Source organism: Coptis chinensis, chromosome 3 (assembly GCF_015680905.1).
Source record: "Coptis chinensis isolate HL-2020 chromosome 3, ASM1568090v1, whole genome shotgun sequence".
In the NCBI taxonomy this organism is placed as follows: domain Eukaryota; kingdom Viridiplantae; phylum Streptophyta; class Magnoliopsida; order Ranunculales; family Ranunculaceae; genus Coptis; species Coptis chinensis.
Genome location: NC_141458.1, coordinates 88,934,976 through 89,003,491, shown reverse-complemented (window position 1 = coordinate 89,003,491; position 68,516 = coordinate 88,934,976). Strand labels below are relative to the sequence as shown.

At 35.3% G+C, this 68,516-nt stretch overlaps 4 protein-coding genes, 1 non-coding gene and 3 pseudogenes across 15 annotated transcripts; 5 read left to right on the top strand and 3 right to left on the bottom strand.

Moving 5' to 3' along the window:
- The first annotated feature begins 11,196 nt into the window (after window positions 1–11,196).
- Window positions 11,197–17,083, top strand: LOC147511489 (putative lactoylglutathione lyase, chloroplastic; annotated as a pseudogene). The gene is made up of 8 exons (XR_015219417.1): window positions 11,197–11,294; window positions 11,944–12,069; window positions 12,239–12,303; window positions 13,218–13,430; window positions 13,564–13,611; window positions 14,706–14,813; window positions 15,043–15,183; window positions 16,730–17,083. The product of XR_015219417.1 is annotated as a putative lactoylglutathione lyase, chloroplastic (transcript).
- LOC147511488 (phosphoinositide binding protein) lies at window positions 17,024–19,860 on the bottom strand. Of its 10 annotated transcripts, none has more exons than XM_086603176.1 (9): window positions 19,728–19,860; window positions 19,297–19,596; window positions 19,069–19,152; window positions 18,833–18,910; window positions 18,219–18,594; window positions 17,820–17,996; window positions 17,564–17,613; window positions 17,383–17,440; window positions 17,024–17,305 (listed from the first exon to the last, which is right to left on the bottom strand). In XM_086603176.1, exons 2-9 carry the CDS (start codon window positions 19,591–19,593, stop codon window positions 17,109–17,111), a joined length of 1,317 nt encoding a protein of 438 aa, XP_086459302.1. In that variant the 5' UTR covers window positions 19,594–19,596; window positions 19,728–19,860; the 3' UTR covers window positions 17,024–17,108. The 10 variants fall into 10 exon arrangements, with proteins under 10 accessions (XP_086459302.1, XP_086459308.1, XP_086459304.1 ...); XM_086603182.1 differs by having other exon boundaries at window positions 17,024–17,270; XM_086603178.1 differs by having other exon boundaries at window positions 17,820–17,984.
- Window positions 19,861–20,524: 664 nt separating this feature from the next.
- LOC147511486 (S-adenosyl-L-methionine-dependent methyltransferases superfamily protein) lies at window positions 20,525–37,343 on the top strand. The gene is made up of 8 exons (XM_086603186.1): window positions 20,525–20,684; window positions 20,768–20,882; window positions 25,953–26,000; window positions 27,998–28,250; window positions 29,014–29,101; window positions 29,221–29,286; window positions 36,704–36,772; window positions 36,890–37,343. The coding sequence occupies exons 1-8, from the start codon at window positions 20,589–20,591 to the stop codon at window positions 36,977–36,979; spliced, it is 825 nt and encodes a 274-aa protein (XP_086459312.1). The 5' UTR covers window positions 20,525–20,588; the 3' UTR covers window positions 36,980–37,343.
- On the top strand, window positions 24,718–25,649 carry LOC147511487 (nucleotide pyrophosphatase/phosphodiesterase 1 pseudogene; annotated as a pseudogene).
- Window positions 37,344–38,411: 1,068 nt separating the features above from the next.
- LOC147511485 (uncharacterized) lies at window positions 38,412–40,056 on the top strand. Its single transcript, XM_086599384.1, has 2 exons — window positions 38,412–38,694; window positions 39,374–40,056. The coding sequence occupies exon 2, from the start codon at window positions 39,396–39,398 to the stop codon at window positions 39,894–39,896; it is 501 nt and encodes a 166-aa protein (XP_086455510.1). The 5' UTR covers window positions 38,412–38,694; window positions 39,374–39,395; the 3' UTR covers window positions 39,897–40,056.
- A 17,246-nt stretch (window positions 40,057–57,302) lies between these two features.
- On the bottom strand, window positions 57,303–59,750 carry LOC147511483 (uncharacterized). Its single transcript, XM_086598484.1, has 3 exons — window positions 57,857–59,750; window positions 57,650–57,748; window positions 57,303–57,544 (listed from the first exon to the last, which is right to left on the bottom strand). Exons 1-3 carry the CDS (start codon window positions 59,748–59,750, stop codon window positions 57,303–57,305), a joined length of 2,235 nt encoding a protein of 744 aa, XP_086454610.1.
- On the top strand, window positions 59,110–59,216 carry LOC147511484 (small nucleolar RNA R71). Its single transcript, XR_015219625.1, has one exon. It is a non-coding gene; the product is annotated as a small nucleolar RNA R71 (small nucleolar RNA).
- A 7,167-nt stretch (window positions 59,751–66,917) lies between the features above and the next one.
- The window catches only part of LOC147511482 (cyclin-dependent kinase B1-1-like), a 5,748-nt pseudogene continuing 4,149 nt past the window's right edge, over window positions 66,918–68,516 (bottom strand).

Below are 68,516 nucleotides of genomic sequence, written 5' to 3'. Positions count from 1 at the left end.
ACTTTTTCAACACAACACCAAGTATAAGTGGTCAGAGGTTAGTATAGCATACTGAACCACAGTAGGCACTAATAACTACCAAGAAAAATATACAAATGGAACAGAGCTTAGGAACGGAGCAAAAATCTCACATTGTTAACTATTTCCTTATATAAAATTACTACTTTAAAAAAATCATTGACATTATTAAGTTAACCTCTGAGTTCTCTTATCCCCTGTCACATGGTACATCCCCGACTATAAAACATATAGTATCCAAAATTAAGATCCATTCAATTGCATTAGGCAAGGATGATGAAGTCCCCAAGAAATAAAAAGAGATACAACATATCCATCATCAATGTCCAATTCACACAGTAGCAAAAGAAGTACACGTCTAGGATACTAGAGCAAATGATTGTTATGTAAGAAAAATATGTCAAGAATGTAACCTATAAGCAATCCACTCATTTTTCCATAGACAATAAAGTTTTTCTAAGCTACGAACTCAACTACCAATTAGGGAACTAAAAAAAGCACAAAGATATACAGCTATACTTATCATTACCAACACTTTTAACAGTAAGAAAGTTTATAAAGATATTTAATATGTTTGAGCAGAAGTACCAGGTCCTGTTATGCAGGTTCAGAGAAAAAGCCTTTACCCCTACCAGATTGGTAAAGAACATAGTTATTCAGATTGAAACTAGTACTCGACCAACTTGAAGAAAATGGTGTTTCATCTAAATCCAAAACTCATAACTAAACATTTGTGCACCTCTGCCCCCTTGTGATTAATGATAAAAACATAAAAGCAAATACATTTACAGAGGAAATATAATGTATCTGATGCTCAATCGCCAAAGTCGAAAACAACATTAATGTGCAGCACAAAGTTTCTATTTTTTGTACCCCTCAGATGTGTCATGAGGTTAAGCAGAAGTGTGCACACACATTAAAAAGAAAAATGCATCCTGAACTAGTCCATGTTGGCATGAAATTATCAAACAAAGTTTCGACATGCTATTTTACAAGTCACTACTCACAATTCATCACTAAGATGAAAGAAAGAAAGGCAGTAGCAGTTGGATCGACATACCAGTAGCAAAAAGGTGCAGCAGCAACACAATCGATAATTTGTTGGCTCGATCAATAGCAGAGATGGAGCTCGTGATTGGTGGCAGCAACAGCAGCAGAAGCGCGCGCATGGTGGAGCAGCAACAACAGAAATGGAGGCAATGGGTGTGGTGGCTTGGGTTGGAAAGAAATTAGTTTTTAGAGAAGGCAGAGAACGAGGGCAAAGGGTAATGTGCGTGGGGCGTTTGTGTCTTCATCCGTTTATACTTCATATTATTCTCAACTGGTTTGACAACTGACTAAAGCATGTGAGAACCCTTAGCCATGTTTCCAACATCTTATGTGAAGTCGACACTAGATTCACTTACAGGTGCAATGACAGCAAATATGTTTGGTACCACATATTGCCTTGGATAAAGTTGAAAAACAGATTAAAAGAAATTGAGTGTAAGAGTATGAACGCATTATTTGTATTTGTTTTTGTAAGATCTACAATCTAGTTGACAAAAAGTAATAGAACAATAGCAAAATCTGAAGACCAAATGATTTCCACAATCTAACAGCCTCAAATTAAAGTAAAGACATGTTGTGATTTTCCTTCATGGTAAAAGTTGCAGGTTCAACCACTTCGATACGACTGTTCTTTTCCACAGCTAGCTTTATTGAGTCTCTATACATGTTGATTTTTGCCATTGTGAAGGATAACAAGCTTTCGTCGAAGTGACTGCATAGAAAAAGATTTAAACATAAGTGACAGAACGCAAGTAATAACAAGAAAAAAAGAAAGCTGATAACTGTCAAAAAAATACTAGCTAGAGATGTGATCATCTCTTTTTTTTTCTAATAAACATACACCAAATTGCTATAAAAAAAATCCCAAAATTAAAATCATATCTAATTGAACAACTAATCATAACGAAATTAACTACAATTATTATATATTATATTTTCTTTGGATGTATAATGACTATTTTCCTTGTCTGTCAAAGTGCGAGACATTTACACTGTTTTCATAAATAATAAGCCTTCTTATTCTTAGCATAAATAATTATTCGGTAGGAAGATTTATGTTCATTATTATCAAATGGCGCCGCTGCCGGGGACGAATCTTTACTCAAGTTATTACATGATAATTAAGAGTATAAACTTTGATTAAACGTTGAATAATAAGTCTTCCTATTCTTAGCATAAATAATTATTCATATGGTAGAAAGATTTATTTTCATTATTATCAAATGGCGTCGCTGTCGGGGACGAATCTTTACTCGAGTTATTATATGATAATTGAGAGTAGAAACTTTGATTAAACATCCAATAATAAGCCTTCCTAATCTTAACATAAATAATTATTCATAGGGTAGTAAGATTTATTTTCATTATTATCAAGTAAGAAAGAGAAGGCGGTTCTTCAACTATTGCATCGTCACCTTTTGATGAAAGTCATGATGAACTCTACAATAACACCCCAGTTGTGAGTGATGTTCAAGAAATCAGAAGAGAAGATTCAATAATCACAGGGTCTTGTAGTGCTCAAGATTATAATACTTTACTCCAACAAACTGATGGATATGACAATTATAAGTTGTTTAACAACACATCACCAGTTGGTGGAACTTATTTGCTCAAGGTTCTTGAGAGTTTAAATCTCAAATAATCAAAATCAGGATTCTCTTTCGACTCTTATTATAAACAAATATCATAATGGTTTGCAAAGGAAGGAGAAGATCAGGGACATAACCAGGATTCTAAGCCGGGGGGGTGTCTTGGAGATTATATGGACACCCCACCCCACCCAAAAAAAAAATGCAAATTTTTTTGTTAGAAGGTCTAAACAATAAAGATCAACAAAATTATACATTTTTTTCAATTCACAAAACTAGAGTACATTGACTACTAAGAATTGAATATAGACTGACGAAGTTAACTACTTAAGCACTTAAGTCATTAATTGATACTACTATGTTAAGTATATTATATATATATATATATATATATATATATATATATATATATATATATATATATAGGATAAAACTATAAATCCTATAATGATTAACATTAAAATAAAACTAAAAATTAACATTAAAAGTAAAAATTTACCTTGTTTTGTTTTGTTTTTTGTTTTTGTTAAGTGGAAATTTTATTGATAATGATATCGAATTTTACAAATAATTAGAACAAACGTGCAACAAGCTGCGCCGCAAGTCATTTATGAATGTGTGTTTTGTTTTTTTGTTGAGGTCTAACGCTTGTTTAAGAATTGAGAGTGAAAGAAATAAATGAGAGTTTACGGGTTTGTTATGGGTGATTAGGATTATACAAACTGACTAGTTGGGCTTTGGGTATTTGGGTATTTGTTTTAGTCCCAGTAACTCATCAATCATTCAAAGACACATTTGTCCCTATTTAATGGTTTTGGACTCAAAATAAATTAATAAATGATAATTTTTTAAGGGCAAAAAGAGAAGTAAAAAACATTGGTTTATTAGGATGTTTTTTTATTAGTTTTTTTTTCATACTATTTTTTTTTGTTCATTATATTCTTACTATAATTATGAAATTTTTGAGGGTGTGGTAGTAGAAGTTTGCTAAAAAAAATGTGGGGGGAGGGGGGGTCCTTATAGTTTGAAAATTTTTCTAGGCAATTAGTTATGTGGTAGTGGAGTTTTCTAATCTCACAGGGTGTGACCGCCCTCACACGCATTCCTCTATATCCATCTATGGAGAAGATGGAGCATTTATAAATAAGAGCAAGTAAATGCAATGCAAATAAAGATGATGAAGTGAGTACTCGATCAGTTTCATTTTTTATGGTTCTAAATTTCAAGAATTTTGTACATTTCACGAAATTTCTCATATTTTACCTGGACATATCGATTGATATTTTTTATATATAAATCTTGGAATTTCCATCTTCGGAAAAGGCTCAAAAGATGATAAAAATGTGAGTTTCTAACTCAATTTCGCGTTAATAGTTTAATGTATGCATGATGATGCTAGAGACACTGGATTTGATAGTTTAGTAGCAAAAATTAATTTGAATAAATGTAACTATGCTAGAGACATTGGGTTTGATAGTTTAATGTATTAAGCTTTGGTAAACTTTTGCCTCTAAGCAATGAAATTTTAATTCTATAACTTTTTTCTCTTCTTTGTGTAGCGTCCAACCCGAGACAATGGGAAGCGCCCAATGGACCCTTCGATTAATCTTTCGAATCATAAAAAACTCAACTTTCAGGTATTTCTCCAATCATGTTTTGTACCGGACTACTATTTTTTTTAATTTCTTTTTTTAATGCTCCGTAAATCGAATTGCTTTTATGCTTCCATTCCATTTAGATGTTTGACAATTTAGTTCATCATGATCAGTAAATATGTGGCTAACAATCCTGTTCATTACCTTGGTTTAATATAGAGCGTAACTTGGCATTTTCTGTATGTCATCCTTATAACAGCTAGTATGCATACTATTATTTGATATTTTCTTTCCACTTTTTTATGGCGTGATTTATTTAGTCCAAAGGATTGTACATATTTATTTCACATTAACATTATATTGATTATGTTGTACATTTGGGTTAGGAACCTAAGTTATTTTTATAAAATATTAAGGATCGTTGTTGGTTTTGGGTTTTAGGCTTGGTTTTGACTTTTTGAGTTCGTACAGTAGTACTTTTAAGTTATATTTTCTCATTCATAGTGGCTTGTTAGGTGTTTGCAGTTTTTCCCATTTTTATCGCAGAATCTATACTTAGAAATTGAAAGTTTTGGAAATTGATAGGAAATTTGGATCGACATTTCTTCAATTGAGTCAAAACATATGCTATTCTGCTTCTGCATTTGTTCTTATATGTATATATTTGCATATATGCAAGTTCAGGGGGCAAAAAATCCAGAGGTGAAAGCAGAAGTACAGGAAACATAAGACAATCAAGCTGGTAAGGAGATTAAAGATGAAAAAGCAGAAAAACACAAATATCAAGAAGTTAGTTTTTAGTTTACTCATCTTGATAAATTTGGTGTTTTCGGAGCGTACCATCTGATTTTGTTGCTCTTATCTGTACATGTGGTTCATTATTTTATTGGTATTATTGTTATTGATGAATTTGTATTGTGCATGTTTTATAAACATTGGCTGATATATTTTGTGTTTACTTGTTCTAGGCAAGTACATCAGCAACACTTTTTGCTATCTCTAGTTTGATTAGTCACTTTGTTATGATGGAGTTCCCTGCCGACGTGGTAGAGAAAGTGATTCAGGCGAACGGAATGTATGCACATTGTTACTTTATTTAGTTAAATGGGAGTTGTCGTTTGGTGTTTTATGTTTTCTTATATGGCTGTGTTATATTGATGTAGGTGAACACGACAAGAGCACATACTGCACACACTTTTGTCTTACATGGTGAGCTAGTACTGCTCGTTTAAATTTTAGAGACCGATTTATTTGATGTTTGTTAGTTTCCTTGGATTCTATGCCCGTATAAACTAGTTGAAGTGGGGCAATTGAAATCCTATTTGGAATTTCAGCTTGTCAGGTTTGGTTGTAAATTAAGTTGAATTACATAGGGGTTTTCGTTGACTATATGTAATGACTGTATTTTTTTATGATTGTAGGGTTCGAATCCAGTGGCAGTTACACCACGTGCAATAGATGATCAAGCAGGTGAAGAGGAAAATGCATCAAAAGATCATAAAAATGTGAGTTTTCACCTCAATTTAGTGTTGTTTGATGTTCTTGGTGAGGTTATGATAATTGAGTGCTGAAATGGTAGTTCTACGTTATTTAAAACTATTCAAAAGTGTGAGTAGATTGGAATGTAACTAGTTATGATGAACTAGAGATTGTCGCAACTTTGTTCATTAATACTTGGCCTTAGGAGGGGTACTTGTTCATAGTTGTTATATCAAATCTTTTCAAACTATATTGTTGAATTCAAGGTATTGAGTACTTAGAAACTTAGTTTTATAATATAAGAGAATACAATATATTAGGAGTTCAAATTAATGGATGCCTGTCAGTTGGCACTCCAACCCACAAGAGTGCCTTCAGGAACAGTAAAAGGTGAATAATTTAAATCATACTTTTAATAATCATGTTTGGCCCATTTTCGTGAGAAACACCCCATAGGCATCCTTTCCATTCCATTTGGAAGTCTGACAAATTTAGTTCATCGTGATCAATAAATAATGTGGCTAATAATCCTATTCATTACCTTGGTTTAATATAGAGTGTAACTTGGCATTCTTTGTATGGCATTATAACGGTTAGTCTGCCATACTATTATTTGATATTTTATTTCCACTTTTTTATGGCGTGATAGTGTTTCAAAGTTGCAAAAGACACAACGCTATGTTGACATTATGCATGTTTACAATTTTTTTTTCATGGTTAGGAGTTTTCAAATGAGCTGAATTTTTGTGGAGATGATCTCCATAGTGTGAGGATCATATCTACAAAAAATCAAGACTTAATTCATATTTTCAAGAGGTATTGTATAAAACGTTGTATAAAAGGTGTTGTAAACGGAACCTATCCCATTAAGTAAATAGGAGATAAGTAAAAAGGATAAATACCACCTTTTTGCAGAATAAATAGTACGTCATATTACTAAGTAAAAAGGAGCTAAACCTCTTTAATTTAATACGTGTGCTTTGTTTGATTTTCAATATACATATACAGTGGGGATGCTTGGTATAACACCCCGGCTTTTTCTTTTGTTTTCCTAGTATAAAAATAATAATAATAATAATAATGAAAATAGATAAAACATATATATGATATCTATTAGCTTAGGGATAAAAGTCCCGTAAGTAATAGATAAGTGTTGTCCTTGTTTTTCGGGGAGTTTTCTCACGTAGAGTTTTTGGGGAAAAACACAGTGAGAGTTTTATACAGAAAAACGGGATTTTACTGAAAGAAGAAAAGATAAATATTTTTTTGGTAGCTAGTTGATAGTCGGAGCGCGCTAAAAGTGAGTAGTTTAGTTTTATTTCACGTCTATTTAAATAGTTTCTTGTAAAAAAAGGGTGGTTTACACAATTTGATGTTTTATGCTGATCGTTCTGTAGTGATTCTATAATAATTTGTGGTCTCGCAAATTGGTAAAAACGGTTCACTGTTAGTATATTGTTATTGGTATACTGTTTAGCTGGACAACTGAGGAAAACTCTGTTTTGGGCGTTAATGGCGACGTGAACCAAAGCCAAAGAATAGTTAGGACTGTTAATTTCCATTACAGGTGGTCCTAATATAAATTGGTTGGGTTGAGTAAATAGTTGGAGGTAGTTAGGGGCGTGTGAGTATGGAAGAATGGGGTTGTCGAAGCTTTGGAGAATGTTAATGGCGTCGGTTGTTGGGATTGTTGTTTAAATTCTTGGGTTATTAAATAGAATTTCTTGAATTGAATAGGGGTTTTGGTGGGTTTATACTTGGTTGTGGGTCGTTGGATGATGAAGAATAGATGGGCTGTTGGTTTAGGTTCGCGGGAAGCTTTTATAGAGAATTAATGGTCGTAGATCGCGATTTTCGCAGTATAAGGAAATCGCGAATTGTTGGTACTGGTGTCTAGGGGTTTTCTCAAGGAACCCAACCGCTGGGCTCAAATTGGGTGGCGAGTGATGGCCGGTGGTGGCTGTGGTGGTGGAGGCGCTGTGAGGGGAAGAAGATGAACAACATTTTCCTTGTCTGTTGGGATTGGGCCGAACCATTTCTAGTGTGGGTTCGGTAGAACCAACTCATCTTGAGTGATAACTCATCTTGAGTGATGGCCGATGGTGGCTAGAGCTGGTGGAGGTTTTGTGAGGAATGAGATGAACAGTAAATTTCGATTTGGGCTTGGGCCAAATCGTGGGTGGGCTTATGGGTTTTATTTTAGATTTTCAGATTTGGATTTTTGTTTTAGACTTTGGGCTTTTGGGTTAGAAGAGTTTGGGGCTGGTTGACTGCTGTTGACCCTTGGCAGGTCGACTTTGACTTTGACCAAAGTTGACTTTTGACCAGAGTTGACTTTGACCAGTTGACCCAATTTGACCTTTTAACTCGGATTATGATTTGGGTTATTAGGATAGGTCTAGGGCTATTAGCATGCTTGACTTTAGGCTAAGACCTTTATATATACGTGTGTATGTGTATTAATTACTATGTGATATTTCAGTTTTTATGATATGCAACGTTATGACACTTAGACATCAATCTAATTAATAACGCGTAAACCAAAAATACATGAAACAAGATACTCATACGTTATCCTCTGAAATAATATATGCAATAAAGTTCAATAATGCGTAAACAATTTACCGCAACCTATTAGATCTCTCAACACAACAAGTTTTGGAAATGAGACTTATGACTAAAGATGTCATGTGATAGGTGGGCATTTATTGAATGTGTCATAAATGGCCGTTAGCGTTATAATTGGGTATTCATTGACTGTGTCATGAATGACCCGGGTATTCATTGAATGTGCCATGAATGACCAGATTGTTTGGACCGCCCTAGAGAGGAACTAAGGTATTAAGCCTTGGGGTAGTGGTATTAATTTGATTATGCGAGTGTTTGAGTTTTCTTTTGAATACCTAATATAATATCTACATATGTTATATAGAAGTTCTAACTTTCTTTTGCAGGAGGGTAGGACTTAATAACATTTTGTGTAGGGACGCGGTCCTACTCTTATACATCAGTGGATATCGGTAAATTTTAATTCAATGATTTAGATATTAAAACGAGTTATTAGAATGAGTTAATATAATGAAAGTTTTGTTTGGAAAGAAACTATGTCGGTTGAAATGACGAAACTACCTGTCTTCCAAGCTGAGAATGATTAAGTTATGGAAAAATATAAAGTGATTGTTTGGATAATTAAAGTATGATAATGGTTTTATGTGGTTAGTCTACTCATACCAAAGAAATTTCATTTTGTCCCATGTTTGCTTTGTTTTGACAACGTGGGTGTGTTCTTGGGAACATAGGTGGAAGGCAGTGGAACCGCGGCGTTTGATTTGGATTTGATCTGGAGCAGTTCGTTAGTTTTTATTAGGTATGATCTTTTTGAAAACATGTAATAACATAGTTTCATATTCATATGACATGAGAATACGATGTTGAAGACCTATTATTCTTAGAATGTTATATTGATGTTTTATTGGGACGGAAGATAGTTTTTTATAAAGTGAAACAGAGAATTTTTGGAGATTTTTGTTGTTAAGTTGATTCTTTATGATGTGGGTTTTAGGTTTTGATATATGTTGTATCCACCCCGTCATAGCCTGGGTTTTTAGACAATTGAACCGAGTGATGTTTGAGATATTTATATTTCAAATATTCACTTTGTAATTGTTTAGAAATTCGGGCTATGACACTTGGTTCCCACAACTAGCTCCAAAGGATCATCCATGGCGCTACATGCCAAATCATGCGATGACACATCATATTTCTGGAAACTATTTATACTCTAGTATATATTTTCTCCTTATCTTTTTAACTGTAGAGAAAATTAATCATTCTAGTTTTCCTTCTATGTATTTTGGACTTTGAATACTTCTTGATTAGTTTATATGACAAAAAGTAAATGGAATGTTGTGCAGTTGTGGTATGCGGCTGGAACCAAGGATACTTCAAAGGAGAAGAATTCCCTAAACAGAACTATATTGTAAAGGAAGGACAGTTAGCGAGTTGATTCTCTACTCAAAAACGGATATCGACTATAGAATGTATATTATGCAAATAATGGAGCATTCCCTTATGACACCAATAATATATATATGTAGTTTAGTTTAGGTGTCATTCTCTTTCCTTTTAATTATAAAAGACTATTCTGATTTGAGTAGTTTATTGATCAGCCTAATTTGTGTTTCCTAGTGATGTAGCAAGAATGTTCTATACTTCTATTTGATAGCTTGCTTGAGAACTACTTTTGAATAAATTCCTATAAATTGCTTCGACTTGTGTTTCTTTTAGGTCATGCCTTCATCTTTTTAAGCTCTACTAAAATAGACCACAATGAAAACTACTTAAAACACTTGAACCTGGTGTGGTTCGAAAACCTCACCTACCAACCGTGTTTGGCTCAAATGCAAATCCTTTATTGTTTATTGCCTTGGCCTTTTATATGGTTATTGCTATTTGTTAATAAAAATAATTTGTGAAGTACGTAGTAGATGAGATTTTGAACAGAGGTGAGTAAAGGAATTTGCATGTAGTACATACTTATATACACCAAAATCCTACAGAAAAGGAAGAAAGTCTACTTAGAAGTCAGAACTGTCATTAGAATACTGCAGACCCTAATTAGCATTTGCATCCTTTTTGTTAAGAAATCAGTAGTGGAAGCTTTTTGGTGGACAAGTGTCAAATTCACTTAACTAACACATTGGAAAAGACTGATCCTTGCAACAAAGGAAATTGGAGTGGAAGTAACCATGCACCAATCAAACAGGAAAATATAACTTGCATTTGTTTACTCACTCACTTTGAGGAAAGGAAAAGAAAACCCATGAGTAGTCCAATATGGAATAGAAAATAAAGAAATGTAATGAATTTTTCTTTTTGATGTGTCTATTTGGTTATTTCAGAAAAGGAAAAAAGAACCTAAGAAATGAATCTATGATGTTTGTGATGCCAAAACTTAAAAAAGAAAAGGAATAGAAAACTACATATCTTTTATTAAGCTTTATTTCTCTTTTGCTTTTCCTTTTCCATTATTATTTGTTATGCAAAAGCTAAGAAAAGAAAGGAAAACTAGTATTTTTTTGTTCTTTTCCTCTCAAATCCGAGAGTTGAGCCGTTGAGCTATGAACTCGAAACCCTTTTCTTTCCACAGTTTAGTTTCCACAAGATAAATACAATTTTCCTTTCCACAGTAAAGAAACACACTAAACTTATGGAAAAGGTGGACCACGCTAGAATTTTCCTTTCCTTTCCATCCTTGAAGTGTGTAAACAACGGCAATGTAATAAATATGTAAGAAGTGAAGAAGCAAGACAAACCAAAATGCATTATTATATTTGCCAGCCGTGATACATCAGTACATGTATGCAAAACATATGCATTAATCCACATGTAACAGTTACAAGTTGAAGAGATCCTGTGATAACCAAAAAATCTCCAACATGTAGTACTTAGGAAATATGGCACGAGCTATCAGCCAGGAGAGTGCGTTGGAGTGGGGCAAATAGGACAATCGGAGAATGCTGCATGTTGTTTACCGTGTCGGTGACTTGGACAAGACCATAAAGTAAGTTTCTTCTCTTTATTATAGGCGATTTGTGGATCTTCTAAACTTTTATTGTAATTAGCGGGGGGAAATATATTATATGATAGAATTACTTGTTTTGTAGGGTCTTTCATCTGTAAGGGCTTCTCGAGCTGTTTATCTTTTTACAGTTTTTAGTAAGGGGTAATTACGTGTTTGGGATTGTTAAATCCCGGATTAGTTCTCAAACTCGCAAACTCTTTATCACCAAATTCCTGAAACCATTACTCGAAAAGCTGCAACTTATAGAGAGGGCAGAGTTTTGTGAATACCAGAAGGTGCTTGGAGATACAACATAGCTGGGACACACCTAGAGGTGGAGAGGAATATATATTGTCAAGAGTAATGTCTTAGGGATGTAGGTGCCATGTGGCTCCTCTCTTTATGCTTTTTCATGGAGAATACTCACGTAAACTCGGTTTCCTTGCCGTAAGATTTAAAACTTGTCATTAAAGGCAATCAGCCAGAATCAAGGTATAAAAGAATGCCATCAATGCAAGTCTTTATCAATAGAACCTTCTTCAATGCGTTTCTCTTTTGTTATTATCTCCTTTTTTGTACACGTTTGTGAGTTGTTTCAATAATAATGCACAGTTATGAGCATAAGCTAATTGTTGTTTGGTAAATGCAGATTCTATACAGAATGCCTGGGGATGAAGCTGTTATGAAAACGCGACATCCCAGAGGAGCCGATACACTAATGCCTTTCTTGGATATGGACCTGAAGACTCCCACTTTGTTGTTGAACTCACTTACAGTAAGCTTTTCTTCATCCTTTTGGACATTTGATGTTATAAACATTGATGCTTCTTCCTTCAATATTCAGAACTGGAACATAAGTTTATTGTTTAGTTTAAATAATAGTGTACTCTTGTGGTCTATGGTTGCTTCTCGTTGATTATCATTTATTCTTAAAACTGATACAGATTACGGAGTTGACAAGTATGATATAGGAGCTGGTTTCGGTCATTTTGGTGTTGCGGTTGAGGATGTAAGTTTTCTGTTTCAAAGGAACATTATCTATGGAAGTAATTTCAAATAGACGTGCTTTGTTTATGCATCACCTGTAATCTCTTACACTACGTATGCTGCATGAATATTTTTATTTGCCTTGCTGCGCGGACTTCCCATGATTCCACTATGTTTGTTACTGAAGAGTTTATGTCGTGGTATCATCTAGTTGGTTTTCCTGTCTAGATTTTTTTGAAACATGGATCTCATTATTAACTTAGACCCTAATCTGCTGTCCTTTTTCATGAACAAAATTTGAGGTTTGTTAACCTGAGGTCTGATTGTTCGCTTCCAGATTAGGGAATGTTAATGTAGAAACTGACGCTATTAATATTTTTATTATCGCTATCATATAATGAAATTACTTTGATTTGATTGCGGGTTTATGATTTGGTTGATACCAACACGATCCTCTCTCTCAAGGTTTGGCCCACTCTTCCCCTCCACGGTTCCACCTCTTAGCGTCACTCTCCTTTGACTTCCAGTCTTTTTCTCCATTTTGCCCTCCTCTTGACCAATGTGATTGCTTTACTCCTTTACTGTATTTCCAATTTAGGTAGTCTCCCTAGCTACTTACCTGAGTAGCTAGCACATTATAACAATAATGCCCATCTGTATCAATTCTTTATTATATATTTTATGACGAAGTAGATATCATTTTTAACAATATAAGGTGAACTTGAATAGTTGAGTTTGTATCCTCATAATATTGATGATTATTTTCTTTCCCCATGTTTCAATACATCTCGACGAGACTCATCTTGTTATGCTAAGAGACTGATTAGAGTGATGGATACATACTGAAGGTTCTGATAATGATCATATAGATATTGAAGGTTCAAATAATGTTCCAGCACTTTGTAGTGATCTATATTTACTTGTTTGTTGGAATAGGTTGCCAAGACGGTGGATCTCGTAAAGGCCAAAGGGGGGAAAGTAACCAGAGAGCCTGGTCCAGTCAAAGGTGGAAATACAGTTATTGCTTTTGTGGAAGATCCTGATGGTTATAAGTTTGAGCTTTTGGAAAGAGGGCCAACACCCGAGCCTTTGTGTCAGTTGATGCTTCGTGTGGGGGATCTCGATCGTGCAATACAGTTCTATGAGAAGGTAAGGGTCTGTCTGCACAGAAGCATAAAGTCATTCCTTTCGATGTAATTTGCATATGTATTTGCAAATCTTTGCTGCCCGCATTATGTATACCAATGTCTGAAATTTTGTTTTTCGTTGTTTGAAATAACAGGCTTTTGGCATGGAACTTCTCCGCAAACGTGATAACCCTGAGTACAAGGTAATTAGACTCTTGCCTATAAACAGACTCCACCTAGTTCTGTTTCTATTTGTAAACATTCATGCAATAGCATACATTAGTCGGCACACATAATAGTACATTCATGAGGACTCGAGCAAAGCAACACATAATTCCAACTGAAAACATTAGTATGAACCCGGCTCGGAAAGAGCCTTACTAGCTACACTAGTAACATCAGTCAGCACACAGCATAAGGGATAGTTTGCCACTGAACCTGCTCTTCCCTTGTCTAATGAAAAACATTGATGCCAGACCTGATCGTCAGGGGAGACTATTGAGAAGATCTGTGATTCTGTTCCAAATGAAAGAGGCTGTGAGACTTGGGCAGAATCTAAACACATGATGTATTTTCTCTCTGCTTCTTAACCACAGGCCTCGATTTCTCAAGTTTACGAATATTAAATACAGTTCCACAGACACCGGATAAAAATAATTAGACCAGACTTTGGATCATCCACACCACAGTGAACTAGAGGAAAAAATGACTCAATTGGAATTGCTGTTACTTTCTCATTGGCGATAGAAAGACCGATCAGAACAGGATCCTTGAACATGGCATATCAACCTAATGAATGGATGCTGCTTTTGGCTGTGGTGGTATTACTGATCATCTGGCTTTCTTTCATCTTGGAAGTTCTTCCTCCTTGTGTATGTCATATCCATGCACTTGGTAGAGGGCGTATAGCTCTTTGGTTTCCTATGCATTTAACTGACAGTTCTGGTCTATGAACAAGCTATCCACAGAATTGCTTTTGAAAGTGGGTTTTGTGTTTGGGTGGTGATAGGTGCAGAGTAGTGGCCTGTGGGAATTTTATTTTGTCGCTTGATAAGTTAAATTGCTTCTTCTGGTAAGAACAATACAGCCTGAATCATTGGGTAGCAGAGAGTCCTTCATTAGCTAACTACTTGATTCTGAGTTTGGTAAAAAAACGTATTACGTTCCATTTGTTTAGGTGTTTGTTTAATGGTGTTGGTTTTCTCACTTTTCTGTCATTATTTTTATAGTGTTAACTTTGTTTAGTATATTATATTCGCACTTTTTCTGTACTGACGCTTTGGCTCATTTCTTTCAGTATACAATCGCTATGATGGGGTATGGTCCTGAAGATAAAAATGTGGTTTTGGAATTGACATACAACTATGGTGTCACAGAGTACGACAAAGGAAATGCTTATGCGCAGGTGCATACTTCTTTCCTCTCCTACAAAAAGAAGTGTAAAGAAAATTGAAATATTGAGCAGTGTGAACTTAAATCTGCAGTCTCAATACAGTCCTGTTAGTTGCCTCCTGATTTCGTTCTACCTAATAAGTTTTCCACAGTTCTATATCTCCCTGGGCTGGGTGTTGTCTAAACTTATTTAATTGGTCAGTGGGTATCTCTAAGGTGATTTTCTTTGCTTCTTTTACCAGATTGCAATAGGCACGGACGATGTTTATAAGACTGCAGCCGCTATTAAGCTTTATGGTGGGAAGATCATGCGGGAACCTGGTCCCTTGCCTGGCATCAACACAAAGATTACTGCTTGCTTGGATCCCGATGGTTGGAAATCGGTATGTCTACTAGACCTTTTGCTTCATGCCTAGCAGTTTAAAGTTTGTTGTGTTCAAGAGATTTGCTGTCATTATACTAAATCTGCTAAACCTTTGGACTGGGGATTAAGAAAGAGGCATCTGTTACATTCTGATTAATGCCTGTTAGGTATGCATGCAGGACCAAAACCTTTTAGAGAGAGAATCTTTTCACTGACTAGATAGCCAGACTGCTGAAAGTTGGAGGCTTGTGTGCAAGATTCATTAAATTATACCATCCTCGATATAAACTTGAGTAGAGAAACATTCAAACATAAAAGCAAAAGAACTTTCTTAATTTGCTTCTTGTAGCTTGAATTTCAGAGATTGGACCGTTGGAGGCTTGTGTAAACTAGAGCATCCTCCATATGATTGAAAGTTTGAAACCAAGTGCAGAAACTTATACAAACTCTACTAATCCTGAACCTCCTTTGCTTTTATCCCCACCCTTGTTTTTGTCTTTTGTTACCTCTTGGCAAGTTGGCAGAGCTGACTGGCTCACTGGCTCACTGGCATCATAAGGTTAACTCTACAGATTGTCTCGCTTAGTTTCAAAACGTTCTATTAAGTTATCGACCCTTTCAGCTAGAGAGAGCAAGAAATAAGGCTATGTCCAATGGCCCCGTATCCTCACAAAAGTGGTGTGGGGAGCGGCGGTTTTTACCCTTCATCCGAATATCACTCTCTATATATAGAGAGTGTTTTTGAGAAATGCAAAGTGCATTCTACGCCAGATGAAATGGCGCCACTTGAAGTGGCGCAGAATGGTTAAGCATATCATTTGGCGCCATTTGAAATGGAGTCAATTGTTTTGTGTCCCCTCCAAGTCAGAAATTAATTATGACCAATTCTTTTTATTTATTTATTTATTTATTTATTTTTTAATTTCGCGCCGGTCGAAGTGGCCTAGAATGGTCCGAACCATTGGACACCAAAATTTACTCCCTATCCTCAAAACACTGTTTTTTGGTGGAATTGAGATGGAGGGTGGATGCACCATTGGACTCAGCCTAAGGAAGAATAGATATGATAGGGTTGAACCACCGCCATGTAGGGAGGTGGAAATTTCCGTGGCACGTGAGGTGGGGAGGGGTTGTCCTTTTCATTGGTAACTCCAACAAAGGAGAAAGCGCCAAAGGAGCTCGCAAGTCCATAGAAAGGCATGTATCCACAAGTTATGTGGCATGTGACCAGCACATAACTTGCAGTCTTGCACACAAAGGTCTCTAACAGTCAATAATGGTCAAGTGGACAATACCAAAATGCAAAAGGGAGGGTTAGTACAAATTTGGCCTGCTAAATATTGTTTTAGTACTTACTTGGTCCATGGGTGAACTTTGTTTCTTTGAGCTGTGCAACTGCTTATATGATAGATTCATGATAATCAATAGTGCTAGACTCTTTATTTATTTATTTTTTTCTTGTGCCTCAGAAGTTTCCAATTATGCGTTTTTTTTTTTCACTTTTTTTCCATTTACTGATTTTTTTTTAATAAAGTTTAATTTGATTTTCGCCCTTCATCTCGCAGGTTTTTGTTGATAATATTGATTTTCTTAAGGAACTAGAGTGATTTCGGAACAATCATCATATTTGCCTCAAGCATCCCACAATTGAGCCCATATGGAAATTCACCACGGTTTTGTCAATTCCGAGCTTGCCTCAACTGAATTGATTTTTCCAAAAGCTGCACCCCAGAAGAAAATGACGCTGAACCTGTGTAGATAGTCACTTTGCTTACAATGTTGACTGTTGTAATAAACATCTTCGTTACCATACACTTAGCATCAGCTGGGAAGTTTTTGATATTTATATCATCTATTAGTTTATTTATTTATGAAATCGATATTTACTTATGAAATCAAAACCTAGGTTTTACAATTTACATCTAAGAAGTTACATCTCCCAGACTATGTTATGTTGGCATGGTAATGCAGCATCTGCATGATGCCATTTGTCCACATTTGTTTCTCTGATGTGTTACTACATTCAAATTCAATTAACCTGTCTGCAGTTTTGATCCCAAAGTAAGTTCTGTGCTCACCACATTCTTCGCTTTCTCTTCCGGGCCACTGTTGAACATTGGAACAGACATCAAAAACCACACCTGAAAGCATGACATGTTGCTTGATCACAGATGAGCAGTGCAATTCAAGACCACTTAAGGTATAAAGTTTTGCTTACACTTTTTCTTTTTTGTGAAAGCTCCTACCATATGCCTGCTTTTCATTTTAGCAACCACCTGCATATGATTCAAGGTTCAGGAATAAAAGAAAGATGATTGATAAGTAATGACTTGAGAATGAAACAGAGAGCGAAAAAATAGTTTCTCCATTCTCTCCATATATCTCTCACTCTTCTTTACCTGCCAATTTGAATTGATATTGAACGAAACTCGCTTCCAGTGAAGAGCACCTGGTAGCACGTAGCATTCATGAATACATGTTAGTTGGTCAACATCGTTATGGAATTTAGAAATTCTAGGCTGTGAGCTACTTCAAAAATATCTGCGTGGAATCTTAAAGTCAATGGTGTAGAATTGTGGTGTGTGCAAGGGGTTGTGTAGTCATTGACATTGAAATACCTAAATAAGTTTTAAGGTTGTTGTCGGAGAACCATACCTTTCCTTGTACGCTTGAGTAGTTCTCCCCCTTTAAGAACAAAATTTAGTTCTGATGACATGTCCAGTTCTTTGCCTTCCTCTGATTGTTCCTCAGTTGAAGCAAGGACTGAAGTCTTGCATCCTTTTTGCAATCTTGCCTTGAGAGTTGCGACTCCTCTTAGGGCTGCATTAGTAACTTTTTAAAAGTCAGGTACTGGTGGATTTCACATCTTGTTTATAATTTCAAACTTTATTGCTCTGTGTGGACATTTTTATGTGCTCGTTTCATTCTCATTAAGCATATTATGTTTTACATGTTGTGGGGTTAGGCTGCATTATAAACATATCACCTTGAAATGTTTTTTTTTGTTATTATATTTTTTTTTCTGGAAAATGCATCTAGAAAGTTTGGAGATACCTGTTGCTGCCCTTGCTGTTAAAGTCATTATATCACCTGCTGTTCTGACATTTACTGCGGAATTTACAATGGTTAAGATTTGGTCATGATCTGCACCCATTTCCTCTGCAACTTCAACACAATGTGATGCAACCAATGCTGCTGCAGATGCAACTGCAACTGATATCCTGGATGGCTCATCATATTGATCAGCTGTTTTGTCTGTTGATGATGTTGCGGTAGCTGCAGCAATTACAGCTACAGCTGCAGCAACGCCTGCTACGGACACGGCACCATGTAATCGGGCATTGTGGGTTCGGATCTCCTGCTTCTTCTTCTCCCTCTGATCTTTTAGCCTTCTTCCAATGGTCTTTCCTTTCAGCACACTCTTATAAAGCTGAAAAACACTCATTAGAATACGACACTAACTAGCATGATTCAAAAGTTAAATTCAGCAATAACATTACAGGTTATGGACCATTATCTACGCTTTAAACAGTCCTGGTTTGGGATATCTGATAAACTATCCAAAGTTTATGTACTTTAATAAGCAGAACGAGTAAATCTAGAGCAAAAAAGAATAGCAAACAAAGGAGATTCCAATCTTTTAGCATAAAGAGTAGATGCACAGATACCCCATTTTTGAGCAAATGCTGGTTTGATAGGAATTCTGGATTTAGTGCTTGGTGAAATAGATAAAGCTCCTGCACAAACTTGTGAATAGTGTGAAGAACAATTAGAGATCGCATTAACATGTCTGAGATGACACTCCAGCAAGGCAAACACTAAGATGACGACGTATGAAGAATCTAAGGCCGGTTTGCTAAAATAAAGAAGAAATATTATAAATCTTCCGATAGTGCGGTAGTACCTTGGTATCTTCGCTCTCTATTTGATGGTTATTAGTACTTGATTGAAGAGGAGGGAGTTGCTGGGATATATGTGAACTCTTTTGCTGCATACATATATAGATGCAAACCCAATCAAATATGTGATGGCAGAATTGATGTTTGGAAGTTTCCGAACTTCCGAACCTTTAAAAAAGTGAAAACAAATGGTTAACTGATATCACGCTCAAAAGTAAGTGGAGCTGTCTTACAGTTTCCATTGTAATGCCATCATCCGAGAAAGCTGTAGTAGAGTTGATATCATGACCTTCCAAACCAGGTGAACACAATGGAACTTTCACAGGGAAACTGGAGTGAGGATGCGTTTCAGTAAGAGCTTTGGAAAGCTCCAAAGCAGATAGGCTCCATGATCTGGCTAGAAACTCCATCGACTCAGTTGGAGTTTCAGGAGGGGCACATGCCAATGATATCCAACTCGCCGGGGTGTCTTCTTCTATGTCTTCTAGTCGACCCGATGAGCACTTGGGACGATAAACAAATGATTCCATACCCTGAGGTGGTAATCAGTCGAAATGTTGAGCATTTACGAACACTAAACATAAACACAATACTGTGAAAACAGAGTTTTAAACTAAAGACAAATGCGTAAAAAAAATAAAATATATGATCTTATTGTTGAAACCTTGATATGATGTACAGTTTGCTGTCGATATGTGTTGCTAGCTTGAAGTCTGAAGTACGAGTAAAGCACTTCATGAAAAGAGGTGCAACTCTTGAAACTACGTAAAGACAAGAAGCAAAGAGAAGTGGGGTTGATAAATAAGGAGCAGCATTGAGTTCACTTTTGGTAGTAAATATAAACCAATGAAAAGGAGTGGTGCTTAAGTATTTATTCTGATTAAAGGAACCTCCTCAAAGCTGACCATCTTTTGTTCCCCAACACAAAATATCCTTTTTTCGTTCCACTCTTTGTGCTTTTCAGGTAAAGAATTTTCTTGAGCGGCGGGAAATCATCATAACTACAAGGTCCACCGTTGATGTATGGTACAGTGGCCCTGCTTCTAGCACTAGCTAATGAGACCATGATTAAACTCTTCATCATTTTTCTCAATAATGTTCCACATTTCAAATCCATTGTATTATGGCCTAGGTAAAAAGCTTAATGATTGTTAATTATACTATTTTACGTACCACAATTGAGTCATTGGTTCAACGGGATTTGGTCTAAAGTCTTAACAATGTTAACATATATATATATATATATATAAATGCAACATGGATTTCTAATTTACAAAGAGCAAACGTGCACACTCAGGAGGAAAGTGATAAAGTAGGGGGTTGGCTGATTTCCACAATCAAAAAATCTATCGTCTCCGTGTGAAAAATGAATCTTTATTTTATTTTAAACAAGGCCCCACCACTTGTCTGACCTACATTTGGATCTGAGTAATTTGGGCTGGATCCGGGTTAAAAACACAAGGGCCCAATCATTATTAAACAAAACCCTGCAAAACCCCCCTCCTTTGCAGCTCAAGAAACGAAAATGGAAAACAAAGAGAAAAAGGTGGAAGAAAGCAAGAAGAGAAAACGGAAAGAAGTGGCCGTCTTCGGTAACTACAGGAACTACTATGGTTATCGAGTAAGTCTGTATTATTTATTATTATTTTTTGATTGATTGATTAGTTTATTAATACCCCATTGGTTTGGTTTGGTTTGGTTTAGTTAGCTGGAGACATGAAGCAAGATCCTCGCTTTAAGGTGTTCAAGAAAGAATGGTTTGAAGGGAAAGATTGTTTTGACATTGGTTGTAATCAGGGCTTGATTACTATCGAAATCGGTAAATATTTCTTCTTACTGATTAAACTTCAATTTTACAGATTTATTAATAGACTTTGCCTTGACAAGGGTGATCCACATGCTATCTCATATGTGTATCCTTAACATATACAAGGTTTAAATCTTGTCATGCAGAGAGTGCAGTGAAAAACTGTCAAGGACGGGGATTGAACAATTTTGGGAATGCATAATCAAAACCAATGTTTCTCTCATTTCCAGTTAGGTAGAATGATATTCACGATATACTTATTATTTGTTATTATGGACGTCAAGAAGTTTTAGAGAATAGATGAATGTCGTGCTGTTTTAAGTAGTTTCTGTATACATGAGTGAATGGAAGATATCTAGATAAGCAAACTTGGCTAATTTATTGTTAGCGAGTGTGAGAGTAATGTTTTCCTTGATTATCTTTATTATTTAACCAGATTCATGCCTCACCATTAAGATTCCCACAATGAGATTCTTCAAGAAAAAACACTCCTAGAAGATCTGATTTTAGATATCAAAGACAAATTTCCAGGGTGTCTTATGCCCTTTTTTTTTACTGGTTATATGCATGGTTCTTCGAAGTTTGAACTTTTCATTAATCCCAAATATAAACATGTTTGTTAAGCTCATTAAGTTCGGGGTCGTTTAATTGTTTGGATGTGTCCCTCAAATAATGCTTGATTGATCAACGAGGTATTGATCTTTCAACATATGAACGACTATGTTGTTAACAACAGTAAGATACTTCGGCTTTTTTGATCTTCCATATTGAGCAGTGAGCAATCTATGAGAGTTCGCCATAATAGATTATGTGAAATATCTTGGATCTCTTTGATTTGGGGAAGAAAATGATGAGAATAATTCTATGCTGTCATGGGATTGATAAAAGGTAATGCAGTTACACTAACCATAGGTGTTTTACATTTCACCTAGACATTCAATGTTTGTGCCGTGTGGTGAAACTTTTATATGATTGTGATCAGCAGATGGGGTGGTGTCCTTGTTTGGTGCTTTTGTTGTTTTGCGAAAGACTTTCGAATCGTGGTTATGAACTTTACAACTAGTAAATGCAACTCCTTTCACAATGGTAGTTGGACAATTCTTGGTGATTTTTGAAAAAGCTTATGGGAACAGCATAAGAGCGTAGTCTGAACCTCAATTTGAGTATATATAACCAGGTAGTCTGAACCTCAACTTGAGTATATATAACCAGGTAAGAAATGGAGAGTCAAAAAATGGGTAAATTTTGATTTTCATTCTTTGAGGCATCTAACTGATAAAAAAAAAGTCTTTGTTGCGTTTTGCTTTTCTTGGATGCGCTACTAAGCAAGTTTAAAATTCTACAGATATTTTTAGACTGTTTGAATGTTTGAAATGATCCTTCGAGAAATGTTTTGAGGAAGGTCTATTGTTTTTGTGGGCATTGCAAGGATATGATGGTGCGACTTTCGATCCACGTGCTATTTTTTGGGCGCGGTTAGTGGTCCTGTTTTTGTCTTTCTTTATATTTGTGGATTTTGATCGGGTCGAGACCTGGTGGCATAATCCGTGGGCTATATAAGTTATTAGCTTTGAGAAGGTCCCCAAGGGAAGATAAAGTTGTCAAGAAAGAGTTTCAGTTTGGTAGGAGATGGTGTTTAAGAATCTTAAATCCCCCGTTCGATTGGGGAGGTTGAGGGTTCCCAATATGTTCTTTCAGCCTAGTGAGGTTATGAATTTATGATTGCTCATATGCATGGGTTGATTCTCTGAGGCTTGGATAGCGAGATCTTTCTTGTTCTTATGGTGTAAAAATGTAGGAGTAGCGATATTGTGTGAATTTTCCTTGGGTTAGCATTTATTGTTGCTGACAGGAAGTGAGTTATAGACTCATAGCTTAGGAGGAAGGCTGGCAATTTGTGGTGAAGCAATATGTAAAAAATGAGAAAGCCTTGTAAAAATTTGTTTGCTAAAAGCGTAATTGTGGCCTTGAGGAGTGAGGCATAATCCTCAGTAGGGAAATTGTTTTTTGTAAAGAAGTATAATTGATTCAAGAAAATTACGAAAACCATGTCATATGATAAAATTAGTTAAATAAGCATAATTTGATGAAACTGCAAACATGACAAGTGATACCAAGTCTTGAATTATTGATTCTTGGTTCTGAATATGAAACTTATCACGAGAAGACTGCAAGAAGTGATGGAAATAAATCTAAAAATAGTTTGAGGTTTCTATGGTTAAAGCTCCCTATAGATGGGAAATAGGGCTTAAAAGGGAACTCTTTAATGGTTGTCAAAGTAATTTGTAATTATAGACCATTTGGACTGTTCATCCGTTTAGATATAAAAGAAGACGTGAGCAATGATCTGGAAAAGTTGTAATACAGAAAAGTAAAGGAAATAGAAAATCTATGAGCTTTGGCCTTTAAAGTTACTTTGAGGTGAGGCTATAGTCTTGTTGCACCTTGAGGTTGGTGAGGCCATAGTCTTGCTGTGCATCATGTCAACAGCGGCAAGGCACGAGCATCAATATTGTCTAGGCCTCACATGAAGTCTAAGACTGCATCCTCAGTGCGTAATTGAGAGCCTCATGTTGGCGTGCCTCAAGGGTTCAAGGTGTTAAATTTGGAACTTTTTTAAACATCAGGTGTGTCTGATTCTTGAGTTTTTTATCCGTCTCAACCAAATCTCTATTCTAAATGGGTGAGATGCATAAAGACTATTCTACAATTAATGTGCATGCCAGTTTCTTCTTCTGGTATGCTCTTAGTCACCTAAACCGTCACACATGCCTGTCGCTCTCGCTTCCAATCCGCGCTTTGCTTTTTGGGAAACTGCGCTCTATCCTATTACCACTGCAAACCGCTTATCTTTAGTTCACCTCTAATCAAAAGGTACTTTTTGGTTAGACCTATAGTCTTAGAATTGTAGACATAAAGTAGACCCACCTACAACTTTACTGACACAAAGAATGTGTCACCAAGAGACCGACGACTGAAGTTAACACTTGCTAAGTTATTTTATCAATATTAACATGTTTAGCAAGTAATTTGATTGGACTTCTCATTGTCAATAAGTATTTGATAAAGCTTGCAATATTAAAACTCTGATATATTTTCAACAAATTAACTTTTATTTGAGTAGTCACTACATGACTATAGTAACCAAATGATATGAATGCTAGGGAAGAATGACATCTGCTTAGGTGGTACAACTGCGTATAGTGTACATCTAAGTTATATATATTAGGAAAATTTACATTTAAAGTATGTAATAATAAAAAAAAATATAAATAAATTATGTATATAAATTAGGCGCTCTGAGGACACTCTAGATAGTGGAGCTTCTGAAGTTAGATGCTTTGACGCTCTCGCTCCTGCTCAGCGGTCTGGTGACTAAGGGTATGCAGTATGCTTCCTTTACTAGTTTATTGTTTATTTTTTAAATAAATGTTTTTGTTTCATAAAGGAAAAAAGAAAACTAGTGTTTCAACACTGTTAGAAATCTGAAGGAGATGAAACTTGATGATTATTTTCACCCTTACGTAATGTAGAAGAATTGTGACTTGAACCCAATCACGAACCACATTGGTGGCTTGGCGAACCACTATGGGAAACTGTGGTCAAGCATGGATTGATTGCTACTACCTACTTCTGGCCCGGTTCTGAGGTAAAGAAAGGATCATGGGACTGTCCTCCAAAGTATTGTCTGCCTTATAACAAGAAGGCTCCATTTGAGGAGCGTATGGATACTGTGTTACGATACTTTGTGTTGACCCCAAAGACTAGGTGTGGGTGTGGTCCCACCTATGTCTCCCAAGACTCATAATATATAAATAGAATTGACCCTTCACATAAGTTAGAGCTTATGGAGAAATTGGCAATTTAACACTTTGATCTTCCTAGTGATGAGATTCCTTCGTTTATAAGCGTATATTTTCAGGATCCAGTTATAACTTATAAACGTATATTTTCAGGATTCAGATAGTCAGGTCCTCCGTTTATAAACATATATTTTCAGGATCTAGATAGTCAGGGTCATCGTGTTGAGCCCGATCATCCGGAGATCACTGAAGCAGTAGATAATATTGATAAAATCATTGGGAAGTTGATACATGTGATAGAAAACTCATCTTTCTTGAAGATTTGGCTCCATGGATTGAAATTCCGGTGGACTGGGTTTCAGTCTTATAGTCCATTGCTGGCAATTCGCCCCCCTGCTAGTGTTTCTCTGTCCGAAGTTGTAAAGAACATGACTGAAGGACTAAGTTCAAGCAGAGTTTCAAATGGGAAATATTTGAAAGTGTTTCTAAAGGAGGACTTACCTGATAGACTTCATTACGCTGCAAGTGAGCGCATATCTCCAATAATAGGACTGCTCAATGAAGGGTTTATGGTGGAGCAGAGGAATTTGAGCCAGAGACAATGTGCGGGAGCTCATGGTTACGAGAATGCTTACTTTTCTATGAGGACCATCTTTATTGGTCATGGCCCTCGGTTTGCAAGAGGTCACAAGATTCCATCCTTCGAGAGCGTTGAGATCTACAATTTGATTACATCAATTCTGAATATACAGGGCGCTTCTAATAATGGCACAGCTTCATTTGTGAACTCTGTTCTCTTGCCAAACAGTTATGAGAATGGAGGTTCTACTGCTGTCTAGTTGAAGTACTCTAGTGGTACTGTTTTGGTCTGTTATATTGTAGTACATTTCTGCTGGATATTTATCTCGTTAAGATGTATTTCTTCACTTTGTGATGCCATTTCCTGGTGTTCCTTTGTTGTACCCCCTCTCCAAGATCAGAGACACATGCTTATATATTGCGCTAGTTGCTTCTTTCACCTCGACTCATTTGTGCAAATTTGGGAAAGAACTGGCTTATAGTATCCTTTAGTATGTTGAGGTTCTGATTTCTAAGAGTCGCTTGCTTATAGTTTTATGTGGCTACTCCAAATTTTTTACTCTTTTATTTCGCGGTATCATGTCGTTGCTTTTATTTTGGGTGTTGCATGTGTGTATAAACATACACGTTTACTGCAACAAGTAACATGTTTGTATTTTCTTTCTCTTACTGAATTGTGTTTCTCCTGGTTTATTTGCAGCCACGAGTTTCAGTTGCCGAAGCATTGTTGGAGTAGACATTGATTATTGTAAGTTTTTGAATACCATTCATCTTTGTTGGTGATATGCATGGTCTAAGATTCTCCTCTATGTTTTCTGTTTCTCTGGTTCTTCCTGATTTGGACCAGCAAAATATCAAAGAGATATCAAAGAGTTTAGAGGATGTTTCTTTGAGTTTTTTGTAGCAAGATGCCTGGATGGGATTGTCTTGTGTTCTTAGACATGGGGTGACGGTGCATGTCTTGGGGTTTTTTTCTTATGTTTTGTTTCATCTCTTGTAAATATTTATTTTTTGGTTTTTCTCTTGTAATGTAGGTCTTCTCAGCCTACTTTTCCTTTATTAATGAAACTAATGATCCTCGCATTCAAAGAGATATGTTCTTTCCCTCCTTTTTTTTAATGCGAGGATCATTAGTTTCTTAAATAATAAGTACCGTCTTTGTTGGTGGTGATATGCATGGTTGAAGATTATTCTGTATGTTCTCTGTTTTTCTGGTTCACCCTGATTTGGATCAGTAAAATTGTCATAGATATAGATATAGTTTTTTTTTCCAAATTTATTGTCGTTTCTTATTCAGTGCGTGGATCATTAGTTCTTTGGTGTAGACATATTTATGTTCGATACAACTATACAAGGACTCTCGATTATTATCTATATGCATCTCCAGTTCTCCACAACTGATTGAATTTCACATTATTTTGGTATGTAACGAGTCATCAAAAATCACCTCAAATTGATTGGGTGGTTTACAAATATAAAAAAGGAGCACTAACAACATCAGTGAAGAGTGCCATTTTGGAACTTCTTGGTTTTTATTGGCTAGGATATAAAACAAGGGAATTGTTTTGAGACTCTAATATTAGATGCTCTAAAAGTTACCAACATGGAAGATGAAGATCTAGATAAATTTGAAGGGGTCAAGAACTGGTGAAACTACATGTGACTTAAGTAGATGTTTATGGTGAGAGAATAATAGTGCTGATTTGCGATAGTAATGTTTCTAGTTTATCCCGGTTAATTGGTATTATACAGAGAGTTTTCAGTGGTTGGGCATACATGTCGACCTGTATAAAGATTGAGTTATCACTATGCATATCTCTTCATGTTTCATACACTAAGGCTGAAAATACCCCCCCTCATCTTCCAACACTTAGTTAGTCCATAGGATTCTTTGCTTAGAGGCGTATCTATTGAACTATTGAATTCTTATAACAACTCTGAACTTCTAATTGCTCCCTGAGCAATCTTTGAACCTTGCAAGTCTTGGTAGTTATTGCTGGTCTAATCAATTTCCTGTCTGCCTAAACTCATGCAATTTGATCAATGGCATTATTCATGTTTACTTATTTGGCTATTCACTTCAAAGTTGTGCACTTTGGATGCACATTATACCGCATTAAGTGTCCTGCATGGCCTAAGCTTGTGCTCAGGGGCTACTTGATGTTTGATGTCTTTTCAAATTTGCAACATCTAACATTAACCTTTCATTTGCTGCCAAATCATTTTTCCTTGTTTGTTATCTGAGGTTACGGTGTAAAATGGGTCCATATTTTATCCTTCCTTGTTGGGTATGTATATAAGTGAGAATATTTCTATGATGCTTATTTAGGCTTAAATTAATTGTTTAATCAGTTTTCTTGTGCTCATATTTTCATGTTTTGTGCCTTTTCATTCATTCACTTTTAGGTTGGTGTGGAACCTTCTAAAGCTTTTAGTTTTGTGTTTTTAATCAACTAATGTTTGATGTTGACTTTCCTTATTGTCATAAATGTCAACTTATAAGGGATTTATGAGGGCTATCAATCATCTTGGTTGTATTTCGCTATGTTTTCCTGGCTCACATCTAGGTTAATGCATGTAGTTTTGTAGATTCTTAGGTTTGTTTTAACCAACTTGCAAATTGAAGTTGTATATCATTTATTTTCTGGTGTTGCATATTACTATTTTCTTATCGTTCTGAGACAAACTTAGATGCCGTTGCAGAGGTTGAGTTTCCAACTACTAAACAACTTTTTCATTTTGCAGCTCTCATAGAAAGTGCATATTGGAATCTCAAGAGACTATCTAAAAAGGATAGTTCAAGTAGCTGGTCGTCAAATGCTTCTGAATCTGATCTTTTGAATAGAACCGAGGATTTGGTGGAGCTTAGTGTACCCTTGTCTTTAAATGATGAAACAGAAGTTCCTCAAAAAAGTCCGTTTGACAGAGTCTCCTTTCGAAAAGAAAATTTTGTTGAGCAATTGTCTGGTGATTTGGAGAAGTATGATACTATTTTATGGTAAGTTTTAATATCTCTTTTCCATCACATCTTTGGGAAATGCTTGTATTTTTGTAACAGTGTGCGTGTGCGACAATTGTTCTTGTGATTTCTTAGGCGCCAAGAGGGCATTCATGTGTGTGTTTGTGTGTGACAATTTTGAAATGCGTAATTATCAAGTGGTCAAGGAGGCTGTCATTTGTAATTCCATGATTTCTTGAGTAATACTGTTACTCCTGGCGAAGATACAAGACTGTCAATCTGATTATATAGGATATTAACAGTGTTACTCCAAGATTATTTTATTATCAAATTAATTATGACTCAGAGACATGCTTCCAGTTCCCTCACACATACGAATGTACAATGATGAAGGGTGTGGCACTGATGTACATAATTGGTACAGAAATCTGTTTGAGTATGTCAGAAAGTTTTTGCAGCACTGATTTGTCACCTTGTCTGACATGACAGGTTCCAAAAATATGCATTGTCCATCATACATGAAAAGAAAGAAAGAAAGACATTTAATGTGAATTCCTTGGTTTGAAACAGAATCTGCGACTTTTGCGCAGTATTGGCATGTATGGTTTGGTTCTTACCATTTATGTTGAAATGGTATGGTTTCTGTGGTTCTGGGTAATGTTGTCTTCATTTGTCTTTGGTTTGATATAAAAATTGGGACAATTTGATTGCAAGATTACTGTGGATTTCAAATGGATATATTTGTTTCATACTGATGTGTATTGCTTGAGTGGCTCAAATGGTTTTGACATCTCTATTGTAGTTTGAGTGTGACAAAATGGGTCCATCTGAACTGGGGCGATGATGGATTGCTTACTTTATTTGCAAATGTATGGCGACTGCTTCGACCGGTATATATCTGTTCCTTTTGTCACAATTTTTTGTTTTGGCTGTTAAAGCAGAACATTTCGTGTAGGGTTTATTTTCCTTTGGTAAAATTTGTAATTGAAAGTATCAATATTATTACCAGGGTGGCATTTTTATTTTGGAACCTCAACCGTGGAAGTCATATCAGAAGAACTATCAAGTATCTGAGGTATTGAGTTTTTCCTTGTTCCATCTTTTGGTTGCCAGTCTGTACTGAAATGTTGGTTGCACATGAAATAAAGTTAACTTAGAATCAGAAAAAGTAGAAAGCTAGTAATTTCCGAATTAGTGTCTGTTATCTTGCCATACACTGATAAGTTTGCACATTGCATTGCCAATGAAGTGGTGGTAAGGTTGCTTGATAATGCCCATACTAAACCAATCTTAGGTCATTAGCAGGAAAATGTTCAGGGTCTTTCTCACTTTCACCTTATGTCGAGGCCAAGTAACTTCAACATATGGGTTGGTTTCTTATTGTTAGTGACTTAGTTCATAAGCGGGGTCAGCCAATGTTTCCACCAACTGATTCTTGTAAAGAGTTGAATTTATGGGCATTCTTAAAGATTTTATATGCTTAAAAGTTATAATCTTGGTTTGATAACTATCAGCTCATGTATCAATTTTGTATTGTGTATGGTCGTGTGTAGTGAATCATAAGCTACATATTCTATTGTAACACAAACATACAGACACATGGATATCATGCTAAATGTAGGGAAAACAAACCATAACGTCCATATAATGTAAGTTAAGTTGTCTAACAATCGAAGAGTAGATCCATGCATAATGTACTTTGTTCATATCATTTCTTATTAAAAGTATCACTAAAGGCCATTGGATGTAGACATGTAGTGATATGTGTTGTTTCTAGTTGTATAGAAAGCACTCAAATATCAACAAGTTTGTGTGCCATTTTCCACTCTTATATGCGGTCTATAATCTATTGATATGTAAAACCATTAAAATCAAACAAAATGTAGTATCACTTTCTTCTTGATCTTCGTACCATACACATTTTCACCTTTATACTTCTCGCTGTCAATTTATAAGAAAAAGTGACAAATATTATTGGAAGTTTTAGTTCACCCACCCACTTTGAAAGGAAATATATAAAATCTGATGTACTCTTAATTACAAAGTAAAACGAATTCAATTCATGTGACTCCCTTGGTCATAATCTACATGCTATATATAGCCTTAGAAGACTAACCATATAGAAACTGATACCAATCAAAAAAGGAAACTTAGTCGGATGTTTTTTCAGTCTCAATAGAGTGCAAGTTTTCGGGAGAGGACAAGTCTAAATTTGTAACCACGGTTTATGGACCTTCGAACAAAAAATATTTTCCTTCATTTTGGAACGAGCTCGATGATGTTTATGCTTTTAGAAGTGGTTAACCTTGGTGTTTTGCTGGTGAATTTAATGTTATTAGATTTTCTCATCAGACGAAAAGAGGTAGTCGCATTACTTGTCATATGGGATATTTTGATGATTTTGTGAGGAGATGTGAGCTCATTGACCTCCCTATTGCGGGGGGTAGATTTACTTGGTCTAGTAAGAAGGAACTTCCTACTCTTTCCAAACTAGACAGGTTTTTGGTTAATAGTGAGTGGGAAGAGGATTGGTCGGCTTTAATTCAATATGTAGTTCCGAGTACGAGTTCTGATCACCATCCTATTTGTTTGGTGAAAGAGATGAGACCCACTCCGTTTAGGTTTGAGCTTATGTGGTTCTCAGATCCTAACCTAGTCGATAAAATCAGAGAATGGTGGGAGGTGGAGCAGATTTGCGATAGGGCGAGTATTCATTTTGCCAAAAAGTTGCGGTATTTGAAAAACAAAATCAAGGATTGGAATAAACTTGATTTAGGCAGGCCCGAAAGGTAAAAGGAAAAGCTTTTGAGTGAGATAAGAACTTTAGATTTGAAGGAAGAGGAAGGCATTCTTGTAGGGGAGGATATGTTTATTCGTCAGGAGTTGAAAGGGAAATTTGAGAAGGTTATATATCTAGAGGAAGTGTCTTGGAGACGTAAGTCGGGGGTTAGATGGCTTAAAGAGGGACAGTCCAACACTAAATTTTTTTATCTTTGTGCCAAAGCTAGACAAAGAGAGAATTATCTTAATAGATTGGTTATAGAAGGAGAGGAGGTGAGTGGAGAAGAGAATCTCAGAGATAAAGTTGTCGAATTTTATTCAAAATTGTATACTGAGACATATCCCATTAGACCGCTTGTTGATAATCTTGATGTGGTTCGTATTTCGGATGAGGAAAGAGATGCTTTAGAGGATAGCATTGAAGAGAATGAGGTTTGGGAAGCCATAAAAAGTTTGAGAAATGATAGATCTCCGGGTCCCGATGGCTTTCCCATTGAATTCTTTTTAAAAAAGTCTGGATGTGGTGCATATTGACTTTATGGAGATGGTAAAAGATTTTTATGAGACTAATTTTTAGCTCATAGTCTTAATAGCACTTTTGTGAAACTCATCCCTAAAAAGAAAGGCGTCGAAAGTATTGGTGACTTGCGTCCTATTAGTCTTATTGGGAGTGCTTATAAGATTATATTCAAGGTTGTTTCGGTTAGGCTAAAGAAAGTGCTATCTCGGGTGATTGCTCAGGAACAAGGGGCTTTTGTTTTTGGGCGGCAGATTTTGGATGGAGTGTTGATTGCAAATGAGGCTATTGATGATAGAATTACGAGTAAAATTCTAGGGATTGTGAGTAAGATTGATTTGACTAAGGCATATGATCATGTTAATTGAGATTTTTTTGATTATATCATGGGGAGCATTGGTTTTGGAGTGCGTTGGAGGAGATGGGTGAGAAGGTGTCTCATTTGTTTCTTTTTCTATTCTCATTAATGGGTCTCCAGCTGGCTTTTTCAAGAGTTCCTGAGGCATTAGGCAAGGAGATCTATTATCTCCTCTCCTATTCCTTCTAGTTGTAGAAGTTTTTGGTAAAATGATCGAAAATGCGAATCAACTGGGGGCTATGGAGGGTCAGAGTTGATCAAGGGCAAGTCTTAGTTTCTCATCTCCAGTTTGTGGATGATACGGTGGTTTTTTTGGGACACGATTTGGATTAACTTAGATTTCTTAGGGGTATTTTATGCTGTTTTGGAACAGGGTCTGGTCTTAAGGTTAACATGGGTAAGAGTACGATTTATGGTGTAGGTTAGAGGGACAATCTGAATCTTCTCGCTTCGTCAGTTGATTGTGTGGTGGGCACCTTGCCTTCTAGGTACCTGGGTCTTCCCTTGGGGGTAGAGTATAGGTCTAGATACATTTGGGATAATGTGATTGAGAGATTTAGCAATAAACTAGGACGGGGCATTTTCTGTCTTACGGTGATAGGATCATTCTGATTAAGAGTACTTGTCTAGCCTTCCTGTTTATTATATGTCTCTCTTTCACATGCCTCGTTGTATATCCCAAAGAGTGGAGACAATCATTAGAGATTTCTTTGGGATGATACTGAGGAGAGACACATATACCATCTTGTTGCTTGGAATTTAGTGTGTCGATCTAAAAGGAATGGCGGCCTAGATATTAGAAGGTTATATGAGTTTAACGTGGCGTTGCTAGGTAAGTGGTTGTGGAGATTAGGGGAAGAGAGGGATAACCTTTGGAGAAAGGTTATTGTGTCAAGATTTGGGGAGAGCCATCTAGGGTGGTTGAGTGGCCTTGTTACGAGTCCTTATGGAGTTTGGAAAGGTATTTTAAAAGTTTATGATGTATCTTGTTGGCGGAAGCTTCAACAATGGATGAACATCAATAAGATTTAATAAAACAAACACCTAAATCTAGGGTTTAAACCTTCAAACATGAAGAACAATTCACAAAGAATTAATAATCAATAATAACCCTCTAACAATGAAGGCCTAGATGCCTTTATATGAGAAAACAACTACTAAACCTAATTGGAAACCAAATAAAAAACTATATAAGTCTTATTCCTAATTGAATTAGGAAACCAAATAAAATAGAAACTACTAATTAATTAATAATTTATGCTCATGTATCATACTCCCTGGCTTTAAACAAACTCGTCCTCGGTTTGTTGTCTTGAAAATCTTCAAACCCACAAAAGTTCTTCATAATCGAATACGTCACCCTCCCCGGGTTGCTGAAAATTCGACCTCGAATTTTGGCTTTGTATTGACTCACAAAAGTAATCATACACCACGATTTCACGTTCACGCCATCCAAAATATTCCATTGGAAAGAAATTTGAGACTGCCATCCGTGAAATATGCACTGATTTCCTTTATATGCTTCCATGGAGAAAAAGGCACCACTAGATTAGAAATGAATGGATCCACGTAAGAATCTTGGAATAACTTCATATTACCAAAAAACAGGCTTTTGACATACGGAAATAAAGCATCTATCGAAAACACTGGGCTGTGACGGTCAGGCAGACAAGTTTCCAAAGAATGAAAGTTTGGAATAAATTCAGCACCATTATTTGTAGAGAATCTAGACTGTATCCTTGGCACTAGATGATGAGGAGCTACCGAAGCATCAGTTTGAACTTTTTTTACAGTATAAGTCCTAACAAATTCATCATCTACTGTCCCAATTTTCGTCAGACTTTCTTCTTTTCTAACCAAAGCCTTTGGTACACATTGAACTACTTCATCTGATTCACACTCTCGCAAAGATAGACGTTTGGATGCCGAGACTCCTACCTTGTCTTTATCTGTCGTTCACACTTTCTTTTTGTTTGTCAATAGATGTATAGATATCAACTGGAATTGAAAAAGAAGAAGTGGGTAGAATGAGACAAAGTGGATGAACAGTAGCACATAGATCATTCGAACTGAAGTGTCGCACTGATGGTTGATGGCTTTGATGCTTGGTTTTCTCTTTATTATCAAAATCTTGTTTCTCACAAACTGGAGCAGATGGTGGTGGGTGCTGATTTACAAACTCCCCCGCTTGAAACAAAAGTTGTTGACGTTGTCGCTCTCTTTCATAGTCAGGTGGTGGAGGAACTTCTCAAGCAGGATCAGAATGACTATTTTTTCTTTCTTTAGATGATTTACCGAGTTGATCAGGAGGAGAAGGTTGGGGAGCTTGCCTAACCAACAAAGGGAAACTTTTTTTGAGGTTGTGATAGTGACAATTTTTAAGAAGGGAAACACCATCCCTCTTTGTGTTGTCGGAATCGGAATCATACATCAATTCGTGGGAGGAAAATTCGCATTTCTTTTCTGACTTGAATTTTCGCCTCAAACTAACAACCAATGATGGAGAAGGGGAAGGAGGTTCATACTTTCTTGAAGGAGTAAAACTCTCGCGGCGGCTGCAATCCATATCATAAGTTCTTTTATAATTGTGATCGGCATAGTACTTCGACCCATGGAAACTTCGATGATAGGGCGGCGGCGGTGACTCTCTTCTACTTCTCCTACGATACTCCATGACAATTAACCAAGAAAATTGAAGAATTTTTTTTTCCCCCCAATGAATAGTGTTTGGTGAACAGTACCCGCGATGAACAGTGTTCCCTTAAAAAAAAATTCCCAAAAATCGATTGGCTCTTGATATTAAATTTGATGTATCTTGTTGGCGGAAGCTTCAACAATGGATGAACATCAGTAAGATTTAATAAAACAAACACCTAAATCTAGGGTTTAAACCTTCAAACATGAAAAACAATTCACAAAGAATTAATAATCAATAATAACCCTCTAACAATGAAGGCCTAGATGCCTTTATATAAGAAAACAACTACTAAACCTAATTGGAAACCAAATAAGAAACTATTATAAGTCTTATTCCTAATTGAATTAGGAAACCAAATAAAATAGAAACTACTAATTAATTAATAATTCATGCTCATGTATCAGTTTAGGAAGAGTTTCACAAGAACATTAGATATGTTTTAGGGAATGGTGAGAGTTTCAGGTTTTGGGAGGATGTTTGGATAAACGATAGACCCTTGTTTAGGATTTTCCCAAGATTATATGCCTTGTCTATTTTGAAGAAATAGCCAGTTCGCTCTTTCATGAGGATTGATAAAGGCTTCTTGGAATTTGGGAATTGATACAGCTCTCTCCGATAGGGATATAGTGAGTGTGGTTGTTTTTACAACTGGATTCCATCCCACCTGTGAGACCGGACAAAGATAAACGTCTTTGGTCAATCAAAATAAAGGGAAATTTTCCATCAGATCTTGGTATTATGCCCTGAGTTCTCAAAACAAACCATATGCTTTTAGATACATGTTTCCCAGTCGTGTTATTTGGGGGTCCAAGGTTCTTTTAAAAGTCGTTTTCTTTGCTTGGTGTGCAACCTTAGGTAAAATCTTAACAATCGATAATCATAGAAAGAGACATTTCAAAGAAACCTTAGTTAATTTTGGTCCTTTGTGTTTGAAGGATGGTGAGTCTGTGAATCATATCCTCCTTCATTGTCATTTTTTTTGGCAAGTTTGGTGCTTTCTCATTCATGGGTCAGGTAGTCTATGGGTTACTCCAGGTTCGGTGAAAGGTATGTTAACCTCTTGGTCTTCGGATTTGCAATCTCAAAGGGGAAGATGTATATGGAGTATGATACCATTTGCGGTCTTGTGGGGTCTATGGATGGAAAGGAATAGAAGGACTTGTGAGGGAGTTGTGGCATCTTTGGAGGATTTGATCATGTCGATTAAAGGCCTCTTATTCTTCTGGGCCAAAATTCACGAGGAAACTAGTAATATTCCTTTTGAGTACTTTGTGTGTAGATGGGAAGATAGTTTGACTTGAGATTGTTGTGTTTTGTTTCTTATGTATTTTGTTTTTTTTCTTTTAGATTTCCATTGTAAGGATATCTCATCCTACTGTTCTATGTTTCTTAATTTTATATCAATAATATATCTATTTACTGATAAAAAAAAAGAGGAAACTAAAAGCTACCTAAAGTCGTGGGTAACCTGGAACAAATAACATTGACATAGCAATGAAATCTAATTATAAAAGTTCTTATGATTATATCTTCCAATTTGGGGGAAATTAAGGTTTAAAAACACTGTATAAATATGTCGGTATTGTTGTTTTTCTCAGATGATTATAAAGAGAGAAACTTTAATAGTACGCTTGTTGAGAATGGCTGACCTTTTCGTCCCAACCGTTGATGATGTTATTATGTCAAGCTATATGATCTATGCACACAAGTCTTTTCAAAGTTGATTAAAGTGCACACAAGAACGCACTTTGCACTTTCTTGTAAGAAGAACAGGGTTCGAGTCTTACCCTCACCTCTATGAGGGACATGCCAGTACGCTCCAGATTGGCGCACGCAGGGGGGGGATGGATGGAGACACAGTGAACCGTGCTAGAAAAATGAAATTTGTTTGAGATGATGCATTTTGATTTTCTGGCACAAGTAATATTTGGTATTTGGTGGTATAGTAGTTAGACATTCTCAGGATAGACCTCAAATGTTAGTGTTAATTGTGCTCTCTGTTGTTTAGTCAGCATCAAAATCAATGTCCATTCCCATTATAAATTTCTGGCAAATTGAAAACCAATTGTGATTTTGGTGGATTCTTATAGTTTTGTTGGGTGTTAATTGTGCATTTGTCCTAAACTGTTTATTTGCAGACTGCGAGATTGAATTACAACAGTATTACGTTTCGTCCATTTTTTTTCCAGGAGATACTTCTAGACAAGGTATACAATTTTATTTATGCTTTTATTATCGGAGTTTTTATTCCATGTCCAAGTACACATGATTGATTTGTTACATCCAAGTGATTGATAGGCTTCTGATGGTGAACATGTATGCAGATTGGTTTTAGGACAGTAGAGAATATTACAGACAGCATACCAGGCAGTGTTACTGGATTTGACAGGCCAATTTTTGTATTTCACAAGTGATTCATCCATTAAAAGCGGGTTCCCCCCAACAGCTGAGTATCATATAACAAGGGTATTCTTACTTTATTTCTGACTGATAAGTTCCCTAGGTTTCTTACTCACAATTTTGTTCTTGTGGGGTTTCACTATGGGTTAAGGCTGCTTTTGACTTTTTGAGCCTTCACAAGAATGTTAAAAACAACGAATATTGCCTGCAACAATGCTCGCAGGACTGTAATTTGTGTAAATTAATTATTTTACTATTTTGTTGTAAACCAAATGTAATTTTTGCAAGGAAAAAGTGAGTGTTAATAGTTTTCCTGATTCAATATGACGATTATGCAGTGAATATCAAGTAATCTGAATTTGAGTATGGCTTTTTTTAGTTTACTATTACTGCATGGAATGTGATGATTTTTGAGCAGGTTTAATAAATGACTGTTTCATGCATAGTTTAGAATCTGGACGCCGACCTGAAACTTCGCGACTATGAAGGAACTTCATCAGTTAAAACTGCAAAATGCATTGGTTGTGAAAATTTGGCAAATTGTAAAATTGCGTGTCATTTTGTACAGTGGTTGCTCGAGAATAAGAATCAGAATTATAGCATTTTTTTTTTGTTGACTGGCAAGTCTGTTTTATACGAGATCGTGGGGTTCGGGGACTTTCTTGTATCATCACCGAAAGATTTTGCCGATTTTGTTAATGAAAATACGACTTTTGAGTATATTTTACCGATTTTGTTAATGAAGATACGACTTTTGAGTATTGCAGTCATCAAATGATATGTGTTAGTTCGTCACGATTCACAACCACAGGCCACAAGCAAGGTATTCATTGTGGTGACCCAGATAGGCAACACTTATCCTCGAACGTTTTTCTGATTAAAGCAATGTACATAGAAACACTGACCCATCAATCTACGGATCATAATGAATCAATCGATCAATCAAATATGCATGCACGCGTACAAGAGAGAAGGACGGGTTTGATTGTCAGAGATCAGCTAATCACAAGCACGCTTTCGTCCCGCGTGGTCGATACAACTTCTTTCTTCTTCGCTCTTGGGACACGTGCCCTCAATCACTTCTTTGATTCGCGTGGGATAAAGAAACAGAAGCATGCTGCACGTCCGTACTATATATTTGCACGCGTGCATTTAATTCCCTACCATTGTTGTCTATGCAATTTTGACTTTGTAACTGGTCTTTGACCCTTTGACCGAAGGGTAACTAGCATGTTTTATGTTTAGGTGCTCTATTCGAGAGATATTGTCACCTTTTTTCAGTTTTGGAAATCACATGACATGTTTACCGGAAATCCGGAATTGTCCTTGTTAGGCTGACAAGTGCAGAAACTGCATTTGCATGGCATGCTGTTGTTTGGCATTAATGATGGAGCTTTTGCTTTGGATTTGCATGAAAAATGAATTGAAAGCAAGCGTGTGTTACCAGAATCAGTTTTTTTTGGACTAGTACGATGACGACACTTTAAAGATTTTGGGGGGTACTTGAAGTCTTGAACCAATAATCAGCGCAATTAAACACTCTGCACTCGTCGGTTCGTTGCAGACTTGCAGCACTGCCCAGTCTCATGCGTTTGGATTTTGGGTTATATATATGCATGTGGTAGTGACAGTTGCTAGCAATGTGTTCTTGAGTATTTCTTTCCTTCATTACCATTTACCAAGCCATACGCACCTGAAGGAGCGTCTCTTAGACATCAAGTGCATGCTGGTAATTTTCCAAACTTTATTACCGTTTCCTTTTGAATATATTGTCTTCATTCCTTCTATATTATTTGCAACTCTATGGTATAATTATCTTGTATTCTTGTTACTCTTTTCGATTTTATATAATTTGTTTTGAATTGAGAGATAGGGAGTATGATGGTATTTGTTATAAAACAAAGTTGCATAACATAGGTTAGGGGAGCATCATCTTAGTATTTTGCTCGTTGGCCTCAGTTCTGATTCTTGAAGGCAATGAAGTCATGAACATGTATCTTACTAGTCTGATAAAAAGTTTAGAGGCTTAATATATTCGATTGGTTTAAACACTTGATATAGGGGCACCATTTTGTAATTTTAATTTATATGGATGTGTTGAATTCAACATGGATCTAGACTGCTTTATCGGCTAAAGTTGTCCCAAACAGGATCTGGATTCTGGGCATTGGTCCTACTCGGGGTAGTACGCAATTATGCATTGGATATCTCTCATGGAGTCATGGTATACTGTGATACATTCCAATGCCAGCTGAACTTATGCAGGGTTTCCTTTTAACTCGCATGAAAAACTAAGTACATCCGATTAATCCATAACGCAGAAGGATACATAAATTCTTTTCCATTTTTGTGTTGATTTACCATTGACTAGTCACATTAAATTTGTAACGCTTTTGATTTGGTTTCAGGATAACGTCCTAGCGTGCAACAATGGATGCAACCAAGAAGCCTAAATTCTTATGTTGCGGCGAAAACCAATACATTGTCTTTGATCGTTCTTATGACATTGTCACAACTACTTATCCGAATTTGGAGACTGATTTATCTGATTCAAATAATGTGAAGTGCAAGGGTATTGGTGCACTCGAAGAAGCCAAGGCTGGTAGAAGCAACGGTGTTGTTGTGGAGATTATTAACAGTGAGTCCTCTGAGCTTTCTTTTGATCAAGATTTGGATCTGAAGTCTGATGCTGGGACATCTTGTCACGATCTTATGGACGTTGACGATAATATATCTGATGACGAATTATCAAGATATGAACTTTGTGATGGCTGTGAAGTTGATAGTATGTACGAAGAGAGTGTCAAGAAGAAACTTGAGTTGCTGGCTGGAATGGTAGGAATTGACTGTTCAAATCCTGGAGTTGTGTTGGCTGAAGTTGTTAGAATTCTACAGGGTTTAACAGAGAATACTTGCTGTGAAGAAATTTAGTTTTGGATAAGAAGTTTGTTGAAGAATTACAATGGATTTTAGCATGGAGTTGCTCATATTATTCTTTTCGATCTTAATTAATTTCTTATTTGTTCATGTGGTCCATTTCAGTTAATGTAACTTTTGGGCGCTACTAATATGGATCTCCGACAGTCCGACCACAACCTACTTCTCACTTGGCTACACGTATCTCAACGTTCGGCACTGTCAATTTTTTTTATAAATGTAGTGTGCTTTCTGAGCACGACGAATTGACCTCTGTGGTAGTGAAATAATCAAGAAATTGGGCTAGAGAGTCTCATTTAAAAAAAAAACAACTCTAAAGCCCTATCCATAATTTTTTTGGGTTTTAATACCCCTACATTGTTTTTATTTGCCATAAGTGTTTTTTATATCTTTTAGAATCTAAGCTTTTGACTCGAGACTAGGTGCCAAATATAAATTATTATCTTTTTCACCCTTCCAAAATAACTACTTGTAGATAAGATAACTACCGAATAAAGATTGAATAAGATAACTACTTTTAGATAAGATAACTACTTAAACAAAAAAGAGTAGATTTTGGGTTTGAATAGAATTTAGCAAAAAGTCGTGTATTGCTCCAAAAGTTAAATTTGACACTACTTATCATCCAATGTTTATAAACTTATCATTTTAAAATCAGATTTGGTTTGAAATAAGAACAAAAAGAGTAGATTTTGGGTTTGAATAAATTTAGCAAAAATCGTTATATTGCTCCAAAAGTTAAATTTGACACTACTATCTGTTTTCATCCTAATGTGGGCGTTATAAACTTATACATTTTAAAATCACGGATTGTTATAAACTTATATATTTTAAAATCTGAGATGCACCACGTTATAAACCTATATATTTTTTAAAATGCATACACACCATTTTAAAATCTGAATACAAAATGCATTTGATTATTTATTTTGTGGGTTTGATTAACTACTTATTAAATGAAACGGGGTTGGTTTAGAGTTTATTGTTTATAAATTTAGAATATAGGGATTAGGGTTTAGTGTCTTAAGGTTTAGGGTTTTAGGCTTAGGGTCTAGTTTATAGGGGTTAGGGTTTATTGTCTTAAGGTTTAGGGTTTAGGCTTAGGGTCTAGTTTATAAAGATTTTGGGTTTAATGTCTAGTGGTTTGGAGTTTAGACTTAACGACTAGTGTCAAATGCCTCCAAAAATATTGGAGACATAATATTTTTAGTTTTTTCATTTCTACCTAAAAGATAGTCTTGGGCCACTCATATATAGGCACAAGATCTTGGTGTATTCAAAAAAGAAAAGTATTGTCAAAGGGCTCTCATTCCTAGCAACTCATACACTCGATGCACCCTATAGTTATAAGTGAATTTTTTGTGTGAAATTTAATTTTTTATTTTGTATCCCACTATATTACTTTCGGTAGATAGTCGGTTATGTTTGTTTCAAGTGAGGATATTTTTAATCTATTCTTGGTAAAGTTGGATAACAGTGGTTAGTTCCATATTCCTTTAAATTCTAAACAAATTTAAGAGGAGTTTTAGGACTACTAAATATTTATAACTAAGTCCTCTAGACTAATTTTCTGGTGAAATAATCTTAAAGAATAATCAGCCATTAATTTGTTGTGTGGGTTCTGTTTTGACTTTTGAGTAGAGATGTCAGATGTGAAGCCGTATCTATTTTACAGACTAGTGGGTACATGGGCCTCCAGCCCACGATGATTTGGACCGTGGGCTTATAAATAGTAGGCCGAACTGCCTTTGCTAATTCATACGACACTAGCAGTAGTGCAGTACGTCTACACTGCCTGCCCATCTCAATTTAGGGGGGTGTCAAGCTATCAGGCCTGCCAATATAATGCACCTTAGAGAATGTCAATTATTGTTTGGACTATTTACCCAAAAAATAAAAAATAAAAAAAAATTATAGTTGTGATAATATATTTTTAACAAGTTTAAGTGATAAAAATTTACTGGTAGGTAAACAAGTTTACTTTTCTAAATGACAAAAGTAAGAATTGAAAAAAATTCGCGATACCTCTTCTCCAAAAAAGACAACATTGGATGACTGATGAAATAACCACCTCTGGACTCTGGCATGCCAACAACTTTTTTAGCAAAGTTTGCTGGATAAAGTTACAGTCAAAATCGGGTGTTTTGATTGGTTCAGTTGTCTTGCGGCCGTTGCTGCGGGTTGTTAGTTTTTTTTTTTTTTCTTTTTGTTGGTTTTTTTTTAATGCACCACGACTTGATCCGTGACCAAACTACCAACATATCAATGGGGTCCTGGTTGTTAGTTGGTGGTTCCACACTTCCACTAACGAAATTGCCATGAAAGATGATGCAAATTCAACCAAAACTTAGTGCACGCATGGCTTAAGAATGAGATTTATGCTTGGCTCGATTTCCTCAAGTCCATTTCAAATTGGTTCAGTTGTCTTAATGACCATGCTCCACTTCCTTTTTTTTTTTTCGATAAAGGATATAATGCATTATAAGCTTAAAATAGAGGTTTCAACTGGACCAGACACTGACATAGACTGAATTATAGACATACTTACTAGATTTTGGACAAAGCATAAACTTGGGATCTATTAAATATTTTGTGTGCTGAAAAGGCTTTACAAAATGTCTCACAATAATTTTCGAATCAGAATATATTTTTATTGAAAATAAACCGAAATACGTTAATAAACAGCGATTATGGTGCATAAGTACTTGGAAACTAAATGATCAAATTGAGATAGCCTATTCACTTTGTGGTTTAGGATATTAATCCATAATTTTCAAATAGAATTATTTTAAACTCGATCTAGCTTGTATAATAGTTTTCTTAGATTTATGGTGATTTAACAGCAAATTTTCGCATCAGAATATATTTTTATTGAAAATAAATCGAAATACTTTAATGAGCAACGATTATGGTGCATAAGTACTTGAAAACTAAGGGATCAAATTGAGATAGCCTATTCACTTTGTGGTTTATGATATTAATCCGTAATTTTCAAATAGAATTATCTTAAACTCGATCTAGCTTGTATAATAGTTTTCTTAGATTTATGGTGATTTAACGACAAATTTTAGAATAAAAAAATATTTTTATTGAAAATAAACCGAAATACGTTAATGAGCAGCGATTATGGTGCATAAATACTTGAAAACTAAGGGATCAAATTAAGATAGCCTATTCACTTTGTGGTTTAGGATATTAATCCGTAATTTTTAAATGGAATTATCTTAAACTCGATCTAGCTTGTATAATAGTTTTATTAGATTTATGGTGATTTAGCGGTAAATCATCACCGCTCAGCTTACGTACTAATGTGTACAAATCACTAAAACAAATTGATTGTTTTTATATCCGACCTCAAATGAATATATTACTCCCACTTAAAAAGATTTATCACATGAACGTGTCCTACGAACGGATGCCGTTATATTAAATTATTCTAAAAAATATTAGCAACTATGTATAACTATGAGATATGAAAATTATATTAATTACTTATTTAAATTTCTTGCACCACTCTCTATAAAAAAGAAGCACCAATCCTTGATAAAACTCATCGACTTCTTTTTATTGTTAGGTTTAACAATAGAAGTTTGATTGAAGTTTTGTGAGAATGCCCAATGTGGCGAAGATAATATTGAAGCTACTTGAATAGTAATGCATTCCCAATTACAATAAAAAAAATTATGATAAACACTACTTAAAATGCAAAACTATATTTGTCGAGACATTTATTCCCCCTACATATAATACAAATATGTTTTAAGATTATTAATTCAATACATTTGCATCAAGTTTCTGATTTTCCATTAATTATTCTTTGATGTTAGTTTAATGTAGTACGTTGCATCCAGTTTCCAAATTCACATTAATTATTCTTTGAGGTTAGTTCAATGCAGTTGTATAAAGTTTCCGATTTTTCGTTAATTATTATTTAAGGTTAGTTCAGTGCAATTGCATCCACTTTATGATTTTCCGTTAGTTATTCATTAATGTTAATTCAGTATAGTTGCATCCAGTTTTCGATGTTTCGTTAATTAGTATTTGAGATTAGTTCATTGCATTTGCATCCATGTTCCAATCTCCCGTTAATTACTCTTTGAGGTTAGTTCAATACATCTGCATCCAGTTTCTGATTTTTCGTTAATTGTTTTTTTAGGTTAGTTTGATAGTGTAAAATTTCTATATAGTTTGCATACATGTAAGAGTCTGTTTTTATAAACTCACTTTCGTTTTGGATTCCTAATTACTCGTAATTACTAATGTGAGAAGGCCAAAAAAATGGACATTTATGCTTTGAGGTCAGTGCGATACAGTTACATCCGACTTCCGATTTTCAGTTAATTATTTTTTGAGGTTATTTTAATGCATTTGCATCCAATTTCTGATTTTCCGTTAGTTAATCTTTGATTTTAGTTTAATGTAGTTGCATCCAGTTTTTGGTTTTCCGTTAATTATTCTTTGAGGTTAGTTCAATACAGTTGCATCCAAATTTTGATTTTTTGTTAATTGTTCTTTGAGGTTAGTTCAATGCATTTGCATCAAGTTTCCGATTTTCCGTTAATTATTTTTTGAGCTTAGTTTAATGCAGTTACATCAAATTTATAATTTTTCGTTAATTATTTATTTAGGTTAGTTCAATGCAGTTTCATCTATTTTTTAATGTTTCGTTAATTAGTCTTTGAGATTAGTTCATTACATTTGGATCCAGTTTCCGATTTCCAGTTAATAACTCTTTAAGGTTAGTTCAATACATTAACATCTAGTTTCTGATTATTTATGCTTTGAGGTTAGTTCGATGCAATTATATCCGGTTTCTGATTTCCCGTTAATTATTCTTTGAGATTATTTCAATGCATTTGCATTTAGTTTTCGATTTCCCACCAATTATTCTATGAGGTTAGTTCAATACAGTTGCATTAAGGTTTTTATTTTCTGTTAATTATTTTTTGAGTTTAGTTCAATGCATTTGCATCTACTTTCCGGTTTCCCATTAATTATTATCTGAGGTTTGTTTGATGTATTTGCATACCGTTTCCGATTTTCCGTTAAATATTTTTCAAGGATTTGCATCTAATATTTAATTTCCCATTAGTTATTATCTGACATTAGTTTAATGCAATTGCATCCAGTTTTCGATTTCTAGTTAATTACTTTTTTAGTTTAGTTTATTGCATTTGCATAAAGTTTCCGATTTTTCGTTAATTACTCTTTGAGCTCAGTTATGTATTTGAATATAGTTTCCAATTTTCTTTTAATTATCTAATGTGTGTGTAATTCCAACTTATATTGATCCATCTATAGTGTCCTTGCAAACATGATATAAAAAATAAATTATGCTTGATTTACTATGTGGGATCATCGAAGATTATCCAGTTCCCAATTTCCTATTAATTATTCTTTAAATTATGCATAGCTCACTATGTGGAATATTCAAATATTATCTACGAACGGGTGTTGTTATATTAATTATTCTCAAAAATATTTGCAAATATGTAGAACTATTATATATTAATATTATATAGATCACTCAACCAAATTTCTTATAACATGAAAACCTCATTCTCCATTAAAAAAAAAGAACTCACCTTTGATAAAACCCTTTAACTTTATTTTGTTGTTTAATAATAGAAGTTTGATTGGAGTTTTGTGACATTGCCTAATAAGGTAAAGTTCATATATATTGAAACTACTTGAATAGCAAGAAGTTCCCAATTATATGGAAAGAGATAAGATAAACACCATTTTAAATGCCAAACTATACTTATCGAGACATTCCCACAACATATAACCCAACTATGTTTTGAGGTTAGTTCAATGCATTTGTATTCAATTTCTGATTTTTTGTTATTTATATTTTGAGATTAGTTCAATGCAGTTGCATCTAATTTCCAATTCCCGTTATTTATTTTTTGAGATCAGTTCAATGCAGTTGCATCCAATTTCTGATTTCTCATTAATTATTCTTTTCAATTAGTTCAATACATTTGAATCCAATTTCCAATTTCCTGTTAATTGTTCTTTGAGGTCAGTTCAATGCTTTTGCATCCAGTTTTAATTTTGATTTCCCGTTAATTATTCTGTGATATTAGTTTAATATATTTGCATCCAGTTTCCGATTTCTCGTTTATTATTTGATAAAGTTGCATTTGCATCTAGTTTCCGATTTCCCGTTAATTATTGTTTGAGGTTAGTTCAATGAATTTGCATCCAGTTTTCGATTTTCCGTTAATTATTTCTTGAGGTTAGTTCAATGCATTTGCATCCAGTATATTTTTTGAGATTAATTTAGTGCAGTTGCATCCGGTTTTTGATTTCTCGTTAATTATTTTTTAAGATTAGTTCCACGCATTTGCATCATGTTTCCAATTTATAATTAATTTTTCTTTGAGGTTAGTTCAATGCATTTGCATCAAGTTTTCGATTTCCCATTAATTTAATCTTTGAGGTTAGTTCGATGCATTTGCATCTAGTTTTCGGTTCCCCATTAATTGTTTTTTGATGTTAGTTTCATTCAGTATTATATATTTTTTTAAATATTTGTCATTATTGTTTTGTCATTTTTTTTTTTCATTTTCTATTATATATTTTGTGATGTTATTTTTTGTATAATTGTTTTTAACTATGTTTTGAGGCCGTGTTAAGGATTTATTTGAAATAAGTCGGTGCTTTATCATAGACACTAAAATTGATGATTTATAATAGAAAATTAGTTTTTACAAATCACCCATGTTTTAGTAATTTTTTTATTTGATTAAATATATAAGAATTGGAACACTAAAAGTGTTTGATTCGTAATCGGAAATTACCTTTTACAAATCACCTATTTTTTAGCAATTTTTTTTATTTGATCAAATATATAAGACTTGGAAATACACTCAAACTCTCAAAATATAAGAATTAGAAATACACTCAAACTCTCCAAAAAGGTTCCATGTATGTGGGATTGTAGGATATTAAAAAAGACTATCTTTCATATTTGAGTGCGACATAGGAGAGAAAAAAAACTAACTTTCATATTAGAGTGCCACATAGGAGAGAGAAAATCCTCCATTAGAGGTCTCTGCTTTAGTATAGAGATAGTAGATAGGGAGCAACTCAACACTACTGCCCTTGATGGCCCAGGCAGCCAAATCATGAGCTTCACCTAAGACCACCTTAGGCACCCAAATGACCCTAAAATTAGACAACACAAGTGCACAACCAATTTTTTTTTTTTTAAAAAAAAGACACAATACTCCTAGATTTCCAACAGTTGTCCAGAGAGCTATTAAGAGTTTTGATGACGCTTTGGTTGTCCCCTTTGAAGATCACCAATTCAGCATGCACTTTTTAGCCAACAGAGTAGCAACTTCAGCTGTAATGAGTTCAACCTCCTGAGAAGAAGATGCAATATTGAATCTTCTGACAACTACCTTCATCAGATTCCCTTCCTCATCTCTAGCTATGGCTCCTGCAGCTGCTTTACCGCTCAATCTATGAAAGGCAACATTAAAACATATCTCAGTACTATTACTAGAAGAACTATTAGCATTATTATCAGTGCAGGCCCTGAGGCAGAGCCACACAAGCAAGCATTTTGGTCCCCCATTATTTTGGCAAAATAAGGAGCCACCAGTCTACCACTAGAGTCTACTGAAACAATTTAACGCACCTTGCAATATACACTTACTAATAAGAATAATATAATTATAGGCTTAATTGAAGCTTATATATGGCTAATGAAATTATTAAATCCACTTGCTATTTCACAGATTACGAAGTCAAAAGATGCATACAATCTTATTTGTTACATAAAACAAAAAGGAATTATATTCGACTAAAAAGAAGAGAAAACAAATAATAACGCAAGGCAAAAAAAAAAATGTATCAATTTTTGTTTTTGACATGTGAATGGACACATATAGGGCCACATTTTAAGAGTTGGCTCCGGGCCACCAGAAACTCAGGGCCGACACCGATTATTATTATTATTTGTATTATTATAGTTCGTATTATATATATATATATATATAAGAGCTAGCCTTTTTTCTCTCCTAGGTGGCACTCTAATATGAGAGTTAACATTTTCTCTCTCCTATGTCGCACTCTAATATGAAAGATAATCTTTTCTAATAGCCTACAACCCCATGTACATGGAACCTCTTTGGAGAGTTTGAGTGTATTTCCAATTCTTATATATTTGATCAAATAAAAAAAAATTGGTAAAAAATATGTGATTTGTAGAAGGTAATTTCCTATTACGAATCAAACACTTTGTGTTCCAATTCTTATATATTTGATCAAATAAAAAAAATTGCTAAAAAATAGGTGATTTGTAGAAGCTAATTCTCTATTACAAATCATACACTTTTAGTGTCTATGATAAAGCACCGACTTATTTTGAATATATACTTAACGCAGCCTCAAAAATACTACATATTCTTCAGTTAATAACTTATTATAGGGTGTAAAATCAGCTTCCGACGGTTCCCAACATTCTCTAAGAATTATGTGAAATATACCGAATTAGAACACTCAAAATGTTATTCGCATAACCCTTTTATATACATGGAATTTGCATTTGTTGTTGGTTATTAACTTCTTAAGAAGTATACCAATATAATTCCCGAGTAAGTGCCCGAATACCCATCACACACTCTCACATTTTTAACATATGCACTTTTCTTCCTTTTCGTTCTCATTCTAATTTTCAAACACATGTATGCTACAATATGATAATACATATTGAAAGTCTAAATCTGTAAAAAGAAAACCGGTTTATTATGAAGGGGTGCTTTTATTTGCACATTTGATTTATGTTTCTTTGTATGACATTATTTATTTAGACAATCTAATGATATATCCAATAATCATCCAAACACAACCTCTCACATACATACATTTGAACACTCAATTCAGAAATGCCAAAATTAACATGAGATCAAATGCCAAGGTGCAAACTCTCCCAAGTTCTTTCTCATTAATATATAGAACTATGCTTCTATAAGTTTAAAAACACTATGAAAGGATCGAACGATCACCAATAGTCATATTTGGAAGACAGGTATGTAGATGTAATGCACGGTTATGCATATGATATTTTTCTATTCAATGTATATAGAACAATATAATACGTTTACATGTGAATCCATAGAGCTTTTTCCATCACAATAAGAGCTGACTATAACAATCTAGATTTTGTATTCGGATATCATTGGGAAACACAAATGAACTCAAAAGCAAAATTGTATTTGGTACTTGGGACGGTTTCCTTTAGGGCCCAAATGGTAAGCAAAACCTTAAGTATATGTACTTAATTAATTTCATTTATAAACAATACATTGGATTTCTTTGAACTGAATATAAACAACCTTCTTACATTTCATTTCAGCTTCTAGAACAAAAATCGGAACTGACTCTTATAACAAATACAAGATACGATGAGTGAAATCACTTCATTCAGGAGCGAGGATTAAATTAACTGATTGAGGCATCTGTCTTTGGTTTCCTAAGTTTTGTTCTTTTTTTTTCCCGAGTACAGAAAGATGGGATAGTGCTAAAAATAAATTTTCAAAATTTGTGCTCATTATGAGTGCAGGAAGATGTGATAGTACTAAAAAATATAGGTCAGGATGATTATAGAATGTTCACATCATGGAGTAGGATCCTGCCAAGTATGTTTCACCTATCTAACTTCATAAATAAGTGTGGATGCTTATAGAATGTCCATATCATCATGGAATAGGGTCTTGCCAAGTTGCATAATAATATGATGTCCTATATGAGCTACTCTTGGTATTGCATAAGAAAGCTATTATTGAATTTGCATTGTGATGAGCATTTCAAAGCGATGGAACTACAGTTGAACTTGCAATAGCTCAACAACCTTTATTTGATACACAACAAACTTTGGTTGGAAAGAGAGTCACCTAAACATTTTTTGGCTGTAGGAATTTTAATAATTTTGGAGTAAAATATATCGAAGCTTAAAAATTCTTACAAGTGTTTTACTGATAATTGATAATTGATGGATGATAATTCTTTGGTCCAAAAGAGTGAAAAGTGTTTGTGAATTATTGTTATACATATTTTTGTGGCACTTTATTAATACCATCAAACTTAACCCTTTCAACATTAGTGCAATATTGGAAGAACTTTGTGGTACTATTTCTTCATCCGAACTTTGTTTTGCAATATGATTGCAGAAATATTGAGAATAGTTAAATTGATTTAATATAAGAAATAAGGAAAAAGGTGGAATAAGATGTAATATTTGAACATTTTATTGTAAGTTCAAGGTGTGTCTTAGAAGTTTCAAGTTTGGAAATGGAATGTTATTTGAAAGACACACTCTTCTTTTATCCATTTGATTATTAGATTGTTCAAATCTAAAAATTAATGGTCATTACTCATTTTACCCACCCAATTTTACGTTAACATTTTGACATGTTCACATTGACGAAAGACATAGAACGACATGATCTTCTTTGTTATTCATGTTGGAATTGAATAAGTATATTTTGCATGTATACAAACAATCACCTAAAAAAAAAGAAAATACTTGGAGGAGTATTCTAAGTAGGTGAATGCATTTTCTTAAAAGAGAATTTTTTTTGTATTCATTAATTCATCGTAGAACACGTTCATGTGATAAATCTTTTCAAATGGGAGTAGTGTATTCTTTGAGGATATGAAAACAATCAATCTGTTTTAATGATTTGAAAGATATTTTAGTTATTTGTACATATTAGTACGTAAGCCGAGCGGTGATGATTTACTTATAAATCACTATAAATCTAAGAAAATTACTATACAAGCTAGATCGAGTTTAAGATAATTTCATTTGAAAATTACGGATTAATATCCTAAACTACAAAGTGAAGAGGCTATCTCAATTTGATATCTTAGTTTCCAAGTACTTATGCACTATAATCGTTGCTCATTAACGTATTTCAGTTTATTTTCAATAAAAATATATTCTGATTCGAAATTTTATATAAGACATTTTGTAAAGTATTTTCAATACACAAAATATTTAATAGACAGCGGGTTCAAAATCTAGTTACTCCTTCATTGAAAAGAGTCAGAATTATGTTGAGAATGTCTCCGTACGTGCGCTGGTGACAGCACGCATAGACACCTAACTTGTTGATGTCAAAATCTATCCCATGCAGCAGCTGTTGAGGCTAGGATAGCTTTCCTACTCTTCTGCCCTGCACTAAAGATGATTTTATTTCTATGCTCCCAAACCCCCATTATTAGGCAGCAAGTATAGACACCTAAGTTGGTGATGTGCTCATCTAAGTTCTCTGTCCACCCTAAGGTTTCATCCAACCAGTACGTCAGCATGGGCATCCACTCTAATGCTGGTTAAGTCCACTTCAAATTGGATTAAGTTAAATCAATGGATCTACAATCTTTTGTTCGGTCTTTGGGCAAGCCATAAATGATTAATCAATTATGCACAATTTTACTTTATGATGACAATAGTTTGAATTTTATATTATTACTTTTGGAACTTGATAATTATTTTTCACGCAGGTAAAGATATATATATTATTGACGTAGTGGGTATGGAGGATGTTACATCAAGAGTTTTGGTGTTACATGATTCTTAATACAAAAGTCTTATAGCTAATGTCTAATCAAATCTATAATGATTCTTAATGCAAAAGTATTATAGCTAATGTCTAATCAAATCTATAATGATTCTTAATGCAAAAGTATCATAGCTAATGTCAATCAAATCTATATAGTACGGACGTACTGAATGGACATTCTATGGAAGAGAAATATTAAATTGGCCTAGTAGTTCTCCAAAGACACTCTTCTGAGTTCATGAGTACACCGTTTTTTGCAGCGCATCTGCACCAAAGTTAGCTTCTCTGAAGGTGTGAGTGATCCACGAATAATGTTCCATTTGTGAAGCTGATCTCTTCCATCTTGCTTTTAGATGCATGCCAAATATTACTCTCACATTGAACAAGTATAGAAGTAAGGTGGAATGGTTACACATTTCCTCAACTTGGAGGGAATGTAACTTCGTTGTAGATGCATATTGTGCTCGAAAGGGCACGACACTCCCAAGAGGAAGAACACAATGGTGGACTGGAAAAACAAGTTTTATGAATTTATCAAAAGGATTGAAAATCAAGAGTTGACGTATTTCAGATTTCTAAACTGAAAGCAGCCATGTAAAGCTTGAATGCTTCTATAGATCGAACTGTTGTAACGGTGACACTCCTTTTATTGTTGGGTTTTTTAGTTTTTGGCCCATATGATAATATGATAATTAGATTTTGGCCCACTCTTAATTCAATATTAGGTTTTGGCCCATTGACCCCCCTCCAACTTTAAAGCTTGATGCCAGTCAGTCAATTAGGTTTGACTCTCATTAACCGTTCATGTTTTCTATTTTCTTTTAATAAAATAATAATAAAAATTAGGTGTGTGTATGAGTCGGTTCGGGTTGGGTTTGGGCTAAAACCAACCACCGAACCGACCCAGTTGGATTATGTGCAACAGGAACTGAACCGATACTCCAGATGTAACCAATCCGAAACCGAACCAAATAATTTCCAACATAACCGATGTCCAAACCGATTATTTCATGGTTTTAACCGATATTAACTGAACCGACCATAAACTGAATCTGAAAATCAAATCAATTAAAAAACTGAATCTGAAGATCTAATTGAAGCAAAACCAATGAATTGAATGTGAATCAGCAAACCGAATAACCCTTCTTCTTAACACAAACCAAACCAGAACTTGAAAAAACAACAAATTAAATCCACTAACACCATCTGAAATTAGTAGCTCTTTTTTAATCAACGAAAGATGTTGACATTATCCACCAGCGAGCAGGTGGGGTATCTCTTTAGAGCCACCGACGTGGGTACGAGGTATCCTTTAGGACCCTTCCCTTCTAGCTTTGCTGTTGTTCGTTTGTTTCATTATCGATATCGATCAATATATCGGTGTACCTAAAAACCCGATATATATCGAGATATTTCTGGATATATCCATTTTTTTTTTAAATCCAAATGGGATATATCGTATAATATCTATTATATTGAAATATCCACCGACGTATATATCGGTATCGATTATATCGGTGATATAAAGTTCCGGAAATTCTTTATCGACCCTTCCGGTGGATATATATCTATCGATGTCGGTTGTACTACCAATATATATCGGCGATATATCGTATATCGTTTTTGGTCCATGCTTCAGACAACCCAAAAAAAAAAACAAGTATCAAAACAAAGTTTATCGAGAAGAAGAGAAAAAATATAGATATGGAGAGACGAAACTCCACCACTTCGTACATTTGTTTTTTCAAAGCCCACCACTATACTTGTACTTTATTAATTTATTTAATATTTATTAATGTGTAGGTGTAGAAAACGTGCACTTGGCAGACTTTGTCTACATTAGTTGGGACGTGGGGACCATGAGACAATAAAAACTTGACTTTATAAAATACAAATATCACTAATGGAGACAACTTTTGCATTAAATTAAGGTATAGCGGGTCGGGTCGGTTATCACAAATATTAACCGATCACCGAACCGACTTAGTTGGTTTTGCTTTATTCCAAACCGGTCCGAACCGACATGAATAAATAACCGACCCATTTGACATGGTTCAGATTGGGTCGATCGGTTTTGTCGATATATCGGATTTTTGCACACCCCTAATAAAAATAATCTAAAACTTTCCTGATGAAATATCAAATATACCCTTAATGGCCATCAAATACATGAATTAAAACTTTAAACATTCGTTGAGTGTGTTTATTGGTTCATGCTTGTTAAATAGTACAATAGAAAGACTTGATTTTAAATAGCAAATTGCATACGAAATAAAAATCATTAAGGGCATATTTGACATTTCATCATGGGAGTTTTAGATTATTATTTATTTTTTTATTAGAAGAAAATAGAAAACCTGGACTAACGGTCAATGAGAGTTAAATCTAGCTGACCGACATAAAGCGTTAAAGTGTGTTGGGGGGGGGGGACCCATTCTTTTTATAAATGAATACATATGGTGATACGGAGCATGCATCATTATTGCATTTGGTGCGCTCTCTACAACAGTACCTCAACTTTTTACAGTAGCTTTATAATATCATACACATGTTATTTCATATCTTATTTTGTGTATTCTCTCTGTAATCAAGTCGTGAGAATCTTATAACGCCGTAAAGTCCTCAGTCTAAGCCCGTTTCTTCGTATTCGCATTGATTTATGTAAAACCAAGGAAATAGACTAATCAAATAAACTTATATTAACTAACTAGACAATATAACATAAATATGGGCATAAATGTGTAACATTTATGTGCTTATCAAATACCCCCAAACTTACATTTTGCTAGTCCTCGAACAAACTATCTCTAAACTAATAGCAAAAATTAAAAATCCTAACTCACTTTTGTAGGAATCATGATTACACTTAGCATGTGTAACAAGCCTTTTAAACCCCTAGCTAGGTTACCTTAGTGGACGAGTTTAGTCTCGTGAGAGTTTTCAGAGAAGATACTCACAACTTCATCTATACTATAGTGACTAAGAAATAACATCAATGTTTCCTTAATTTACCTCAGGTGTCTATAAATCTCACTAGCAAGGAATAAAGAATACTCATTTTAAAATATAAGTTAGTACATGCATAATAAACAAATAATCTAAAAATAAATATACATGCAATGAACTATACTATGAAATGCAATGGCAGGTCTGTTTATGAAACTTTGGAATAGCGTCCCTAAGTAGGTCCTCACAAATGTGTCAAGACAAAAATACTCTGATTTTTTCACTCAGGTTTCGCTCACTCCAGTGTGTAGTGGGCACACTTTTCCTCTCAATCTCAATGACAATTTAAAGGAGCCGAGGTCGATTAATCACATCTACCACATACTATCACACCAACCTATTTCTAATTAAGCTAAAGGTCTTTATTAGGTGATGACTTAGGTGATAGTTTAAAAATAAATGGAATGGATAAACAAAATAGACAAGTCTGAGAAAATAAGGTATTCAAAATATGTAACTAGAGAAAGCCTTGCTCTTACTTTGCCTCTACACTTTGTTTCCATCCTTAGCCTTTTTGTTTTGGCTTTTGATTCATTTAATTATGTTTTTGGAGTTCTAACTTTTTATTTTATTTCTATTCATTTTTCTTTTCTTTGGATGAAAACTTCTTTTATTTTTCTTATTTTTCTTTTGAAGCAACTAACAATTTTTATTTTTATTTTTATTTTTATTTTTATTTTATTTTATTTTATTTTATTTATTATTATTATTATTATTATTTTTTTTGTTTCTGCACAGGGCTTTCTCTTCTATTTTTCTTTACTTCATCCTATTTCTCAAACTTATCCAATGGGTAGGCTATTTTTATTTTTATTTTTTATTTTTTTTATATAGGGTAAGGAATTTGCGATTTATGAAAATGCTAAAAGAAAAGGCTGAGTGGGGCAATTATCGAAAAAATATTCTTTAGGGTTTGAATTTCTGGCTATATCGATCAAAAGATGGCCTAAAATCTTTCTTAGGATATGGTATATTGATCAAGCAAGTGGACATGTGATTTCTCTACTCGGAATTAACTTTTTTCTTGTGTCATTACTCATATATCACTCGTATGAGACTTTTAGGCTAGATTCTCACAGGATACGTAAAATTAAGCATTCTAACCTAGGTCTCAGAAAAATAATGCCAAATACAATCATGATGTTCATGCAAGATATTTATGAAAAGATGCAATGACTATTATCTATATATTAACCTAAGTTTCTAATAACTACTCTTAATTCTAATGTTAATTGAGACTTCTAGACTATTATTATCATAGAAAAGGAAACAATACTATTACACTAAGTGTATAGTATAAATAATTATTATTTTTCGCTAAACAAAATATTTTGTTCCCACCCCTAAACTTATCTTAGACATTGTCCTCAATGTTAACATGTATGCTTAAATTAAAAAAAAATAACAACATGGACAAGTAAAGATAAAGGAAAGAGGTTACCAATAGCTCCATGAACGAAAAATAAAGCTCGAGTCACGTGTAGAAATTAGTACCTTACCAAAGATATACAATGATAATATGTATAAGGAACCAAATTACTACAACAACTAACATATGTGTCACATATCTCATCCCATAGAGCTACACGTATCTAAAAAGGCGGAGAAAAGGTGTTAAAGTGGAATGCATGAGATATGTGCATAAAAAACTCAACAAAAACAAAAAACAAAAACACGGGTTGCCTCCCATAAGCGCTACAGTTAACGTCTCTAGCAGACGAATGCTTCACCCACCCAATTCGTGGATTAGCATTACCATATGCATGCATGCAATGTCATGCAGATAATCAAATATTCAAAGCTTAAGCAAAAGATCATACAATGCTTAATATAAACACTATCACCCCCAAACTTATGCAAAACAATACTTAACCATTCCATGTATCACCTAATAAGATATGAAAAGGCAATAAATAGTACGTGAACATGAGACAATGCATCTAACAAATAGTAATAATGCCATCAGATTTTCGTAAATAAGATAACATTTTCAAATCATTTTTTCTTACCCAAACAGCACAGACCTTAGGTGGAAAGTGTCTAGGTTGTGGCTGTTTATATTTCACTCCCATTTTCTTACCATGATTCCTAGGCAAATTATAATCACATCTCATAACTTTATTAGGTATACTATATATAATAACATCATTAGCATGGTTATGAGATGGAGCACATGATTGTGGAACCTGGTTTTAAAAAAATAGCATGTGTGCATGACTAGTGGTTTTACACCAAACCTGAGAATTGCTTCTTCTAACATGACAGTGATACTTAATATGACCTACACCACCACAATAATAACAAATAAGAGGTTGTCTAGTACGATCAACATAGGAGGTAGAAGTAACATTAAGCGGTTCTGAAGAAGATGGAATTGAGTTAGAACTCATCATAATGTCAATAGATTTGTATTTTTCCTTAAGCATTCCAAACTCGCATTCCAAAAAACTATTCATAGTCATAAAAGATTCATTCTCTACTTGTAACTTATTAGCAATACATATAGTCTCATTAGCATGAGAACTTAAAACAATGTTTTCATTCTCAAGAGATAAGATTCTTTCAGTTAACTTCTCATTTTCCTCAAGTAACTGCTGATTTTTAATTAACAAATCAAGATAAATCTCTAGAAGTTTCTCATGAGACTCATTCACCATGGAATCATAATTATAATCAAAACATGGAATGCAAAGATTAGAAAGGGGAACAATATTATTAGAATATATATGAAGAATTAACATTAGGAGTACTATCAAACGAAAGTTCCTTTGATAAAGCGGTCACCACTTCCCTAAGTATCTCATCATCACTATCTCTAAAGAGCCAGGCACACATCCAGTGGCTCATCCGAATCAGACAACCAAAAATCATCGTCAAAATGAATATCAGTGTCATTACTAGTTACCAATAGTTGACTATTACCCTCAATCATATTAACCTCACAAATATTCTCTGACTCCACAAACGGCTTACTCACATAAAAAACATTGAGCTCAACTTTCATGTTTCCAAACGAGATATTCATGAGCCCATTTCTACAATTTATAATGGCATTAGCTGTAGCAAAAAATGGCCTACCAAGAATCATAGGAATATTCCCTTTCAAATTTTGGATAGGTTAAGTATCAAGAACCACAAAGTCTACTGGAAAATAGAATTTACCCACTTGAATCAAAACATCTTCAACAACACCCCGATGGATTTTAATAGATCTATCAGCAAGTTGTAGTGTTATTGGAGTGGACTTAAGCTCTCCCAATCCTAATTGCAGATAAACAGGATAAGGTAATAAATTAACACTGACTCCCAAATCAACTAAAGCTTGTTCTATCCTATGGCTTCCTATAACACATGAAATGGTGGGACAACCTGGGTCCTTAAACTTAGGAGGAGTTTTGTATTGAATGATTGATCTTACTTGCTCTGTAAGAAAAGGTCTCTTCTGCACATGCATCTTATGTTTTATAGTACACAAATCTTTTAAGAACTTGGCATAGGCAGGAACTTGTTTAATAGCCTCAAGGAGTGGAATATTTATTTGCACTTTGTTAAAAACATCCAAAATTTCATTAGATTGTGTTCCTTTCTTTGGTTGAACCAATCTATGAGGGAAAGGGGCTTTTGGTATATAATGTGGCACAGGACTAGACTCCATAGGAATAGGAGGCTCTACACCCTTCCTAGAAACATCACGAATATCATAACCACTCTCATCACTCTCCTCGTGTTCACACTCTATATGATCAAGTCTAACCTCAACATCCCTAGGCATCTCAACCTTATTATCAACATTTTTACCACTCCTAAGGGTAGTAATCGACTGTACTTGCTCAGGGCGACTCAAGTTAGAGCCTACCTTATGTTGACCCTTTGGATTATCTACTAGCTGGCTAGGAAAATTACATTTCTCCCTCTCACTCAAAGCATTTGCAAGTTGACTCATATGAATTTTGAACTTGGCAATAGATTGTGAGTTTGAATGCAAACTCTGTTGGGTATCTTTTTGAAATTTTATGGTGTTTTGTGTTAATTGAGCAAGGGATTCCTCTAAAGCTAAAAGCTTAAGTGGTTGGGGTGCATAATGTTGCACTGTGTTGGAATTACTAACTGGACCTCCCCGGTGTATACCCTTGGACCAAGACATATTGGGGTGATCATGCCACCCTTGGTTATAGGCATTAGAAATACGATTGTTGTATGGCTTTTGGTATGTGTTAAACGCATTGACTTGTGCAGTCACGCCACGACAATTATCAATAACATGATCAAGACTATCACACAAAAGACAACTAGGGCCCTCGATACTTTTAACTAGAGCTGGAGACTTAGCCTCCTTTTCTAGCTCAAGAGCCTCAACTATTCTAACTAAGGCAGCCATTTTGGCATTCGCGTCGAACTTCTTATCAACGTGAAACAAAACATTCTTTGTAGTACTACTAGCCACCTTCTTAGGCTCACAGCTAGTTTCCCATTGCTGGACCTTTTCAGAGACTTCTTCTAAAAAGGTCCATCCTTCATCTATAGTCTTTTCACAGAAATCTCTGGCACTCATGGTCCCAATCATAGCCTTAGAGCTAAAATCAAGACCCTCATAGAGAATCTGTACTAGCCTATCCTTCTCTAGGCCATGGTTAGGACACTGCAAGAGCATGTCCTTAAATCTCTCCATACACTTCCATAATGACTCTCCCTCATTTTGGCACAAAGATGAAATCTCATTTCTAAACGTAGTTGCCTTATGATTAGGGAAAAAATTATTTAAAAACACAATGCATAATTTCTCCCATGTAGCTATGGAAGTAGATGGAAGAGTGTGAAACCAACTCTTTGCTCTCTCTTTAAGGGAAAAATGGAATAACTTCAGTTTTATAGCCTCATCGCTAAACTGCTGAAGCTTGACAATCCCACAAATATCTTCAAATTCTCTTACATGAAGATATGGATCTTCCTCATCCATCCCCCTATACTTAGGAAGTAGCCCAAGTAGATTAGGCTTTAACTCAAAGTGATTAGCATTGGTCGGTGGGAGAACGATGCAAGATGGTCGGCTTGTCCTAGTATGATATATGAATTCCTTAATAGATCTAGGTACTTGGGCAACCACGTCATTGTTATTACCCTCCATGTCAACAAAAATAGGTGTATTGCCAACAAACATTACGGTTACCTCTAACTCGGGGTTTCTACTTCTCCTATGGAGTGTGCGTTCAATCTCAGGATCAAACGGTGCAATTGGTATGTTATAAGCTCGAGTTTCTACCATAAACTACTACTAAAACCTAGGACTCAAATTTAAACTACGAGTAAGAAGAATACCTCCCTTTGTTTTACTGTGTCCTCTAGCACTGAAATACTACACGAGCAAAGTTTTGAGCCCTACACAACAACTGGAAGTAGCCTACAAAAAATCAGATGTCTTAGTACTGAAGTCTAGGCCCGAGTGCGCTCATAAAACACTGGAATAGGGCGCGTGCATGCTCTGCATTTAATTTGCAGAAAACAAGAGGAAGGCGCGGGCGCGCTCTCAGAAAGGTAAACTAGGGCGCAGACGCGCTCTAAGTTTGTCACAGGTAGGTTTCAAATTTTCCAGGAAACTTATCACAAAGGCCAGGAACTTGTTTTTATGGTCTTATGCAGGAAATTCGAAACAGACACTTAAATTATCACTATGACTAATTTTAACTACGAAAAATCACGAAATATGAAAAATAGTGTTTTAACATTCAATTATGCCACTACAATCTCTAACAGCGGCGCCAAAAACTTGATAGAAAATTAACCGACCTAAATTAACAGGTTAATTAAATCCTACTTTATTTATAATAATACTCGCAAGCGCACAAGGTCTATTGTAGTAGGTGTGCGAGAACAATGTTGAACCCACAGGGATTGCTATCTAGGAATAATTGAAAACTAAAATACTATTTAACCTAATCTGAATATGATGGTTGTTTTTTTTTTTGGTCGGTAAGTGTGGTTTTTAGAGAGGTCCCCTACCCCATTTTATTAAAATAAAATAGCTTGTTACATTCTCATTCTCTCACAATTGCTTTCCTCTCGCATCATCATATAAAAATTTCTTTACATCCTCTGCAAATGAGCTCGGTACTAATTCTACATAACTACATGTTGGGATATTAGATGCTAAAGCATTTGCTAGTCTATTGGTTTCTCTGAAAACATGTATAATGCTAAAATGGTCAAACTGCCCCTTCATTCACTCAATGCACCTTATCATCCTCTTTGCTTGCCACGGGTGGTGACACCTGTTGGATAAGAAATCTCTCACCGTGGTAGAGTTAGTTTGCTCCTGGAGTCTTCGTCTTCATCCCTTGCTCTAAAGCTTCCAATTCAATTAGATCAATCGAATTTTTGCTTGCTTTGCCATGACTAGCTGCTAGTACCTCACCATTATTGTCTCTTATAACTGCTGCCCACCCACCCATCGTCCCTTTAAGTGAACCATCTGTGTTGAGGTTGTGCATATTCGATTTCGTCTTCTGCCATCTGCAAAATTCTTTCTTTCTTTGCTTATTCTGTACCCCAACATTCCATATCTCAATGAATCTCTTAGTTTCTGGTCCTCGCGACATTTTAATTTCAACCGCCATTAGTTTGATTCTCACATCATCAATCACTGATCGGAATAACTGCTGCACATTCACATGCTTGTTTTCAAAAATTCTGTCATTCCTTGCCTTGCACATCCAGTAATTAAACCCATTCCACACAAGCCTTATCACATCTTGCTTAATTCATTTCCCCTTCACAGCAGCTACAAGCCAGTTAACTTCTCCTTGCTAGTTAGGTGCTCTCTGTCTGTTGAATCCCATCTTCTTCAGTAACATGGTCCACACTGCTTGTGGAATCGGATAATTGTGTAACAGATGCTCCTCAGTCTCTACTTCTCTCCAGCAGAAGACGCACACATCAGATTGGACCACCTTTTGTTCTTTGAGTTTTTGTAATGTCTTTAGTCCACCATTTAGCACCATCCAGCTTATGAAGGAATGTCTGGGTATCTTATTTGCATACCACACCAATTGATGCCAATGTACTGATTGCCTTATTCCCTTTAGACTCTTATAAGTTTCCTTTATATTATATTCACCATTTGTTGCTGCAGACCAAACAATTTTATCCTCATCCCCCATTATTTCCACTTCACCCTCTGTGACATCAACAATGTCCCTTATGTACCGCTTTACATTTTGTGGAAATGCCCATTGGCCATCTGTTATGAAATTTGAGACTTTCACCTGTAAGTTGCCATTTTAGATATATAATAGGGATTGGGGAAACTTGTCACGCAGAATGCCAGAAGGGTGCCAATGTTCATTCCAGAAGCTTGTGGCTTTTCCATTCCCAATTTGATGAAGGGCTATAGCTGATGCTTCCATTCTGACTTTGAGGATCTTCCTCCAACTCCAGGAGCAGTTTTTGGGTGTTTTAAGCTGCCAGAAATCTCTCTCCCTTATTAAGTTCTTCTGTACCCACTGCACCCACAAGTTGTCAGCTTTTGTAATTATTTTCCAGAGATGCTTCATGGTTGCTGCTTGATTAACCTTTTCTAAACTCCGAGCTCCAAGCCCTCCTTCTTTGTATGGGCAGCATACATCTTCCCACCCTATCAAGGCATGAGACTGCTTGTAGTCCGGTCCTGTCCACAAGAAGTTCCTGAGGATTTTGTTTATGTCTTCAATAGTTTTTTGTGGCAAAGTGAACACAACAACCCAATACACACTTAGGTTGTTCAGAATTGCTTTTACCAGTTGTAGTCAGCCTACATAAGAAAGAAGTTTCCCCTTCTAACTCTGTATTCTCCCTGTAATCTTGGTTATAAGAGGACAACAATCTAGTGATTTTAACCTTGTAGTGATCAAAGGAAGCCCTAGATATTTCACTAGCAAGTCACCCCTTGGGAAGAGAAGTGTCTGTTCTATGTCTGTACTTGTGGCATCATCCACCGCTGTAAAGAATAAATTGCTTTTTTGTACATTCACTTCTAATCCTTTAACTATTCTGAACTTATAAAGATTCTCTTTTAGTATATTGGCTGAGCCATTGTCTCCATGCATAAATACCATCAGATCATCCGCAAAAGATAAATGAGTAATAATCGGATCAGCACACTTGTGATGTAACTTGTACTGGCCTTCTCTCACACTGTGTAGCATAATTTCAGTGAATAAATCCATAACAAGCACAAACAGATATGGCGACATTGGGTCTCCTTGTCTAATCCCTCGACTTCCTCTAAAGTAGCCATAAGAAGATCCATCTATCATTATAGAATATGACGCTGTCTCCACACATAATTTAACCCATGTAATGAATCTTGCTGGTAACCCTACTCTTCTCAAAGAAAACTCTAATGCCTCCCATCTGATTGAGTCATATGCCTTCCTTAAGTTCACCTTAGCCGCACACCTTGGGGGATACTCATTCCTGTGGTAATTATGCATTAACTCCTACGACAGCAAATATTGTCTTGGATGCTCCTACCACTCACAAAAGCTGACTGATTAAGGTTAACCACTTTATGCATTAATGCTTTCATCCTTCTTGTCATTATCTTAGTTATACACTTATAAATTACCCCACAGCATGCACTGACAATGACAGAGGGATATGAATCTTTGGTATAAGAGTAATACATGTTGCATTTACCTCCTTGAGCATTTGACTCGAGTGGAAGAAATTCCTTATGGCCTTGATGAAGTCTTCCCCAATAATTTTCCATGTACACTTGAAGAAGAAAGATGAGAATCCATCACTACCAGGTGCTTTTTCATTGTTAATATTGGCAAATGCCTCCGTAATCTCATCCCTTAACTTGTTACCTCTCGCTATATTTCCTCATAGTCATTTGTGCTTATCTGCATTCTCGGCCCAATATCTTGAAACACAGAGAAGTCCACCTCCTGCATAGTAGTAGGACTGTACAGTTCTTTGTAAAACTCCACACACTCATTACCAATATCATTTGAGTCCTGTATAACATTCCCTGCAGTGTCTCTCAAACATGTGATCTTGTATAACTCTTCTAGCTTGCATAGACTTAAAAAAGTATTTTGTGTTATTATCCCCAGAGCTTGTCACTTGATCTCGCGACTTCTGCCTATACATGCCTTCTTCAGATGTGACTGCTTGTGCATAAGCTGTAATAACTTCCCTCTCTTTTCTTATAATAGCTTGGTCTCTCGGCTGTACTTGTAACCCAGTTTGTACCCTGGATTTTGTACCCTTTCCAGTTCAGCCTTTATTTCTTTTACCTGACTCACTACACTGCCAATTCTTTCTCTATTCCAATGTATCAATGCTTCCTTTGCAGTTTTAGCTTCGTCATGAATACATACATCGGATTCCCTACTACCTCACTGCCCCAAGCTGCTATTACCGTGCTCATGAAGTCTTTCTCTCGATACCAAAAGTCATAAAACTTAAATGCTTTTCTCCGCTGGTGCCTTTGTATTACTGAAGCTACAATCATGGGTGTGTGATCTGAGCAAGCCCCAGAGTTCATAAACACCGCTTCATGATCCCCATACTCACCAATCCATTCTTCGTTGGCTATTACTCAATCCAACTTGCAACTAATCCTGTTATTCTGCCTATTATTCCACGTAAACATGTTTCCCTTGAATTTAATATCAACCAAACCAGCTGATGAAACACAATCCAAGAGCTCAGAGAAGTTCTGAGTCCGTACCTCCAATCCTCCATCCTTCTCATGAGGCGCCATAATGGAGTTAAAATCTCCCATTAACATCCAAGGCTTCTGAATGATGTGTGACATATCCACTATGTTTCTCCATAACTCTCTTCAATTATGCATCTCTGTACTCGCATACACGACTGAAATTACAAACTCCTCTCCGGTAATCATTGTCATCTCCATTGTTATATGTTGAGTATTCTTTTGTAACACTACTACTGTGTAGTTCCCCGGGTCCCAGCAACACCATATATTACCTCCACCATTTCTAGTATAGTTGCCTTCCATCTGCCATTGATTGAAAGTTCTTGTAAAAACTTTCTCTCGATTTTTTTGCTTGACTCTTGTCTCTACCAGCCCCATCACACTAATATCATACTTTCTTACTATATGTTTAACTTTAACTTGTTTAAAACCTTTATTAAACCCCCTCATATTCCAACATGAGAAATTAATCATTTAAGAGTGTTAGGGTGAATCAAAAGGCTTTTCGATACCCCTTCTTTGCCGCTGTTGCTTTGTGATGTTCTTTTTGCCTGTTTTGTTACTTGGCTGCCTCTCTTCATCATAACAGGGTCTGTTTCACTAATAACATTGGGCTGCTTGAGTCTGCTTTCTCCATGCTTTACCATCAGTTGCTCTGGAAGTCTCTCTTTGGCCATTCTACCCATCCCTTTCTCTGCTTGTTTCCCATCAGTTTCCTTATCGTTTAAATTTTGCAACTTAGTGTGTTCAAGCCTCTCCTCATTGTGTATTACCACTTGCATCTCACTTTGTTCATTCTGTGCATCTGTTTCCTCACTCTCATGGCCTTTCTCTTTTAGTTCTTCTGCCTCAGAATTTTTTGCTTCTACTGCTTCATCTACCCTCGAGCTTCCTTCTCCAATCAAGTTCTGCCTTTTACACCGATGTTTCTTACTAGGTGACTCCCACCCATCTTCATCAATATTATGAATTTCTTGAATCTCATTGGCTACTGCCTTTCCTTTATGGTTCTGCACTTCTTGTGTTTCATCTTTTTGTTTAGCTTCCACATCTTCACTTACAATTTTGGGTTTCTGCAGCCATATCTTATTAGGATTGTCTTTCTCCACCTTCACCTTCTTAGGACAACTTTGATCAGAGTGACCAAAGACTTCACATCCCATGCATCTCTGGGGCTTCCAATTATATTTAAATGAGACTTTGTATACTCTCCTCTGATCCAAGATTACAGGTATACTAGCTGGATACGGGCACTTTGTGTCAATCTCTACACAAAGTCTTGCATAAGATGTACGAGACATATTCTTTGTTAAACGATCAGTGAACATTGGAACTCCGATGGCACTATCGACTTGGCTAAATCCTTGTTTATTCCACATTTCCATTGACAGACCTTTAACAACTACCCATATAGGTATTGTTATGGGTTCTCATGTTTCTGCCTCAACAAAAAGCTTCCATGGCCTTACTACAAACAGTTGGCTGGCTATGTGGAAAGATCCGAGATCTAGAACTGCCTTCCTCTCATCCTCATTCTGAAACTTAAAAGTAAACATGGTATCACTACAACAGAGCATGGTTTTAGCAGCGCCATACTCCATCGCTAAAGGTGCCTTTGAGCGTGGCAAAAGATCTGTCGCAACGCACCAGATGGCGTTGCAAAGGCGTGGCTAAAAAGTGCGTCTCAAATACTCAAATGCAACGCCAAAGGTGGCGTGGCAAATGTTTCTAGTTTGTTGCGACGCCTGAGGGTGCTGCTAATACACTAATTCCGTTGCTACTTCATTTATTAAAATTAAATTAATTGCAAATTTTTTTCAAACTATTTACAGCGCATGGCGTCACAAAAGAGAGCTTGTAACAACTAGGATAGCGTTGCAAAAGTGATACCTTTAGCTACACAACTAGGCGTCGCAAAAGGCAACCTTTTGCAACACTATTTAAGTTGCGGAAAGTTTAAATATTTGCCTACATAGTGCGGGAAATTTAAATATTTAGCTGAACATTTGGCGTGGCAAAAGACGTCCAAAATTTTAGCCACACACCAAGCGTGGCAAAAGATATCTACGTTACTGTAGAATCAAAGCTTTTAGCTACACCAAAATTGTTGCTTGAATGATATAAACTCCTCGTGCTTTATTTGGGACGATTTAGCATTGCAAATGGTGCAATTCATACATATACCGTACATTTCCATTTACATAATCCTGCCCAAAAACAATTTTTATAGAACACAATAACCCTAAAACAATTCACCACAAATCATAACAAAATGAATTTCATTACTAAATCATTCAATACAAAAGATCTTAAAGAATTCACATAACTATTTTTTATGAAAAACATCGCCTCACATAATCTTAACAAAATTCGCATCAACTAAATTTAGAACAACGTTCAATAAATTTATTCAAGACTAAAATTCCACAAATAATGTCTATAACATGCTAATTTGAAGCAAAGATCCACTGAGCTTCTTCTTGATTCTACTACTTGGCGACCAATCGACCAATCTGGCACAACAAATTAAAAAAAAAAAAAATCACGTAAGTAAATTTATTAGAAACATTAATAAACCTAATATATACTCAAGTTGGCAATGCATGTGAAACTATGCACCTCCTATATGCGTAAATTGGTGCCCATGGCCAAAAGCTTAGAAAGAACTTATCAAAGTTATAACTCGATCACATTCATGAAGGTACATATCAAATAAGAAGACAAAAATAGTCAAAAACTAATATAAAATGTAAGTAAAGGCGTAAGAAATTATACATAACAGTCATGTAACAGCTCCATATTACAGTAGCTAGATTTATACCCAACAAATTGCAGAAAGCAAGTGCAAATACCAAGATGATAAAGCACACAAGACAGTGAGACGCAATGTAATGCATCCACTTAATCCATAAACATCAACACAGTAGTTCTACTTGCAAAAAACAAAATCATCAAACGATGAAGTCAATACTGAAACTTGATTGTCAAGGCTGTTGAAGTATGGGTGATCAAGTGCTGCCTTTGCTGAAATCCTACTTGCGGGATCATATTGGAGCATCTTCTGCTTGTTTCAAGAAAAAAGATTAATATGTTAATAAGAGTTTTTCCTATACTTCACTGATTACTAGGTTTTAGCTGGTTTATAACTTAGCAACTGTACATTTAATGCCAATACACTCGGGAAAAATTGCTATGTAGACCTGATGAATGAAATAGGACAACAATGGCGATTAAAAAATGGTCATCAGAAATCCAACATTCGAAGCATTAAAACCTGACGTTGTTTCATCAAGTCCGGGTTGTTATTTATTCGATTATTATGAATTCCATTAGCCAAGCTTTATGAGGTTCGTAAGACTTTATGAATTTTAGCATGCAACTTGACAAGTTAAATAAAACTTAGAAATGCAACTTGCAACTTAAAGCACCACTGATTACCGATAAAAGATCAACTCCCTCAGGTTCCAAATTTGGAACTGCGACGCGCAAGTTTTTGAGGCTTCCATCGAGGATACTCGTGCCAATCTCGCAATGAACTAACTCCCGCCAATCGATCCTCGATGGTGTTCCCAACAACCTTCAATGCAAAATAAGGTAACTTCGTAATATGCAAAAGAAATAAGTAAAACAAAAGTAATCGTAAAGAGCATATTCTCGGGGAGCATAACTGTACCACACAATCGCTATGACTACATAAAGACAAAGATTAGTTAAAACATTATAAATCGGCTTATTTCAGTTTCATCCACAAATGATAAATTGTTGAAATACCCATTTCAACAAGACATTATGCAATGTATAGTGGCCAAATTGACAGTTTTATCACACAAACAAGAAGAAAATGAGCAAATTGGAAAATTCCTAAATCGGGTGAAACAGACCCAATCAATATTTTGCAACTTTAAAGATAAAATACATAATATTTCAAATGCATTCCAAGAGGTGCATCACGCTTGACTTGACAAAAAGTGTCATGATATTATACTATAAGACACTCTTCAAAGACAAAGAAATAATGAGCTCCCACCTATCATGCTAAGGGGCAACCTAAACTCCGAATCCCAACTTCATCTATTATAGTAGTATTCATATGTATAACTTGTTAGCAGTTTAGAACTATGCACATCAATCTCCTCACACAAACTTAAGAAACACAGGATCAAAGATGTCAACTTGTCATCAACTTCGGTCAGTACTATCTATTGACTTGATGTCTAGACTCTAGTCCTCTTATGTCTCCATAGACCATGATAGAGTAGATCCAAATTGATCGCTTTTATTGTTTGTTTTAATTAGGTTCGCCAAATCAACTTGGTGAGTAAAAAC

Bases quoted from the DNA above. Each gene is read 5' to 3' on its own strand.
- LOC147511488 (XM_086603176.1), bottom strand. From the start codon at position 19,593: ATGGAATCATTTGTTTATCGTCCCAAGTGCTCATCGGGTCGACTAGAA. The intron at 18,911-19,068 runs GTACTACCGCAC...ACTATTCACAAG, and splicing joins TAGAGAGCGAAGATACCAAG to TTTGTGCAGGAGCTTTATCT. The intron at 17,306-17,382 runs GTAAGCAAAACT...TCATGCTTTCAG, and splicing joins TTTCACAAAAAAGAAAAAGT to GTGTGGTTTTTGATGTCTGT.
- LOC147511483 (XM_086598484.1), bottom strand. From the start codon at position 59,750: ATGGTAGAAACTCGAGCTTATAACATACCAATTGCACCGTTTGATCCT. The intron at 57,749-57,856 runs GTTGTCCCACCA...ATCTGCAATTAG, and splicing joins TCCTAAGTTTAAGGACCCAG to GATTGGGAGAGCTTAAGTCC. The intron at 57,545-57,649 runs GTAAATTCTATT...TTTTTGCTACAG, and splicing joins AGATGTTTTGATTCAAGTGG to CTAATGCCATTATAAATTGT.
- LOC147511486 (XM_086603186.1), top strand. From the start codon at position 20,589: ATGGAAAACAAAGAGAAAAAGGTGGAAGAAAGCAAGAAGAGAAAACGG. The intron at 20,685-20,767 runs GTAAGTCTGTAT...GGTTTGGTTTAG, and splicing joins GGAACTACTATGGTTATCGA to TTAGCTGGAGACATGAAGCA. The intron at 26,001-27,997 runs GTAAGTTTTTGA...TTCATTTTGCAG, and splicing joins TGGAGTAGACATTGATTATT to CTCTCATAGAAAGTGCATAT.
- LOC147511485 (XM_086599384.1), top strand. From the start codon at position 39,396: ATGGATGCAACCAAGAAGCCTAAATTCTTATGTTGCGGCGAAAACCAA.